The 72,089-nt window shown below is 44.5% G+C and overlaps 2 protein-coding genes and 1 pseudogene across 2 annotated transcripts; 2 read left to right on the top strand and 1 right to left on the bottom strand.

The window, feature by feature from the left end:
• The first annotated feature begins 35,802 nt into the window (after positions 1–35,802).
• On the top strand, positions 35,803–46,796 carry LOC120049070 (annotated as a pseudogene).
• A 1,948-nt stretch (positions 46,797–48,744) lies between these two features.
• LOC120049866 (KICSTOR complex protein C12orf66 homolog) lies at positions 48,745–55,551 on the bottom strand. The gene is made up of 3 exons (XM_038996335.1): positions 55,022–55,551; positions 50,961–51,249; positions 48,745–50,227 (listed from the first exon to the last, which is right to left on the bottom strand). Exons 1-3 carry the CDS (start codon positions 55,260–55,262, stop codon positions 49,408–49,410), a joined length of 1,350 nt encoding a protein of 449 aa, XP_038852263.1. The 5' UTR covers positions 55,263–55,551; the 3' UTR covers positions 48,745–49,407.
• Positions 55,552–56,217: 666 nt separating this feature from the next.
• Positions 56,218–63,351, top strand: LOC120049865 (protein mono-ADP-ribosyltransferase PARP12-like). The gene is made up of 8 exons (XM_038996334.1): positions 56,218–56,719; positions 57,082–57,217; positions 58,359–58,623; positions 58,750–58,845; positions 60,500–60,626; positions 61,826–61,994; positions 62,365–62,485; positions 62,709–63,351. The coding sequence occupies exons 1-8, from the start codon at positions 56,391–56,393 to the stop codon at positions 62,807–62,809; spliced, it is 1,344 nt and encodes a 447-aa protein (XP_038852262.1). The 5' UTR covers positions 56,218–56,390; the 3' UTR covers positions 62,810–63,351.
• The last annotated feature ends 8,738 nt before the right edge of the window (positions 63,352–72,089 follow it).

Genomic DNA, 72,089 nt, shown 5'->3' with positions numbered 1-72,089 from the left:
TAGGCTAACGTTGTGCAATAATTTGGGATATGTAGCCTATTTGATTCATACTCGGACCATATGTAGCCGTTTAAACCTGGAGCACGGCTCACGATGACTGACCTTTGTCATTACAGTTCCATGATTAGTGAGGATTAGGATAGATTTATAGGACTAGCCTATTGTTCAACCCCTATTGTACACTTTTTTTTCACCTTCCAATATTTATTTCGATGTATTCTAGTGAGTCTGTCGACAAAATTAGAAAGGTACACCGTATTTAAAGGGATGGCTTAAGATAAATCTACTGAAAACTCTATTAAATGAAAACTCCACAAGAAAATATGTTGGAAAATCTGTTGGCCAGAGGGTTTTCAGTGGTTGAATAAAATGTATTCAGACTGTGGAAGGGAACCTTGCCTGCAAAGCCAGTTACGAGCCTGCGTAAGGTAAATCTGAATACCAACTACTGAGAAGTGCATAGTAATGGCATGCGTTGGAAAAGCATACATTTCCTAAGTCTAAATCGACTCCATTATGCATAAAACGGACAACTTACCCCATGGACATTGGCTCAAGGTTACCCCAAGGCAAACATTTTGACTATATTAGCCCACACAGCTACAAGGATGCACTTTCATGCTAGGTTTAGGACCTCATATTGTAGCTTATAGATAAGAAATTATGACCTCTTCCTAAATATTTGGTCACATGATTCATTTTGTGTATGGTTTCCTCGAAACAAGTGGTGGTTCAACGAACCCTTTGGCTCAACTTAACCCACTCTCCCCTACAGCTTAGCTAGCATAAAGCCTGGGCACCAATTTTTCAACTAACCTTTACCTGGCGATAACATTACTTCCTCTCAACCTGTAAGTTACCGGTGTCTTCATCTCCCATCGATAGTTACAGGTGGAAAGTTAAGAATTTTCGAAATGATCTTAATAAATTAAATACATTTTTGCTCCATGAGGTAATCCAATTCATGTAAATAAATGATAGTGAGTGAGAAGCGGAAACTCTCTGATTGGATGAGATGTCTGCCGATGTCATCAGTGCGGGTTTGTTTGCATGAAAACCATGGTAAGAGCATACAGTAACATTATTCGTAGCCTATATGACTGACTATGCACTGATTTCTGCAGATGAGCATATGCTCTTAACCTCTCAACCAGGCCCAACATGATTGATTGTTCTCTATCCGTAAAGGGCCTGTGTGGTTGCAAGCTTTTATTCAACCCCAGTAGCATGACGAGTCTGAAGGACTTTGAACCTGATCATGTAGACCCCTCCCACAGTATCATATCCTACATCCTCTCTATCCCTAATTTATCAAGCTAGATATGGGAGACCACTAGGGCCAACACAACAGCATGCCTGCCAGTGGTGTTCTGACATATTATTTAAAGGGTAATTCTACCACTTTTCAACCTCATATTCATTATCTCCACCAAGAAACCATGTATTATTGTCTATATATAAGAAATAAAATAATATTCCATAAAGAGCTAGGCACAGAGGATGTATGAGTGGAGTGACTAGCAGGACTCTACAGCCATCTGGTGGCAGCATGTTGCAGGGCCATAGAACCCTCTTCAGGATGCAGTCTTGTCTGTAGACATGCATAGTGTCACTAGATGGCAGACCAGTCTGCATCAACACACAGCGGAATGAGCAGGTCCTGGGGGCAGTGGCGATGTAAATCTTGGTGGGGCAAACTCCCCCCAAAAATGTTGATGCATGCCAGCAAAGCCACTACACAACACTAAACAATACATTAATTGCACTATAATGGTGACAAACAGTGCCCACAAACTTATAGGGTCTACATAAAGCTGTCCCAACAGCAGAGCTTTCTTTTCAGAACCATGGAGTGAATCCTTACCACCGCTACACCTGGCTATCAGCAGAGCCTTGTCTGGTAGCGAAACAGTTCATTCAGCCTAATTTCCTGCCTTAAAAAAAAACATAGCTGATATGGCTGACTTGCTTAAACAATTGTGGTTTCTACTGACAATTGAGATGTACAAACTATGGCATAAGGGAACGATGAGTGGATCAGATGCAATCCGTAATTTCAATGAAGACATTAATGAGCGAGCTAAGACGGATGTAGGCAATATCACTATTTGTTCAGCACTTTTGAAATGAGCAGCGACATAATTCAGAACATGGGCCGTTCTTACACTATTCTCCCTGTACACCAAGTCAGAATCATAGGAATAATAAAGCGGGCATATACGCAGACAATGAAAGCTCTTACAATATTCGATAATTACATTTCTCTAAAACAGGCTACATGTGCACCACCTAGTCAGAACAGTAGGCTAAGTAATGAGGGGGAAAGGGACCAAATTATTAGGGTGAGGCACATACACTTAGTATTGCTTTCTTACCTACAGCATAAAATACATTTTTGGACTCACCTTGATGTGCTGTGCTCACTTGAACAGGAAGGTGGAGCGGCAGTCCTTGTGGGCAAACTTTGTGATCAAAGTCTGGCATTCTCTGGATTTATGGTGCTTTCAAGACAACTGGGAACTCGGAAAAACTTGTTTACGTGCTGCTGTGTGGTTTGTTGCTAACCTTACTTTGCTACCTGCCAACTTCACGGTTTTTACTTTTTAATTACCGTTTATATTTATCCCTCGCTCAACTTTTTTCATTCAACTTTTTCACCCCGGACGCTTCATCTGGACGTGGTTCGTCAGGACCTCCACCAGCCGAAGCTAGGTAGTAACATTAACATGATGCCTTCTAATTGCAGTCGCTGTACTCATAATATACAGGAGAACGATCGCCTGTATATAGGATATAGGATAGCTGTGCTGCAAGCCCAGCTTCAGACGCAATCGTTAGGCAAGGGTAATTTAAGTGTAGGAAAGGATGAAACAGCGTCTGTGCCACCAGTAAGTACAGATAGTAGTATAAATCCCCTCGCAGAGTCCCTGCAGCTGGACAATTTTCTAATGGCTTCTGGAAGGAAGTGCTGTAGGAATGCTCAACCGGTGTCGCTCATTCAGCCAACAGAATCTTTCAACCGGTTCTCTCCATTAAGCAACGGGTCAGAGTCAGAGGCAGAGCCTTCTCTGGTCTCTACTCCTCCCGTTACGGGGTCTGAAATGCCGAAGCCTCCCACCATTAGCTCTGACAGATTGAAAATCCTAGTCATTGGTGACTCCATTACCCGCAGTATTAGACTTAAAACGAATCACCCAGCTATCATACACTGTTTACCAGTGGGCAGGGCTACCGACGTTAAGGCTAATCTGAAGATGGTGCTGGCTAAAGCTAAAACTGGTGAGTGTAGAGAGTATAGGGATATTGTTATCCACGTCGGCACCAACGATGTTAGGATGAAACAGTCAGAGGTCACCAACCACAACATAGCTTCAGCGTGTAAATCAGCTAGGAAGATGTGTCGGCATCGAGTAATTGTCTCTGGCCCCATCCCAGTTAGGGGGAGTGATGAGCTCTACAGCAGTCTCACAACTCAATCGTTGGTTGAAAACTGTTCTGTCCCTCCCAAAAGATAGAAATTGTAGATATTTGGCCCTCTTTCTGGGACTCACCCACAAGCAGGACCAAGCCTGGCCTGTTGAGGAGTGACAGACTCCATCCTAGCTGGAGGGGTGCTCTCATCTTGTCTACGAACATAGAAAGGGCTCTAAACTCCTCTAGCTCCCCAATGAGATAGCCAGCCTGCCAGCTTAGTGAAGCCTGCCACTAGCACAGTCAGTGTAGTTAGCTCAGCTATCCCCATTGAGACCGTGTCTGTGCCTCGATTGGGCAAAACTAAGGTTGGGCAAAACTAAACATGGCGGTGTTCGCCTTAACAATCTCACTGGAATAAAGACCTCCATTCCTGCCATTATTGAAAGAGATTGTGATATCTCACATCTCAAAATAGGGCTACTTAATGTTCGATCCCTCACTTCCAAAACAGTTATAGTCAATGAACTAATCACTGATCATAATCTTGATGTGATTGGCCTGACTGAAGCATGGCTTAAGCCTGACGAATTTACTGTGTTAAATGAGGCCTCACCTCCTGGTTACACTAGTGACCATATCACCCGCGCATCCCGCAAAGGCTCCGTGTTGCTAACAGTTACAATAGCAAATTTCAATTTACAAAAATTATAACGTTTTCGTCTTTTGAGCGTCTAGTCATGAAATCTATTCAGCCTACTCAATTTTTATAGCTACTGTTTACAGGCCTCCTGGGCAATATATAGTGTTCCTTACCGAGTTCCCTGAATTCCTATCAGACCTTGTAGTCATGGCAGATAATATTCACATTTTTGGTGACTTTAATATTCACATGGAAAAGTCCACAGACCCACTCCAAAAGGCTTTCGGAGCCATCATCGACTCAGTGGGTTTTGTCCAACATGTCTCTGGACCTACTCACTGCCACAGTCATACTCTGGACCTAGTTTTGTCCCATGGAATAAATGTTGCAGATCTTAATTTTTTTCCTCATAATTCTGGACTATCGGACCACCATTTTATTACGTTTGCAATCGCAACAAAGAAACTGCTCAGACCCCAACCAAGGATCATCAAAAGCCGTGCTATAAATTCTCGGGCAACCCAAAGATTCCTAGATGCCCTTCCAGACACCCTCCACCTACCCACGTCAGAGTACACAAATCAGTTAACCACCTAACTGAGGAACTCAATTTAACCTTGCGCAGTACACTAGATGCAGTCAAATCAAATCACATTTTATTTGTCACATACACATGGTTAGCAGATGTTAATGCGAGTGTAGCGAAATGCTTGTGCTTCTAGTTCCGACAATGCAGTAATAACCAACGAGTAATCTAACCTAACAATTCCACAACTACTACCTTATACACACAAGTGTAAAGGGATAAAGAATATGTACATAAAGATATATGAATGAGTGATGGTACAGAACGGCATAGGCAAGATGCAGTAGATGGTATAGAGTACAGTATATACATATGAGATGAGTAATGTAGGGTATATAAACATAGTGGCATAGTTTAAAGTGGCTAGTGATACATGTATTACATAAAGATGGCAAGATGCAGTAGATGATATAGAGTACAGTATATACATATACATATGAGATGAGTAATGTAGGGTATGTAAACATTATATTAAGTGGCATTGTTTAAAGTGGCTAGTGATACATTTTTACATACATTTCCATCAATTCCCATTATTAAAGTGGCTGGAGTTGAGTCAGTATGTTGGCAGCGGCCACTAAATGTTAGTGGTGGCTGTTTACCAGTCTGATGGCCTTGAGATAGAAGCTGTTTTTCAGTCTCTCGGTCCCTGCTTTGATGCACCTACCTTGTCACAACACAACTGTTCTTCTCAAATGCATTAAGAAGGAAAGAAATTCCACAAATTAACTTTTAACAAGGCACACCTGTTAATTGAAATGCATTCCAGTTGACTACCTCATGAAGCTGATTGAGAGAATGCCAAGAGTGTGCAAAGCTGTCATCGAGGCAAAGGGTGGCTACTTTGAAGAATCTCAAATATAAATATATTTTTGATTTGTTTAACACTTTTTTTGGTTACTACATGATTCCATATGTTTTATTTCACAATTTTGGTTTCTTCACTATTATTCTACAATGTAGAAAATTGTAAAAATAATGAAAAACCCATGAATGAGTAGGTGTGTCCAAACTTTTGATTGTGGTACTGTGTGTATATATATTTAGCTAAAACAGGAGGGGCTCAAAACAGGCAGTCTGCCCCACCTGCCCTGAACAAATAACTCCCATTTCAAAACTAACCCTGCGTTCATAACCAAGTGAGAAGATGGTTTTTACCACATACGACTGGGAAAAATCCACATGCTAACCTCTGACTTCAGCAATTACCTCGATAACAGCATTTTTGGTAGCTGAATGCAACAACAATTTATTTATAATTTATTTATAAAAAGCAATCTATTAATATGGTTTTTTAACACTATAATTTGTTTACAAGCATGATAGCTGTACTTTTAGTTTATGGTTGGCATAGCTTGTTGCCATTAGCCAATCAAATCAAATACAATTTTATTTGTAACATGCCGTGAATGCAACAGGTGTAGACTTCACCGTGAAATGCTTACATATGAGCTCTTTCCCAACGATGCCGAGATCAAATTAAGAAAATAAAAACACGAGGAATAAAATACACAAGAATGAATCTACAGTATATACTGGGAGTACCTGTGTCATATCAATGTGCAGGGATATGACAGTTGTATGTACATTGTACAGTTGTATGTACATATGTACAGTGCCTTCAAAGTATTCATACCCCTTCACTTATTCCACATGTTATGTTACAGCCTGAATTCAAAATATATATGTACACATTTTGAAAAATGTGAAAACATGTTTTTAGTCATGTTTGCACATTTATTGAAAATGAAATACAGAAATATCTAATTTACATAAGTATTCAAACCCCTGAGTCAATACATGTTAGAATCACCTTTGGCAGTGATTACAGCCGTGAGTCTTTCTGGGTAAGTCTTTAATTTGCCCCAAACTTAACGCTTTGTATTCAGGACATGAAGTTAATTTCTTTGCTACATTTTTTGCAGTTTTACTTTAGGGCAAACAGGATGCATGTTTTGGAATATTTTTAATCTGTACAGGCTTCCTTCTTTTCACTCTGTTGTTTAGGTTGCTATTGTGGATGAAATACAATGTTGTTGATCCATCCTCAGTTCTCGTATCGCAGCCATTAAACTCTAACTGTTTTAAAGTCACCATTAGTCTCATGGTGAAATTCCTAAGTGGTTTCCTTCCTCTCTGGGTTAGGGAGGACACCTGTATCTTTGTAGTGACTGGTTGTATTGACATACCATCGAAAGTGTAAATAATAACTTCACCATGCTCAAAAACCTTAGCGTGCCCTTCTTTGCGAGACATTGGGAAACCTCGTTGGTCTTTGTGGTTTAATCTGTGTTTGAAATTCACTGTTCACCTGAGGTACCTTTCAGATAATTGTATGCGTTAGATACAGAGATAAGGTAGTCATAAAAAATTAAAAAAAACACTATTACACACAGAGTGAGTCCATACAACTTATGTGACCTGTTAAGCACGTTTACTCATTTACTTATTTAGGCTTGCCATAGCAAAGGGGTTTAATTTTTGACTAAAGACATTTCAGCTTTTCATTTTTTATTAATTTGTAAACATTTCTAAAAACAGAATTCCACTTTGACATTATGGGGTATTGTGTGTAGGCCAGTGACACAAAATCTCAATTTAATCAATTTGAAATTCGGGCTGTAACACGACAACGTGGAAAAAGTCAAGGACTAGAAAAATACAGAGATGTAGTCTATGTTCCTAGGTCAAGGGGCGTGAATACTTTCTGAAGGCTCTGTGCATGTAGGCAGGGGTATATTGAAACAATCTGCGTTTCCCAACGAGTTCAAAGCACGTGAATGCATCCGACTGGTAAATACCACCTTCCCACTTGGTTATGAAGGTAGGGTAAGTTAAATGGCCAACTAGGCCTATTTGAGGTACTCCAGATATAACTAGCTATATTTATGACAATATTCCATAGAATAATTATTGGTAGATTTCAGTTAATTGGTTGCCTTTCTAATTAATGCTTGGCTAGAGTGAAATCCAGTACTGTCTCCTCAGAATAAGAATTCAATAAGCAACATTGGCTGCATTTACACGCAGCCCAATTGTGTTCTTTTGCCACAAATTGGTCTTTAGTCCAATCAGATCTTTTGCCAATAAAAGAGCAGAATTGGGCTGCCTGTGTAAACGCAGCTATTATGGCTTGTAATTTTCTCTATTTCATGCAAGCCTCTAGAGCCCCTTTCAACTATATCCAGTCTTTCTCTGTTAGCACTTACCTCAAAGAGTTGAAATGTGTCTCCTCTATACTGTAGAAAACAAGTTATTTTAGGCTACTTGCAGGCACGCCCCTGTGTTGCACTGCTGACCCAAACCCCCTCTAAATGAATCTCACAAATGACCTAATTAGGATTTTAATAAATTACCTATTACCGGTAGTCAGTGGCAACCCGTCATTCAGGGCCTTTTGAGCCCCACCTGTTTTGAGCCCCACATTTCTAGCAAAAAAATGTTGGACTTGCCTGTTTTGCATGTTATTTTGGCATTAATACCTGTCACATATCAGTTTGCAAACACTGTAAAAAATATAATTGAAATTAACAAAGCCACATACTCAAAAAAACAAAAAAGAGACCATGTTTGTAAGGCAGCTCCAAAATGCAGGTGTTTCAGCCTAGCTCAGTACTGTTTGTGGTGGTGGGGCAAGCCAACAGAAAATACAGAGCGTTGTGCAGTGATTGGCTCAGTGTTGTCACTCATGGGGACTCTACAGTATGTCACCGCCAAGTCTAAGGGTAGAGCTCTAAAATTCTAGCCCCTTGGGTGCTGCCATTGACTTACATTAATGTGCCCATCCAAGAAGGCTCAAGGTGATTGGCCACAGATAAAATGACATCAAGTCACGTTATGTCTACAGTAGCTTTGATTGGCCTCCCCGAGTTCCCAGTTGTCTTGAAAGCACCATAAATCCAGAGAATGCCAGATTTTGATGACAAAATTTGGCCACTGTGATGCAGAGTCGAGAAGTAGGTGTGGTAAATGTAATAAAAGGAGGAACATGGAACGATACAACATGTTTCTTGACATGAAACACAGAAACAATACTGCCTGGGCAATGAACCTAAGGGAGTGCCAGATAAAGGGGAGGTAATGGAGTCCAGGTGTGCCTCATGATGATGCCAGGTGTGTGTAATGATGGTTGCCAGGACCGGTGATTAGTAAACCAGCGACGTCGAACGCCGGAGGGGAGTAGTCACAGGACGATGCCGGCCAGAGTAACAGCCCGGTCTGCGAAGATGGAAATCACGGATGGAAATCACGGATGATGTTGGGATCCAGAATGTCATCCACAGGAACCCAACACTGTTCCTCTGGGCCGTACCCCTCCCAGTCCACAAGGTATTGGAGCCGACACCCACGACGTCGGGAGTCCAGTAGGCATCTCGTTCCAGCTAGCGACTGGAACGAGCTGCAACAAACACTCAAAGTGGACAGTTTTATCTCAATCTCTTCATTCAAAGACTCAATCATGGACACACGTAGTGACAGTTGTGGCTGCGTTGCGTGATGTATTGTTGTCTCTACCTTCTTGCTGTTGTCTGTGATCAATAATATTTGTACTATGTTTTGTGCTGCTACCATGTTGTATTGCTACCGTTGTCATGTGTTGCTGCCATGCTATGTTGTACAAGGTCTCTTTATGTCGTGTTGTCTCTCTTGTCATGTGTTTTTGTCCTATATTTATTTAAATGTATTTTTAATCCCAGCCCCCTTCCCCTCAGGAGGCCTTTTGGTAGGCTGTCATTGTAAATAAGAATTTGTTCTAAATAACTGACTTGCCTGGTTAAATAAAACATCTGATTCCATGTGCTTTTTGCCTGTTCAGACTGCAGGAAAAAGAACAGACTCGAATCGAAAAAGATTTGAGTCACTTCAAACTGCCAATGTGAACAGGGCTTAAGTGGTCACCGTAGGCTTAACTGTCAATCATCTCTGGGTACACGCCCCCGAGTCCCACCCTTTCCCATGGCATTGAGCAGCATGCAGTGTAGCGTAGCTCATAGTTTGTGTGAAAGGTTACTACAGGGTTAGGTCACAGATACATATTGTACATAGTACGCAAACACCCCGGGAGAAACTCCGGCGAACGAGACAGACCAGTGTTCCGCTGGATTACCTAGTGGGCGTGCACCCCTCTCTTACCGCAGCCCAGTGTGTGTAGGCTTCTGCCGCGCTCATTGAGCTCGCTAATGGGAAATTGTTACTACCTGCTTCCCAGTTGACAGAGAACCCGTAGCATGGCTCAGGCGGTCACGGGCGGCTCTATGGAAAGGGTGATTCTGGATGATTGAGCGTTGTATCCGCCATCCCTTGAGGAGGAATAATACATTCGGTTGTTGCGGCAGTGAGTGGATCTATTCCCTAGTATGTAACCGGTGGTTTGCGATAGTGCCTCGGGCATCGTGGACGCGCGGTGGAACGGAATAATCAATATTTGGACCGTTATCTGATTGACCATCGTTAGTGCGCCGACATGTCGAACCTGGTCAGGAGCAAGAAGGACAAGGAGATAATTGCAGAGTATGAGAGCCAGGTGAAAGGTATGTTTTTCTAAAAAGCAATTATCACTAACGCGTCACACATCCACACCCACGCGAACCCGCGCACATGCACACACCGATATGTACTACGCACACAGATACACCCCTCATACACACCCTCATGTGTATACACCCCCCTCTCTCATAGGCACATTCATATACACACACACCTGTCCATATACACTACACCTGCCTATTATGTCTGATCAACTGCCTCTCACACATGGATTGTTTGGAAAATGTGTAGTGGGGATGACACCTCAGTATGAGAAGTCAGTATTTCTGGGTTCATCCTGAGTGCTGTAAGGTGCCTGAGGGGGAGAGGATGAGGGGGGGATTCTGCAGCGCCCTTGAGCATTCTCAGCCATGTGGAAGTGAGGGTGTTTGCCAGTAGTAGGCTGCACTACAGTCAGTGGGTATAGAGTGGAGTAGTAGTGGGTATTTGTCATAGCTGGGAGCTCTGTCTGTCTTTCTCTGTCTGTGTTGGTTCTGTTCCACTGTTGGTTTGCATGTATTGGTTCACTTCAGAGGCCGTGACTGCAGCGGGCTCCCCCCGGTGTGTCTGACAAACTGTATATAATGAGCACTCTGCGTATGGTGGGAGTGGGACATGGCGTACGTTTCATCGTCTTGTCAACCCCACTGATGTCCCCAAGGAGAGAGGCGTGTTATGGTTACTGTGACAGTCGGACCTCTGCACAGTGCTATAGCTATGGAACTGCCCCCCTCCCCACCATGATGTCCTGTGGTACGGTATGAGATGAGGGAAACATCTGGGGAGAGCACTGACTGGCTGTACAGGTGTTCCACGTGAGACCGATTCTGTTAAATGTCACATCTTACAATAGCACTGAACTAAACACATCCTCAGTCATGGATGGATGTTGAATTCAGACTTGTATCACGGGTGACCTGGCTGACTACTTTGTGTGGTGAGCGTTCTGGCGCCCAGAGCTGCTGAGGCATCAGCATCCTACACTGTGTTACACAGAGTGGAAGAGGAGAAGTGCAGTGGCTATAATCCAATCAAATGTTGTCACATACGCTGAGTACAACAGGTGTAGACCTTACAGTGAAATGCTTACTTACAAGCCCTTACCAACAATGCAGTTTTAAGAAAATAAGTGTTAAGTAAAAATAACAGTTAAAGAGCAGCAGTAAAATAACCGCAGCGAGGCTTTATACAGGAGGTACCGGTACAGAGTCAATGTGTGGGGGCACAGGTTAGTCGAGGTAATATGTACATGTAAGTGGAGTTGCAGTCCACATCACCATCAAACTATCATGGTCCAAACACACCAAGACAAGCTTCCTGCCATCCAGGACCTCTATACCAGGCAGTGTCAGTCTCCTGAGGGGGAATAGGCTTTGTCGTGACCTCTTCACGACTGTCTTGGTGTGTTTGGACCATGATAGTTTGATGGTGATGTGGACACCAAGGAACTTGAAGCTCTTAACCTGCACCACTACAGTCCCGTAGATGAGAATGGGGGTGTGCTCGGTCCTCCTTTTCCTGTCGTCCGCAATCATCTCCTTTGTCTTGATCACATTAAGGGAGAGGTTGTTATCCTGGCACCACACAGCCAGATCTCTGACCTCTCTATAGGCTGTTTCATCGTTGTCAGTGATCAGGCCTACCACTGTTGTGTCGTCGGGAAAAACTTAATGATGGTGTTGGAGTCGTGCCTGGCAATGCAGTCATGGGTGAACAGGGAGTAAATCAAATCAAATGTTATTGGTCACATACACATGTTTAGCAGATGTTAATGCGAGTGTAGCAAAATGCTTGTGCTTCTAGTTCTGACAGTGCAGTAATAACTAACAAGTAACCTAACAATTCCCCAACAACTACCTAATACACACAAATCGAAATAAGAACATGTACATATAAATATATGGATTAGCGATGGCCGAGCGGCATAGGCAAGGTGCAATAGATGGTATAAAATACAGTATATAAACTCAGCAAAAAAAGAAACGTCCCTTTTTCAGGACCCTGTCTTTCAAAGATAATTCTTAAAAATCCAAATAACTTCACAGATCTTCATTGTAAAGGGTTTAAACACAGTTTCCCATGCTTGTTCAATGAACCATAAACAATTGATGAACATGCACCTGTGGAACGGTCATTAAGACACTAACAGCTTACAGACGGTAGGCAATTAAGGTCACAGTTATGAAAACTTAGGACACTAAAGAGGCCTTTCTACTGACTCTGAAAAACACCAAAAGAAATATGCCCAGGGTCCCTGCTCATCTGCGCGAACGTGCCTTAGGCATGCTGCAAGGAGGCATGAGGACTGCAGATGTGGCCAGGGCATTAAATTGCAATGTCCATACTGTGAGACGCCTAAGACAGCGCTACAGGGAGACAGGACGGACAGTTGATCGTCCTCGCAGTGGCAGACCACAGACCTACAGCTGCAACATCGAGAGCATCCTGACTGGTTGCATCACTGCCTGGTACGGCAATTGCTCGGCCTCCGACCACAAGGCACTACAGAGGATAGTGTGTACGGCCCAGTACATCACTAAGCTGCCTGCCATCCAGGACCTCTACACCAGGCGGTATCAGAGGAAGGCCCTAAAAATTGTCAAAGACCCCAGCCACCCCAATCATAGACTGTTATCTCTACTACCACATGGCAAGCGGTACCGGAGTGCCAAGTCTAGGACAAAAAGGCTTCTCAACAGTTTTTATCCCCAAGCCATAAGACTCCTGAACAGGTAATCAAATGACTACCTGGACTATTTGCATTGTGTGCCTCCCCCAACCCCTCTTTTACATTGCTGCTACTCTCTGTTTATCATATATGCACAGTCACTTTAACTATACATTCATGTACATATGTACATACTACCTCAATTGGCCCAACCAACCAGCGCTCCCGCACATTGGCTAACCGGGCTATCTGCTTTGTGTCCGGTTTACGCTACCGGTTTACGCCAACCCCTCTTTATGCTACTGCTACTCTCTGTTCATCATATATGCATAGTCACTTTAACCATATCTACATGTACATACTACCTCAATCAGCCTGACTAACCGGTGTCTGTATGTAGCCTCACCACTTTTATAGCCTCGCTATTGTTTATAGCCTCGCTACTGTATTTTTACTGTTTTTATTTCTTAACTTACCTATTGTTCACCTAATACCTTTTTTGCACTATTGGTTAGAGCTTGTAAGTAAGCATTTCACTGTAAGGTCTACTACACCTGTTGTATTCGGTGCACGTGACAAATAAACTTTGATTTGATTTGAGACCACGTGTAAAAACACCTGCACAGGATCGGTACATCCGAACATCACACCTGCGGGACAGGTACAGGATGGCAACAACAACTGCCCGAGTTACACCAGGAACGCACAATCCCTCCATCAGTACACAGACTGTCCCCAATAGGCTGAGAAAGGCTGGACTGAGGGCTTGTAGGCCTGTTGTAAGGCACCAGACATCACCGGCAACAACGTCGCCTATGGGCACAAGCTCACCGTCGCTGGGCCAGACAGGACTGGCAAAAAGTGCTCTTCACTGACGAGTCGCGGTTTTGTCTCACCAGGGGTGATGGTTGGATTTGCGTTAATCGTCGAAGGAATGAGCATTACACCGAGGCCTGTACTCTGGAGTGGGATCGATTTGGAGGTGGAGGGTCCGTCATGGTCTGGGGCAGTGTGTCACAGCATCATTGAACTGAGCTTGATGTCATTGCAGGCAACCTCAACGCTGTGCGTTACAGGGAAGACATCCTCCTCCCTCATGTGGTACCCTTCCTGCAGGCTGATCCTGACATGACCCTCCAGCATGACAATGCCACCAGCCATACTGCTCGTTCTGTGTATGATTTCCTGCAAGACAGGAATGTCAGTTTCTGCCATGTCCAGCGAAGAGGCCGGATCTCAATCCCATTGAGCACGTCTGGGACCTGTTGGATTGGACAGTGAGGGCTAAGGCCATTCCCCCCAGAAATGTCCAGGAACTTGCAGGTGCCTTGGTGGAAGAGTGGGGTAACATCTCAGGAGGAGATGCACTGCAGTACTTAATGCAGCTGTTGGCCACACCAGATACTGACTGTTACTTTTGATTTTGACCCACATGTCTGTGGAACTTGTTCAGTTTGTGTCTTTGTTCAGTTTATCTCTCAGTTGTTGAGTCTTGTTATGTTTATACAAATATTTACACATGTTAAGTTTGCTGAAAATAAACGCAGTTGACAGTGAGAGGATGTTTCTTTTTTTGCTGAGTTTACATATAATATGAGTAATGTTAGATATGAAAACATTATTAAAGTGGCATTATTTAAAGTGACTAGTGATCCATTTATTAAAGTGGCCAGTGATTTGGGTCACAATGTAGGCAGCAGCCTCTCTGAGTTAGTGATTGCTGTTTAGCAGTCTGATGGCCTTGAGATAGAAGCTGTTTTTCAGTCTCTCGGTCCCAACTTTGATGCACCTGTACTAGAGGTCGACCGATTAATTGGAATGGCCGATTAATCGGGGTGATTTCAAGTTTTCATAACAATCGGAAATCGGTATTTTTCGGCGCCGATTTGCCGAATATTATTATTATTATTTTTAATATATATATATATATTTTTTTTTACACCTTTATTTAATCTTTATTTAACTAGGCAAGTCAGTTAAGAACACATTCTTATTTTCAATGACGGCCTAGGAACGAGGCAGAACGACAGATTTTTAACCTTGTCAGCTCGGGGGATTCAATCTTGCAACCGTACAGTTAACTAGTCCAATGCTCTAACACCTGATTACATTGCACTCCACGAGGAGCCTGCCTGTTGGCGAATGCAGTAAGCTAAGGTAAGTTGCTAGCTAGCATTAAACTTATCTTATAAAAAACAATCAATCAATGACTGTCATTGCTCCAATGTGTACTTAACCATAAACATCAATGCCTTTCTTAAAATCAATACACAAGTATATATTTTTAAACCTGCATAATTAGCTAATAGAAATATAGGTTAGCAGGCAATATTAACCAGGTGAAATTGTGTCATTTCTCTTGCGTTCATTGCATGCAGAGTCAGGGTATATGCAACAGTTTGGGCCACCTGGCTCTTTGCGAACTAATTTGCCAGAATTTTACGTAATTATGACAACATTGAAGGTTGTGCAATGTAACAGGAATATTTAGACTCATGGATGCCACCCGTTAGATAAAATACGGAACGGAATAAACGTTTTGTTTTCGAGGTGATAGTTTCCGGATTAGTCAAAGGTATATGGTTTAGAGAGAAATAGTCGACGCGTTATAATTCCTGTAATAACTCGCGGCTGAATTTGAAAGGGGTTCCTTCGTTATTTTACCGTTCATGTCTTCCATAGAGAATGTCTTGATCTACTTCAAATAAGGTCTGTGTTTCGTGCAGGCTTAAACCGCCTCGACGTTTTGATACCCGTGTAAATCTCACTAGGATAAGGTAACGTTTGTCAACATATTTTCATAAATCCACTCTACAATTTTTTTTAATCTTCGCTTATATTTAGCCAATATTGATCAGAGTTACCTTGTCCTATGGATATCTACACAGTTATAAAATTGGCACGGTGATGTAAGCCTACACGAAACACAGACCTTATTTGAAGTGAATCTAAAAATATCCTATGCAATAAATGAAGGAACCGCTTTTCAGATTTTGCTAGGTGTCATGGGAATTATGACTCGCACTTTGGTTGTCAATTCTTACCATGCCCATTATTAAAATAGGATTTCCTGCATATAGAAATTAAGGTTTTTGTTTTCAACATTCATCACAGGTAACTTAAACTCTATTTTTATTCAAACAGTTGAGAGTATTTGTCTCCTAAGCAGACTCTTCAGTATCATTGTCACTTCAGAGCTGTGTGCGTGTGTGTGTATTTATGTATTATATTAAGTTAAAATAAAAGTGTTCATTGTTCATTCAGTATTGTTGCAATTGTCATTATTACAAAAATGTGTGTGTGTGTGTGTATGATATATATATATATATTAAAACATTTTTTTATTTTTTATAAATCGGCCGATTAATCAGTATCGGCTTTTGTTGTCCTCCAATAATCGGTATCAGCATTCAAAAATCATAATCGGTCGACCTCTAACCTGTACTGACCTCTCCTTCTGGATGGTAGAGGGGTGAACAGGCAGTGGCTCGGGTGGTGGTTGTCCTTGATGATCTTTTTGGCCAGCCTGTGACATCGGGTGCTGTAGGTGTCATGGAGGGCAGGTTGTTTGCCCCCAGTGATGCGTTGTGCAGACCGCACCACCCTCTGGAGAGCCTTGCAGTTGAGGGCAGTGCAGTTCCCGTACCAGGCTGTGATACAGCTCGACAGGATGCTCTCGATTGTGCATCTGTAAATGTTTGTCAGGGTTTTGGGTGACAAGCTGTTGCGCCTTCTTCACCACACTGTCTGTGTGGGTGGACCATTTCAGTTTGTCTGTGATGTGTATGCCGTGGAACTTAAAGCTTTCCACCTTCTCCACTGCTGTCCCTTCGATGTGGATAGGGGGTGCTCCCTCTGCTGTTTCCTGAAGTCCACGATCATCTCCTTTGTTTTGTTGACGTTGAGTGAGAGGTTGTTTTCCTGACACCACACTCCGAGTGCCATCACCTCTTTCCTGTAGGCTGTCTCATCGTTGTTGGTAATCAAGCCCACTACTGTTGTGTCATCTGCAAACTTGATGATTGAGTTGGAGGCGTGCATGGCCATGCTGTCGTGGGTGTACAGGGAGTACAGGAGGGGGCTGAGCACGCACCCTTGTGGGGCCCCAGTGTTGAGGGTCAGCGAAGTAGATGTTGTTTCCTACCTTCACCACCGGGGGCGGCCCGTCAAAGTCCAGGACCCAAATGCACAGGGCGGGGTTGAGACCCAGGGCCTCCAGCTTGGAGGCTACTATGGTGTTGAATGCTGAGCTCTAGTCAATGAACAGCATTCTTAGAAAAGTATTCCTCTTGTCCAGATGGGATAGGGCAGTGAGATGGCGAATGCATCGTCTGTGGACCTGTTGGGGCGGTATGCAAACTGAAGTGGGTCTAGGGTGGCCGGTAAGGTGGTGATATGATCCTTGCCCAGTCTCTCAAAGCACTTCATGATGACAGAAGTGAGTGCTACAGGGCGGTAGACATTTAGTTCAGTTATCTTTGCCTTCTTGGGTACAAGAAAAATGGTGGCCATCTTGAAGCATGTGGAGACAGCAGACTAGGATAGGGAGCGATTGAATATGTCCATAAACACACCAGGATGCCATCTTGGCTAGCAGCCTTGCAAGGATTAACACGTTTTAAGTGTCTTACTCACGTCGGCCATGGAGAAGGAGAGGGGGGATGGCACAGTCCTTGTAAGCTGGCCGCGATGGTGACACTGTATTATCCTTTTTGAGGATCTGAGGACCCATGTAGGTGTTCCTTTTGTCCAGGTGGGAAAGGGCAGTGTGGAGTGCAGTAGAGATTGCATCATCTGTGGATCTGTTGGGCCGGTATTCAAATTGGAGTGGGTCTAGGGTTTCTGGGATAATGGTGTTGATGTGAGCCATGACCAGCCTTTCAAAGCACTTCATGGCTACAGATGTGAATGCTACGGGTCGGTCGTCATTTAGGCAGGTTACCTTAGTGTTCTTGAGCACAGGGACTATGGTGGTCTGCTTGAAATGTTGGTATTACAGACTCAGTCAGGGACAGGTTGAAAATGGCAGTGAAGACACTTGCCAGTTGGTCAGCGCATGCTCGGAGTACACATCCCGGTAATCCGTCTAGCCCTGCGGCCTTGTGAATGTTGACCTGTTTTTAAAGGTCTTATTCACATCGGCTATGGAGAGCGTGATCACACAGTCCTCCGGAACAGCTGATGCTCTCATGCATACTTCAGTGTTGCTTGCCTCGAAGCGAGCATAGAAGTAATTTAGCTTGTCTGGTAGGCATGTGTCACTGGGCAGCTTGCGACTGTGCTTCCCTTTGTAGTCTGTAATACAGTTGTTTGCCAGCCCTGCCACATCCGACGAGCGTTGGAGCCGATGTAGTATGATTCAATCTTAGTACTGTATTGACGCTTTGCCTGTTTGATGGTTTGTCTCATGGCATAGCGGGATTTCTTATAAGCGGTCAGGTAAGAGTCCTGCTCCTTGAAAGTGGCAGCTCTACCCTTAAACTGTTGCCTGTAATCCATGGCTTCTGGTTGGGGTATGTACGTACGGTCACTGTGGGGACAACGTGATCGATACACTTATTGATGAAGCCAGTGACTGATGTGCTCACTGCCATCGGAAGAATCCCGGAACATATTCCAGTCTGTGCTAGCAAAACAGTCCTGTAGCTTAGCATCTGCATCATCTGACCACTTCTTTATTGACCGAGTCACTGGTGCTTCCTGCTTTAGTTTTTGCTTGTAAGCAGGAATCAGGAGGACAGAATTATGTTCAGATTTGCTAAATGGAGGGTGAGGGAGAGCTTTGTGCGTGTCTCTGTGTGTGGAGTAAAGGTGGCCTAGAGTTTTTTTCCCCTCTGGTTGCACATTTAACATGCTGGTAGAAATTAGGTAAAACTAATTTAATTTTCCCTGCATTAAAGTCCCCGGCTACTAGGAGCACTGCCTCTGGATGAGCGTTTTCCTGTTTGCTTATGGCCTTATACAACTCATTGAGTGCGGACTTTGTGCCAGTATCGGTTTGTGGTGGTAAATGGACAGCTATGAAAAATATACCAACTCTCTTGGTAAATAGTGTGGTCTACAGCTTATCATGAGATATTCTACCTCAGGCGAGAAAAACCTTGAGACTTCCTTAATATTAGATTTCGTGCACCAGCTGTTGTTTACAAATATACACAGACCCCCACCCCTTGTCTTACCGGAGGCAATAGTTCTATCTTGCCGATGCAGCGAAACCCCGCCAGCTGTATTTTATCAATGTCGTTGTTCAGCCATGACTCGGTAAAAGATATAAGATATTACAGTTTTTAATGTCCCGTTGGTAGGATATTTGTGATCGTAGCTTGTCTATTTTGTTATCCAATGATTGTACGTTAGCTAATAGGACTGATGGTAGAGGCAGATCACCCACTTGCCGTCGGATCCTTACAAGGTACCCCGACCTACGTCCCCGATGTCTCTTTCTCCTGCGAATGACGGGGATGTGGGCCTTGTCGGGTGTCTGAAGTAAATCCTTCGCGTCCGAATCGTTAAAGAAAAAAAGCCGTCGCAGACCCCGATTAAATTATATGAAAAACTCTATACAAATGTAATTTATTATTATTATATTTATACTGAGGACTGCACACAGAACAGTAGGATATTCCAACCAAGATGGTTGCCAGGCCACATACACTGAACATGGCTCTACACCCATCATAATTACATGGGCATGTTGTAGGGGTGTGTGGGATGAAGTCTCTTACTCGCTCGCCCTCACATGCTCTCTCACAGCACCACAGAGCACATAAAACATATTCTGACTTTATCACCTGCAGTGCCTTCATGCCCATATGATCACTTATCTCAGAAAAGGAAATGGCTTTCACTTTTCACAGGAAAGAACTCCACATTGTTGTGAAAAGGCCTGATGTCCCTGCAGGTTGATATCAAAGAGAAAGGAGGAAATGGAGATGACTGTTAGAGAGTTTGGACTGAAATGGCATGATGTGTGTGTGTGTGTGTGTGTGTGTGTGTGTGTGTGTGTGTGTGTGTGTGGGTGTGTGTGTGTGTGTGTGTGTGGGTGTATTCTGATCAGGAAAGGTCACGAATACATCCTCAGCTCAGCCACGCACACACAGACACACATTGCTGAGTGGAACTCAAGAATTCATAGAAGATAATTTCCTCCTTGCTTCTTTACTCATCTCTTTCTCTCCATCCTGCTGTCCTCTTTCTGTCACTGATGAACTCTGAATGCACAGGCTCTTCCCTGGGCACACAAATCAAATTAAATCAAAGTTTATTTGTCACGTGCGCCAAATACAACAGGTGTTACAGTGAAATGCTTACTTACAGGCTCTAACCAACAGTGCAAAAAAGGTATTAGGTGAACAATAGGTAAGTAAAGAAATATAAACAACAGTAAAAAGACAGTGAAAAATAACAGTAGCGAGGCTATATACAGTAGCGAGGCTACATACAGGCACCGATTAGTCGGGCTGATTTGAGGTAGTATGTACATGTAGATATGGTTAAAGTGACTATGCATATATGATAAACAGAGAGTAGTGTAAAAGAGGCGTTGGCGGGACACAATGCAGATAGCCCGGTTAGCCAATGTGCGGTGGCACTGGTTGGTCGGGCCAATTGTGGTAGTATGTACATGAATATATAATTAAAGTGACTATGCATATATGAGTGTATCCGGCGCCAAAAGAAATGGCCGCTTCGCGTTCTTAGGAAACTATGCAGTATTTTGTTTTTTTTGTTTATTATTTCTTACACTGTTACCCCAGGAAATATTAAGTCTTATTACATACAGGCGGGAGGAACTATTTGATATAAGAGCAACGTCAACCAACATTATGACCAGGAATACGACTTTCCCGAAGCGGATCCTCTGTTTGGTCCACCACCCAGGACAATGGATTGGATCCCAGCAGGCGACCCAAAACAACGCCGCCGCAGACGGAGCGGTCTTCTGGTCAGGCTCCGTTGACGGGCACATCGCCCACTGCTCCCGAGTATACTACTCGCCAATGTCCAGTCTCTTGAGAACAAGGTAGACAAAATCCAAGCAAGGGTTGCCTTCCAGAGAGTCATCCGAGATTGTAACATTCTGTTTCACGGAAACATCCCAGCTTATTTCGGATACGTTATCAGAATCGGTACAGCCACCTGGTTTCTTCACGCATCGCGCCGACAGAAACAAACATCTCTCTGGTAAGAAGAAGGGCGGGGGTGTATGCCTTATGATTAACGAGTCGTGGTGTGATCATAACAACATACAGGAACAAAAGTCCTTTTGTTCACCTGACCTAGAATTCCTTACAATCAAATGCCGACCGCATTATCTACCAGGAGAATTCTCTTCGATTAAAATCACAGTCGTGTATATGACGGGACGCCCCCAGGTGGTGAGGGTAGGAAACATCTCCACCCCGCTGATCCTCAACACTGAGGTGTGTTCTTAGCCAACTCCTGTGCTTCCTGTTCACCCATGACTGCGTGGCCACACACACCTCCAACTCAATCATCAAGTTTGCAGACGACACTACAGTGGTAGGCTTGATTACCAACAACGACGAGACGGCCTACAGGGAGGAGGTGAGGGCCCTCTGAGTGTGGTGTCAGGAAAATAACCTCACACTCAACGTCAACAAAACAAAGGAGATGATCGTGGACTTCAGGAAACAGCAGAGGGAGCACCCCCCCTATCCACATCGACGGGACAGTAGTGGAGAAGGTGGGAAGTTTTAAGTTCCTGGGCGTACACATCACAGACAAACTGAAATGGTCCACCCACACAGACAGCGTGGTGAAGAAGGCGCAACAGCGCCTCTTCAACCTCAGGAGGCTGAAGAAATTTGGCTTGTCACCAAAAACACTCACAAACTTTTACAGATGCACAATCGAGAGCATCCTGTCGGGCTGTATCACCGCCTGGTACGGCAACTGCTCCGCCCACAACCATAAGGCTCTCCAGAGGGTAGTGAGGTCTGCACAACGCATCACCGGGGGCAAACTACCTTCCCTCCATGACACCTACACCACCTGATGTCACAGGAAGGCCAAAAAGATCATCAAGGACAACAACCACCCGAGCCACTGCCTGTTCACCCCACTATCATCCAGAAGGCGAGGTCAGTACAGGTGCATCAAAGCTGGGACCGAGAGACTGAAAAACAGCTTCTATCTCAAGGCCATCAGACTGCTAGCCACTTTAAAAATTAAAAATGTGATGTAGGGCCTCCCGGGTGGCGCAGTGGTCTAGGGCACTGCATCGCAGTGCTAGCTGTGCCACCAGAGACTCTGGGTTCGCGGCCAGGCTCTGTCGCAGCCATCCATATATTTATATGTACATATTCTTATTCATTCCTTTACACTTCTGTGTAAAAGGTAGTTGTTGTGAAATTGTTAGATTATGTGTTAGATATTACTGCATGGCCGGAACTAGAAGCACAAGCATTTCGCTACACTCACACTCACACTAACATCTTCTAACCATGTGTATGTGACCAATACAATTTGATGTGATGATAAACAGAGAGTAGCAGCAGCGTAAAAAAGGGGTTGGGGGAACACAATGCAAATTGTCCAGGTAGCCATTTGATTACCTGTTCAGGAGTCTTATGGCTTCGGGGCAAAGCTGTTGAGAAGCCTTTTTGTCCTAGACTTGGCACTCCGGTACCGCTTGCAGTCTATGACTAGGGTGGCTGGGGTCTTTGACAATTTTTAGGGCCTTCCTCTGACACCGCCTGGTTCAGAGGCACACACACACACACACACACACACACACTGAATCGACATCGACACAGTGAATTTGAGTGATTCAATTTAATTAGAGCACCAGAGAGAGAGTGTGCGCGTGTGTGTGCGCCCATCCCAGTCTGGCAGCTGGCCAAAACACACTTGGGGATGCCCTGCATTACAATGACCACTTAAAGATACAGCACTGCTTTGCTGCTGCTCTCTCCCGTCTTAGCGGAGGTACATGTATGTATCTGAATTGTCGCTATGTGGATTTGCAGTCTGCCTTCCCTCCCCATCCTGTGATTGGTCAGGAGCAACTGTGTTTATGAAGGGGGCTGTTCTACTCACGCGATGATGTCACAGTGAGTGTCGAGTGTTGATCTGAAGCCCAGGTATACCCAGGTATTCTGACCTCTATGTATTTCACAGTGCTAATGTCTGGCTGGCGGTCTCTGTGTGCAAAGATATTAGGCAATTTTTTTATGTTTGGTAACATCAAGTGATGGCTTGGATCATATAAGCCTGAATGATAAGTGCAAAAGAGGGAAGGGGAGAGAGGAATGGAAGGGGAGAGAGGAATGGAAGGGGAGAGAGGAATGGAAGGGGAGAGAGGAATGGAAGGGGAGTGGAAGAGAGAGAGGGAAAGAGGGGGGCCCTGTGAAAGTGAGCTCTTCTGCAAGCAGCTCTGCTTTTGCCTGCGTCTGCATGTGTGTGATTACTGACCCCACATCTGCATGCCTGGGAGGGAAGGAGGGAGAGAACGAAGGGAATGGAACGAGAGAGGGAGGAGGGAAGAGATGGAGGAAGCAAAGAAGGAGAGATGGAGAGAGAGCACTCACAGCAGTGTGTGGTTGTGAGACTGAAGGAAGAAGAAATTGGTGGCCAATGCCAACACTTACGTGTGTGTTCTGCCCTCGTGTCCTTGGACCTGTTTGTCATGGAAATGAGCCAGGATGAGCTTCCTCTTCCTGTTCAGCTGTGACATCACACACACACACACTCCAGGTGTCTAAGCCATTAAAGGTAATGTAGTGTCAGATTGGTGAAATTAATTGTTCTTGGTTTGTGCGGAGTTGTATTATTCACAATCATACATTCATATCAAAGACACCCCCCACTCCTCTTAGACAACAAACAAGAGCAACAACATGGATGGAGGAACAAGAGAAGGGAAACATTTCTACAGCATCCAACAGAAGTCATGTATCTCACTCACTCCTCAGGCCCGCTGTCTCTCTCTCCCTCCCCTGTATCTACCCCTCCATTTCTCCCTTCCTTTCTTAATCCAGGCTGTATCACAACCAGCCGTGATTGGGTGGCGCACAATTGGTCCAGCGTCGTCCAGGTTTGGCCGGGGTAGGTCGTCATTGTAAATAAGAATTTGTTCTTAACTGACTTTCCTAGTTAAATAAAGGTTCAATAAAAATAAATACAAATCCCTCTCTCCCTCCCTCCATCTCTCTCATAGCGCGGCTGTCTCTAAGGAGTCATCTTGGACCGCATCCTTTGCCCACAATAACATTAAAGAACACACACACATTATACAAACACGCACACAAACAGAAAGGTAGTATTTTCAACAGGTTCTATTACCGAAATATGGTTCCTTTCCCTCCACTTGTTTGATGTTCCCAGACTCTCTATGTTTAACAAAGGCTATTAAAGAGTCCCTCAGTAGAGTCAAGAAAGAGGGAAGGGAGAAAGGTATTTATGGGGGGGTCATAAACCTTACCCACAGGCCAACGTCATGACAAGGGGTAAATTGGTCATCAAAAAGAAAGGAGGACCAAGGCACTATTCATATAATTAATTAAAATGCCTTTATTAGTATGGCATGTTCAACAGAAACAATGTTTAAAAGAAAGTAGACAAGGTCTTTGCCTGGAGAAAACCAACACGCAAGAATTCAGAATCACATCCGCAGAGAAGGAAGCCGAGATCTGTTTCTTTCAACTTTACAAGCAGTGACGATGAGGATCACCCCAGACACCAGCTCCTCCCAAGATTTTTTAGATCAGGAAGAGGAGTCACGCAGGTTCCTCAACAAGAGAGGGAGAGGACGCGGAAGAGGCCAACACGGAGGGGAAGGAAGAAATCAAGACTATCCAACCACACGGAGCAGGACCAGAACAAGGCTTTGATCAACATTTCTGGAGAACCCCTTTCTGATGATTGCATAAGGGTATTGTCTAAAGGACTGTCCTTTGCCCCCACATATTCAACTAATGCATTTAATACAAGGATTGACCTATTTAGTTTCTACTGGAATCTACATCTGAAGGCATGGTACAAGCAAAACATCTCTCCAACTACAGACGCCAGTGTCTCCGGTCAGGCAGTTTCTGTTCCCTCAAACACCTTTTAAGCCCAAGTCCACTTTTTGTCCCATTGTCCAGAATGCCACACTAAATACATTTGCCAAGAAAGTGAATTTTGATGTGGAGAATCTGTTTAAGGGTAAAATTGACTCCAACCAAACACGACGTAATCTTTCTAAGACAGAGAGGGATGCAGTTGAATCATTGTCCAAAAATGAACGGATTGTGGTTAAAACAGCAGACAAAGGTGGCGTTACAGTAGTGTGGAGTAAAGACAAATATGTGACAGAAGCCTACCGTCAATTAGACAATGATGAATTCTACCAATCTCTTACCTTCAACCCTACAGAGGACCTAGAAACTGAATTGAAAGGGATCCTCACATACCTTAAGGGAACTCTGAGACGGGAGCCGTATGGTTAGTGAAGAAAGTCCCATTGCAAATGTACGGTCCCTTACCTGACGTCTTGCGACGTCGCAGAAAATCGCGGACGGCGTCGGGCCGTGGGCGGCGGAGAGCTCTTTCAGGAAGTCACTCAAAAAAACGTCTCGGACTTTCGGTTTCCGTTTTATAAAAATGACAAATTTTTGACTTTTTTCCGCATTCTCGAAAATTCCCACGAGGGAAAATAAATCATATTGCAGGCGCACGAGCACGTGGCAAACGAGCGCGGCCTTTTCTCCTAAACTGAAAATATTTCGAAGACGAAACTCGGCGAGCGTAGGTTTGGAGTAATGGGCAGTTGGCCCCGAACAAGATGGCGTCGAGACCTCGGCGCTTTTTGAGTTATGGCCATTTTTCTGGGATTAAAGGGTTAAAACGCAAGTAGGGTGCTAATTTGACCGCTTCATGTCAAAGTACATAAGCATACGGTGTCAGGAAAAAAAGAACCAGCCATTTATCTATCGTAATTTAAGAGAAATCGTACATTGACCGTTTGGTGATGTTCACAAAGAGGATTTTTTTTTTCAAAAAAATCACAGATCCAGTTGCAGTGTGTTCAGACGTACATTTTTAAAGTGGGTCTCGAAGCTCTGCGAGAATCCTGTGATTTTATATGATTTTATGAAATAACACACACTCATTTAAGCCTCTTTAAATAAGTCAGTTCTTAACATAAAGACTTAAAACTCAATATTATATAAGAGCCTACGCCAAGGAGGGTATGTGTTCAATTTCAGCTTCCTATGTCAACTGGAAGTACCTTAAAATGGTGCCACAGGGTCAGGTTTGAAGGGTAATAAAGGTCAGATCTTTTCAAAACTTCACTTGTGTGATTAGACAACCCTCATGAACTGTAATCAGTCATTTATCCCAACAGATGTCAAAGAAAAGCTCTCTCACACAAACACACACACACAAAGCAATGATGGAGTGAAAAAGTACGGTGCTTAACGACACACAAAGCCTGCAATGGTATTACTATTATCTCCAGGCCGTGCCGAGTTCAACGAGACGTCCCGCTTGACCGTAGCTCGCTCGGTCTGAGCGCAGCGACCGTTATAAGAGAACGGACCCAAATGACCTTTTGACCTCAATGTCAATTTTATTTGCTTTTGGGACACAGAGAGAGAACCGTTAAGGTTAGAAACACAATTTGACCTCAGGAATGTTCTTAAGGTCCCCCCGATCTGTGCAAGCCTAACCTTGACCTTGTGGCATTAACCCTTCACAGTTAAAAGTAGGCATTTACATCAAACAGTTTACAATGACATGTCTCCCCATTGGAATGCGTTGAGTGCACCTCTAAATTTAACCTGAAGCCTATGTGGGTTATGAATGTCTTATGAACCTGTCTTTGATGACAGTCCATCAGGCCACCATGAGGTCTACCTGTGTCGATTCTAAGCTTCCTGGAGCAACCGGAAGTGGTTAAAATCACCCTAAAAGTGTTTGCAATACCCAACCTGCAGTTTGAGAGAAATAGTGCATTCAGCCCTATGTAAATCAGTCAAATTTTAACATATAGACTTAAAACTCAGGATTCTCTAACAGCATACTCCAGTGAGTATATGTGTTTATTTTCAGCTTCCTGTGCCAACCGGAAGTGCCATAATTGGTGTCAAATGGGCTGTTTTGAAGGGTTAAAAATGTCAAATCTTTCCAAAACTTCATATATGTGAATAGACAACCCTCCTGAACTGTAAATCAGTCATTCATCCCATCAGATTTAAAAAAAATAAATTAAAAAAATACACACCCACACAGAAATGATGGAGGGACACACTGAGGGGCTAAGAGGCAGACAGTGCCTGTGGTAGTTACTTTTGTTCCCACTTTTAAAGAACCGTCAGACCTAGAGTTCTGAAACTTTGGAAACCTGTTCTAGACCTCAGGTTGATTGTGCACGGTGAGTTATGTGGCTCTAGAAGGTTCTCAGACCGATAAACAGCCTCGTGTATTTGCTATGTTTTCAATTCATTTTCAGCTCAACGAAACTGACGACATTTAGAAAAGTCCCAGAGTCTCAAGACTAGGTGCATTGAAACCGGCTCGGCCCATAGAGACAGACCCCAACGGGCCTGTTTGATTGCTCATTCAAGGACCCCGTAGCAAGGCAATGAAAAAAGTGGAATTTCAGCACCAATTAGGGTTTTGCTCGGGCACCGAATGACCTATCGAGCCGAAACTTGGGATTCGAGGTCGCCTCACATAGGGCTAAACATAATGTGAAAATTGGACCCGCAGCTAAAACATAACTACGTATTATTTGTTTTATTATGGTTTAAAGAGAAAGCGCTGTGAATTTTGGGCCTGCTCTGAAATATGTTATAGTTGGCTTCTAAAGGAGTTGGAAAAAGTGAGTTTGGTGTCAGATGGTATCAGTTTGGTGTCTGACAATATCCAATTGACTGATGGACACCGACTTGCTAGTTGACTTTTGTACAATTTCAATATGTTTCAACGCGGGGGTACCATCACCAAAATCGACATGATGAAATTTCCACGCAACGAGCGATGGAGAGGAACCACTAACACTGCCCGGCCATCCTGAGGTCATCAGGACGTTCAATTTTGTATTTCTAAAGTATTTAAAGAATGCACGTTACATTTGCAATATGATTCAACACATCATATTGCAAATGTAACAGTGTGTGTTATGTTTGCAATATGATTCAACACATCATATTACAAATGTAACACTGTGTGTTATGTTTGCAATATGATTCAACACATCATATTGCAAATGTAACACTGTGTGTTATGTTTGCAATATGATTCACCACATCATATTGCAAATGTAACACTGTGTGTTATGTTTGCAATATGATTCAACACATCATATTGCAAATGTAACACTGTGTTATGTTTGCAATATGATTCAACACATCATATTGCAAATGTAACACTGTGTGTTATGTTTGCAATATGATTCAACACATCATATTGCAAATGTAACACTGTGTTATGTTTGCAATATGATGTGATGTTTTTCACTGTTGAATCATATGCAAATGTAACGTGCATTCTTTAAATAAACCCTATGTGGGTTATGAATGTCTTATGAACCTGTCTTCAATGACAATCCATCAAGCCACTATGAGGTCTACCTGTGTTGATTCTAAGCTTTCTGGAGCAACCGGAAGTGATAAAATCACCCTAAAAGTGTTTTACCCAACCAGCAGTTTGTGATATATAGTGCATTCAACCCTGTGTAAATCAGTCAGTTCTTAACGTATAGACTTAAAACTCAGGATTCTGTAAAAGCATACCCCGATCAGGATAAGTCTTTACTTATAGCTTCCTGTGCCAACCGGAAGTGCCTTAAAATGGGGACATAGGTGCTGTTTCAAAGGCTTAAAAAAGTCAGATCTTTCCAAAACTTTAAGTGTGTGATTAGGCAACCTTCATGAACTGTAAATCAGTCATTTCTCTAAACAGATGTCAAAGAAAAGCTCACATACACACACACAGACACACACAGCAAGGATGGAATGAAAAAGTATGGTGCTTAAAGACACACAGAGCCTTAAATGCTTTTAGGGGGGATCCAGACTTCCATACCCGCTCTGGGAGCACTATACTACGGGCAAAAATCAATGGGTGCTGGCCTGAGTGATTTATGGAGGTTTTCAAAAAAAGTCAGAAAATATTCTATGTTTTTTCTTGAAAATATTTTATGTTTTTTCTTCTCGAGTCAATGGCCTGAGTGATTTATGGAGTTTTTCCAAAAAACTCAAAAAATATTCTAAGTCCAAACTTTTCGTGCACCTGGTATTTTTTTTGGGTTACCAGGTGCCATGGTTGAAATTGCTTTTAGGGGGCATCCAGAATTCCATACCCGCTCTGGGAGCACTATTCTACGGGCAAAAATCAATGGGTGCTGGCCTGAGTGATTTATGGAGGTTTTCAAAAAAAGTCAGAAAATATTCTATGTTTTTTCTTGAAAATATGTTTTTTCTTCTCGAGTCAATGGCCTGGGTGATTTAAGGAGGTTTCCAAAAAAAGTCAAAAAATATTCTATGTTTCATGTTTTGGGTTACCAGGCGTCATTTTTCAAAACGGTTTTAAATGCTTCATTTTGGCCTTTTAAAAACAAAATGTTATTTTCGACTATGAAATCCAAAAAGCACTTTTTTTAAAGGGGTTGATAAGTTTTTTCTAATTTATTCACATTTTTGACTTCATATTAAATCAGATTGCAAATGCACAAAACATATTCCTTAAGTACAAGTAAACATTTAAAAAAAAAATATGATAATAAAATGTGACTAAAGTATCTTCATACAGTTCTTATACATGTGTAATTGACCTAAAAATCGAAAGAATTTCAAAAAACGGTCCAGAAAGCACTTTTTTAAAGGAGGTTATACGTTTTTCCAAATTTTTGACATTTTTGACTTTTGACTTTTGACTTCCTATGAAATCACATTCCAAATGCACAAAACATATTCCTTAAGTTCAAATAAACATTTACAAAAAATTATGATAATAAAATGTGACTAATGTATTTTCATACAGTTCTTATACATGTGTAATTGACCTAAAAATCGAAAGAATTTCGAAAAACGGTCCAGAAAGCACTTTTTTAAAGGGGGTGATACATTTTTTCCAAATTTTTGACATTTTTGACTTTTGACTTTTGACTTCCTATGAAATCACATTCCAAATGCACAAAACATATACCTTAAGTTCAAAAAAAAAAAAAAAAAAAATTATGTTAATAAAATTTGAAAAAAGTATTTTCATATAGTTCTTACACATGTGTAATTGACATAAAACTCGAAAGAATTTCGAAAAACGGTCCAGAAAGCACTTTTTTAAGGGGGTAATAAGTTTTTGCCAAAACTTTCAAAATCTCAAAATTTTACTCTTGGGTCTTGACTTGCGTTACATAAAGCCTATGAAAAATTTAGATAGAACACACTCGCCCACTATAGGAATTTTGGAGTGTTACACAGCTCATTTGCAGCATGGCATTTGCCATCAACTTTGGATGAAACACCGCCAGAAGTAGTGTACTTGTCCATCGTGTATATGCTGCGCTCGGTGCCAATAACTTGCCATGTTATTTTGTACAATTGGGGGGGGACTTCCCTTACAGAAGCTAAGGAGAATGGCTACATTTCAGACAATGGGTTCAAATTTATTTTCAATGGCTTCTTTTTACCTTCTTCCAAAAGTCCACAAAAATCTTGAAAATCCCCCAGGCAGACCAGTCATTAGTGGTAATGAAAGTCTGACAGAACCCATCTCTAAGTACATTGATTACTTTATTAAGCCTTTTCTGACGTCACTCCCAGCCTATCTTCAAGATACCACAGATATGTTGAACAAAATTAAGGAATTGAACAATATAGGTACAGCTTCCTTTTTAGTCACCATGAATGTGGAGTCTCTATACACCACCATTGAGAGCATGAACAAGGTTTGGCAGCGATGCACCATTTCTTGAGTAACCGGCCTGAGACTTAGATGCCTCCTACAGAATTCACTGTCTCACTGACTGAATGGACTCTTAATCATAACATCTTTATCTTTCAGGACCGTATTTTTAAACGGGTCAAAGGATGTGCCATGGGAGCTTCCTACAGCCCTTCCTACGCTGGTTTGTACTTGGGTAAATGGGAAAATGACTTCATTTTGGATCCTTCTAATAACCATTTATTATATATTGATGATGTTTGCCTGTTTTGGTCCGGCTCAGAAGATGAACTTATTTCCTTCCACCAATACCTTAACAGTATTAACCCTAACATCGAACTAACTATGGAGTACAGCAAGGATAACATTAATTTTTTGGACCTCGGCATTAGTAAAAATGACAAAGGTTGTTTGCACACATCAATCTTTAGGAAGCCTACAGATGGGAATACCATTCTGAGGGCAGACAGCTTTCACCTCAAAAGGCTAAAAGAGAATATTCCATATGGCCAATTCCAAAGAGTCCGCAGAATTTGCGATCAGGAAACAGACTACGGTGTCAAATCTGCTGAATTGGAGAATCGCTTCTTGAATCGGGGCTACAGCGTTCAGGTCCTGAAAGATGCAGGTATAAGGGCTGGATTACTTGACAGAGAGAACTTGTTGCAAAGGGGAGTGCCTCGTGATACATCAGAGAGAGTGTATTTTGTTACAAAATTCAGCACTGAAGCAGAGAACATTAAAAGAATTATTAAAAATAATTGGGGAATCATCCAAAGTGATACACTACTACGCTACTACGTCTTTCCTGAGCCACCAGTTGTAAGCTTTAAGAGATGTTCTACCCTAAATGACAAATTAGTCCACAGTTATCTTCCGGGTGACTCTCAAAAAACTTGGCTTGACCACAAACCCAAGGGCTCTTTTAAATGTAACCAGTGCAACCATTGCAGAAATATTGCACAGAAAAAGTATTTTGTTGACACTGCTTCCAAAATGGAGTATTACGTCAAGCATTTCATTAACTGCAAAACCACTCATGTCATCTATAGATTGGAATGTCCACAGTGCAAGGTGTTCTACATTGGACGGACAAAGAGACGCCTTCAAGACCGTTTAGCGGAACACAATGACGCCATACGGGGAGGCAATGAAGACTACCCCATGGCAAGGCACTACAAGTCCCTACACCATGGCAACCCTGCCTCCCTACAAGCTATGGGTATTGATCATATTCCGGCCTCTATTAGAAAAGGGGACCGTCTTAAACAGTTAAACCAAAGGGAAAGTTTTTGGATTTACAAACTACAGGCCACTAAATACCCTGGTTTAAATGAAGATATGGATTTCTCACCCTTCCTGTAGTGGACATTTTGCTCAATTGCCCTCAGCTATGTTTAGACTGTTGTTGTTCATGTTTTGCTGTGTACTATGGAATATATTGCTTTCTTATTCTTGACACTTCTCCCAGTCATATTTAAGGTTAGAACTACCTTTCTAAGTGTCCTGATACTTCTAGCTTGGAGTTGTATTTTTATGATAACATAGCTTCAGTATTTCACTTTTTAATGTGTATAGTATTGCTTACTAGGTGTGTCCAATCAATTTTGTAACCACTCCCTCTTCTAATTAGGGCTAAATGGAAAAGCTGTTCAAAAGAGGACATTGTATTATTTTTTTGTACTCCCTGACAAAGGCCATGCAGCCGAAACGCGTCGGATTAAAAAAAAAAAAACGTTGTTTCTATTGAACATGCCATACTAATAAAGGCATTTTAATGAATTATATGAAGAGTGCCTTGGTCCTCCTTTCTTTTTGATGACCAATTTACCCCTTTTACCAAAGAGCACCTTCTGTCTACCAAAATGTACTATTGTGTACCTTAGTAGTAAATTCAGTGCTTCCCTTCCTCCTCCTTCTGATAGGCCAATTGACATCATTTGAGTCAATTGGAGGTATACCTGTGGATGTAATTCAAGGCCTACCTTCAAATTCAGTGCCTCTTTGCTTGACATCATGGGAAAATCAAAAGAAATCAGCCAAGACCTCAGGAAAAAAAATTGTAGACCTCCACAAGTCCAAACCCCTGAAGGTACCACGTTCATCTGTACAAACAATAGTATGCAAGTATAAACACCATGGGACCACGCAGCCGCCATACCGCTCAGGAAAGAGACGCGCTCTGTCTCCTAGAGATGAACGAACTTTGGTGCAAAAAGTGCAAATCAATCCCAGAACAACAGCAAAGGACCTTGTGAAGATGCTGGAGGAAACAGGTACAAAAGTATCTATATCCACAGTAAAACGAGTCCTATATCGACATAACCTGAAAGGCCGCTCAGCAAGGAAGAAGCCACTGCTCCAAAACCGCCATAAAAAAGCCAGTCTACGGGTTTGCAACTGCACATGGGGACAAATATTGTACTTTTTGTAGAAATGTCCTTTGGTCTGATGAAACATAAATAGAACTGTTTGGCCATAATGACCATCTTTATGTTTGGAGGAAAAAGGGGGAGGCTTGCAAGCCGAAGAACACCATCCCAACCGTGAAGCACGGGGGTGGCAGCATCATGTTGTGGGGGTGCTTTGCTGCAGGAGGGACTGGTGCACTTCACAAAACAGATCGCTTCATGAGGAAGGAAAATGATGTGGATATATTGAAGCAACGTCTCAAGACCTCAGTCAGGAAGTTAAAGCTTGGTTGCAAATGGGTCTTCCAAATGGACAATGACCCCAAGCATACTTCCAAAGTTGTGGCAAAATGGCTTAAGGACAACAAAGTCAAGGTATTGGAGTGGCCATCAAAGCCCTGACCTCAATCCTATAGAATTCTTTTGGGCAGAACTGATAAAGCGTGTGCGAGCAAGGAGGCCTACAAACCTGATTCAGTTACACCAGCTCTGTCAGGAGGAATGGGCCAAAATTCACCCAACTTATTGTGGGAAGCTTGTGGAAGGCTACCCGAAACGTTTGACCCAAGTTAAACAATTTAAAGGCAATGCTACCAAATACTAACTGAGTGTATGTAAACTTCTGACTCACTGGGAATGTGATGAAAGAAATAAAAACTGAAATAAATCATTCTCTCTACTATTATTCTGACATTTCACATTCTTAAAATAAAGTGGTGATCCTAGCTGACCTAAGACAGGGAATTTTTACTCGGATTACCGTAATTTCCGGACTATAAGCCGGTACTTTTTTCCCACGCTATGAACCTCGCGGTTTATACAATGACGCGGCTAATTTATGAAAAAAAAAATTTTCACAGGATTCACGCCGCCAAAAAACTGAGCACCGTCACATAATGTGACGTAAATCGAGCGCGCTCAAACTTCCCATCATTCTGATTACGGTAGTCATTTTGTCACCCTCATCATGGCAAAGACACGGAGAAATGCATATGATGCAGCTTTCAAGTTGAAGGCGATCGATCTGGCTGTTGGAAAAGGAAATAGAGCTGCTGCACGGGAGCTTGGCCTTAATGAGTCGATGATAAGACGTTGGAAACAGCAGCGTGAGGAACTGACTCAGTGCAAAAAGACAACAAAAGCTTTCAGAGAAGAAAAGCAGATGGCCCGAACTAGAAAATGAGCTTGAATACTGGGTCAACACACAGAGAGCAGACGGCCGAGGTGTTTCAACTGTGCAGATCCGGATGAAAGCCAAAACAATCGCCACCGCAATGAAGTTTGACTTTCTTGGTAGGCTACTGTTTACTGCTATTTATTTTTTATTTTTGTTACAAGCCGTGTTTCGTTAAAGCCTATTTATTTTTGTTACAAGCCGTGTTTCGTTTAAAAGCCTATTTATTTTTGTTACAAGCCGTGTTTCGTTTAAAGGCTGTGTAAAGTTCATTTGTTTCAATGTACCGGTAGGCACTTGCGGTTTATTTATGTACAAAATACATATTTGTAAAAAATTCAGTGGGTACGGCTTATATTCAGGTGCGCTTAATAGTCCAGCAATTACGGTAAATGTCAGGAATTGTGAAAAACTGAGTTTAAATGTATTTGGCTAAGGTGTATGTATGTAAACTTCCGACTTCAACTGTATCTGACACAGGAAAGAGAGGACTGGCAGAGAATACACAATGATAACCCCCCCCCCACCTCTCCCACTCCCCCTCTCTCTCACACATACACACATTCTATATTTCTCCCTCCCTCATTTTCTTTCTCTCTCCTTATCTTGGTCTCTCCCTTCCACACGGTCTCTCTCACACACACATGGACACGCAGACACACCAATCTCCAGGGGACCCTCTCCACTCCACTACCTGTTGTCTTGGCAACCACACACTGTGTGTGAACCATGTGACGAAGAAGGTGAAGACAGAGCTCATATCTGCCGCATCGACATTGACACACACACACACACACACACACTGGTGTGCATGCACAGATATGCTTCATAAAGATCTCAATAGAATAATGTCATGGCCTTTAGCCTGAAGAATCTGATTTCCAGTCACGCATGCTCTCGTGTGTGTGTGTGTGTGTTTGTGTGTGTGTGTGTGTGTGTGTGTTTGCACACGCATGCACGTAAGTGTGCAGAGACATGCACGTTCCCCACTGTGATAGTGGATTATCTAGTGAGCATGTGTTCTAACGCAAAATGGCTGCCATGTGCATCACCCAGGTGGGTGCCTAGCTACACATTAGTGGGTGATGAAGAGCGGTGTCATCATCTGTAAAGGGCTTTGAGACCTGGTGAAAAACACAATATGAATACAATTCATTAGAATATGGGCCAGTACTCTGCAAAGGTGTTATGTCTGCATCTGTTAGTGTGTATTACTAGAGGTGTCTGTGTAACTGAATGATTGTGATTGTCTGTGGAGGTCTAGTTTTGGGTGTGTGCATGTATTTCTGTGTCCATGTCAGTGCAGGGAAGTGTGTAAACATGTCTGATTGTGTTTACAGTATGTCTCTGAGTGCGTGTGTGGTGTGTATTTCTATAATCGTATGTGTATATGTCGCTGATTGTGTGTATGCCGTATATATCTGATTATAAGTGTATCTGTGTGTAGATGTGCGTGCCCAGCTGGTGGAGCAGCAGCGGTGTTTGGAACAGCAGACAGAGATGAGGGTGCAGCTGCTGCAGGACCTGCAGGACTTCTTCAGGAAGAAGGCTGAGATCGAGACGGAGTACTCCAGGAACCTGGAGAAACTAGCCGAGAGGTTCATGGCCAAGACACGCAGCACCAAGGACCACCAGCAGTACAAGTAAGAGGACGTGTGTGTGTGTGTGTGTGTGTGTGTGTGTGTGTGTGTGTGTGTGTGTGTGTGTGTGTGTGTGTGTGTGTGTGTGTGTGTGTGTGTGTGTGTGTAAAACTGCTTATTTGTGTGTGTGTATGCATAGCTCATATGTGTTTAAGTGTAAACAGGGGCTTTATGTTTGTGTTGATTTGAGTACAACCTCCCTGATCTTTCTCTCTCCTACAGAAAGGACCAGAACTTGCTGTCTCCAGTTAACTGCTGGTACCTGCTGCTGAACCAGGTAATGAATCTGTTTGTTTGCATGTGTGCTCAATCCTGAAGGCACAAATTCATTAAAAAGTTGCCTGTGTTCAGGCAATGTAAGCACATGATCCATCTCGCTCTTCAGGTGAGAAGGGAGAGTAAGGACCACGCCACACTCAGTGACCTCTACCTGAACAACGTCATCACCCGCCTCACGCACATCAGCGACGACTCCACCCGCCTGCTCAAAAGAGTGAGCCAATCACAGCCTCTTCTCATGCACGTGTCACAGATCATCAGGGGTCAGCGGTCAAAGATGACTTTCCCAAGGGAATAGAGGGTTTAATAGCTTTGACGACAAGTCTGTTAGTATGAGAGGGAGCAAGAAGAGGACTAGAAGAGTTAATGTTTTCTAAGGAAAAGTAAAGGCTCATATTTCCCCCTGTGTATTTTCCCAGAAGCCTCTTGGTTTGAGAGGGAGCTATAAAAGGAGCCACAAAGAATTAACCTGATGGGTTTTAATCAAAAGTACAGAAGCGGTCCACATTTCACCCCGTGTATTTTCAGAGAAGCCTGCCTCCGAGTACTGTAGAACAAGTTAAACACACACACACCCTTTCCGAGTTCAGCTCATTGTGTTCATTATTCATCTCTCTGTGGCTCCTGTTTTATTCATGAGAGCTAAAGTGCTGAGAGACCTGCTAGCTTGTAGCTACATATAGTACGCCTAGACATAGAGGCTTCGTAACTGTGTTATAACTGCTTATGAAGCCAGGGGCGCAACTTTGGTTTTAAAAGTGGGGGGACATAAAGTTATAAACTTTTTATATATATTTATTTTTTACAGTCGGATAAAGACTCAACTGCCTACCCAACCGCTCGGAGGCGTCCGCATGGTCCTAAAGCACATCATTATCTCGTTTTGTATATCATTCCAATGATAAAACTGGCTGCTGCCCCCCCCCCCTCCCGTCCATTGTGAAAGTTGCGCCCCTGTATGAAGCTCTAGCACACAGATGACACTTGTCAGTCACTGTGAGTGAGCCGAGGATGACACCGGCTGGTGACCATGACAACGCTGAGTTTCTGACAGCCTGGTGTCCATGGTGACCGGCTCAGCTGGTCCGCCTCACAGTGAGAAGGCTAGTGGAATGGGATTCATCCATTCTGGGATTTTAGAGTCATTTGGCTTAATGCAATATTAATGCTGTACAGAATGCTATAACTCAAACTCCCAAACTAGAAGGAGCTGTTTAATACATGAGGACTCAGACACACACACAGGAGCTAGGAGCTACAGCCCGGCTCCTGCCACTATATGTTTTATTTATGGATTCATCTGTTTATGGATGGATTTATTTATTCATATGCCCTCTTTATCGGATTATGAAACGTTTCTCATTTGCAGTGATGACCTCCCTTCTCCACTGTGTTGATGAAATATCTCTCTCCTTCTCTATCTCTTCCGCCATACCTCCTCTCTCGTCTACCCACTCTGCTCCCCTCCTCCCCCCTCCCTCCTCTCCCAGAGTAAAGAGATCACCTTTCAGCTGCAGGAGGACTTGATGAAGCTCCTTAATGAACTCTACACCGTAAGTGACATCTATAACTGCCACACACACAGTCTCCATTAAACATGTCACTTTAGGGAGTTGAAGGCTTTTTTTTTTACTGTCACTTTTCCTGTTCTTAAACAATACATCATCAAAAACTGCCACACTTTCATTTTAAACATTGCAACATGAACTTTGAGGAATGAGTCACTTTTTCGGTGCTCTACCAATACTTGTAATTTCAGCCATATGCTGCAAAGGAAAGTTGCTGAGCGTTAAGTTTAGTTAAGTGAAGGCTTGGCAGCCTAAAGAGCTTCTGGTGTAAATAAATAAACACAAGAGCTAGCAAGAACTTAGAGGGGACAGGTCTGTTCCTACCCTCACAGGGTGAAGGGAGGTTTAGGTTGGGTGCAACTCTGCCAATGGTGGGCAACATTTGTCAGGTGCATTTCTATAGGTGACTGTGGTATGAGCAGTAAGGTCATGTTCAGTAGGCACGAAACAGGAGAAAACACTTTCAAACGGAGGAGGTACTACCTGAACTCGTTCAATGAGGAGCATTCTTTCTGCTTTCCATGTCAAAACCTTTCCGTCCACTAGTGCCTTCTGAACACGACCCAAACTATTTGCCCTGGGCAGTGTTGTTGACAGATGGATGCATTGTGGGCTGTGGTTGCTAGGTGATGAAGACATACCACATGTACCATGGGGAGACGCTGAACGCGGAGACCAAGCTGAGGGATGCCGAACGTCAGGTGGGGGTTGGCAAAGTGGGGCCTGGCGGGGGGGTGGAGCCGCTATTCGGCATGCGTATAGAGGAACGCCACCAGAGACGCAACGCCGCCCGCAAGATGGAGAAGATGAGGGAGAAGGTACAGATACACATGAGGGACAACCTCTCCTTTCCTGCATTCATTTAGATATATATATTTTTTAAAGTCTCTAACTTTTATTTTCTCCTCACCCTTCTCTCTCGCTCTCTCCTCCCTCTCTCTGCTCTCTCTCTGTCGCTCTCTCTCCAGAGGAAGGCTAAGTACTCTGAGAACAAGCTGAAGTCTCTGAAGGCCAGGAACGAGTACCTTCTGACGATGGAGGCCACCAACTCCTCCGTGTTCAAATACTACATCCACGACCTGCCCGATATCATAGACGTGAGTACACACACACACACACACACACACACACACACACACACACACACACACACACACACACACAAACAAGCCGATTTCAGTAGATTTCACTATTACCTAAGCAGTGTTGACAAAAAGTGTTAGGTGTGTCTTTCTTTCTCTAACACATTACTATCTCCTCCCTCCCTCAGTGTTGTGACCTGGGGTACCATTCCAATCTGAGTCGTGCATTGAAGACCTACCTGTCTGCAGAGCTGAGTCTGGAGGCCTCCAGGCGGACAGGGTTGGAGGTACTGGAGGGGGCTGTAGAGGGCCTGGATCCTGCCCGAGACAGACAGCGCCTGCTGGGCCTCTACCCCACCGCCTTCTGCCCCCCGCCACGCTTCAGCTTCCAGCCCCACATGGGGGACCCCGTGAGTGCGGAAAGGACAAAAACACACAAGCACGGATTCACACACAGATGTACGCACACAGTGACCCCCCCCCCCCCCCCCCCACCAGGTAGGCGCCCGGTCATGCTGTGGGTTGTTCCTGTTTCCTGTCAGGTGACCCAGATAGCCGCCCAGCCACAGGTGCAGGCAGAGCTCACATCTAGGCTGCAGCAGCTCCAGTCACGCCTCTCCACCCTGAAGATAGAGAACGAGGAGGTGAGAGACACACATTTATCACACAGTCAAATGTACTTCAGTTTCCCAGTGTGCTTTGCTGGAGAGGTGAGACCAGACATATACAGTTTCCTAGTGTGCTGTGTTGTAGTTTGGTTGACTCTCTGACCACATGCTGTGGGACGAAGGAGAGGGAGGTTGGGTTGGAGTGATTTTGTGACAGATGCAGACTTACAAATAAACCATTTTCGTGCCCTGAAGCTAGAGCTTTTTTTGGTTATTTATAGTGTGTTTTTGGAGTGTGTATTACGGTTGAGAAGATTATATATGGATTGCTGTGGAATGGGAGGGCAGCTGTTATCTAACCCTGAAGGGCACAGAAATGCTGATGAAGACTGGAGTAATGAGCTGCATCTGCATGTCTCAGCACACACACACACACCGTAATTACCATACACAAATAAACACTCTCACACACCACCTGCATCATACAGATTTAAGATGTGCACACACACTCGCTCAAACCTCATATCCACAAGTACATGAACACACACATACACCACACATAATCTGTGAGCGACTACTTTGGTCTAACTCTATTTCCCCTACCCGCAGGTGAAGAAGACATCGGGGGCCACTCTCACCACCCTTCAGGACATGACAGTGCTGGATGACTATGACGTTTCCCAGAGTTTCACCCACAGCCCCTCTTCAGAGTCGGTCAAGTCCAGCGTGTCGGACGGCTACCTAAACAAACCCAGCCTCGCCAAGCGCCGTGCCAACCAACAGGAGACTGAGCTCTTCTACTTCACGGTGAGACACGCACTCAGAGACAGACACACACACACACACACAGGCTAGCTGATGTAGACAGTTAGGTAGATGTACAGTTAATAAACGCCGCATGTTCTTCTGTCTGTGGTCCACAGAAGTTCCGTGAGTATCTGGAGGGCAGTAATCTGATCTCCAAACTACAGGCCAAGCACGACCTGCTGAAGAAAGCCATGGCCGATGGTAAGAGACCTCACGCTCTATCTTTCTTTCTCTGTCTCTCTCTTTCTCTTTGTTAGCCTGATCCACGCTGGGCTCTCGTTTTGTTTCACTTGAATCCGTGTAGTGAAACAGAATGTGAGCTTGCGATATCAGGATGGTCAAACAAGGCTATCTTTTTGTAACTGCCATCTCTCTCACTGCCTCTTTTATGGCTGAGAAATATACCTTATGTGCTAATGCCCTCCCTGTCTGACAATAAAAAAAACCCTGCCCTCTCTCTGTCTGCCTGTGTCTTTCATGTCTCTCCAGGGTATATAGCAGACACGCTGACCACCAGGTATAGCTCTTAAACATGTTATTGACTGAAGCACTGTTTTATCCGTTTCTACATTTTCAATTGTCTCACCTCTCGTCTTTGAGCTCTGCAAATTAAAACTGAGTCACTGTTGTCTCTGTTTCTCCCCTAGCCGTGGACGAAAGAACTCCCATAGCAATCACCAGGTAATGTTTCCACTGTTCCTCCCGCTGCTTGTGTGTGTGTGTGTGTGTGTGTGTGTGTGTCTGTGTCTGTGTGTGGTTGGCCTCTGGTGGCTGCTTAATTGCCTGGATGTGTTTTTTAGGACTCGACTAAAGCCATTCCTCTGCTGGTGGAGAGCTCCATCCGTTACATCAACCTCCATGGTGAGTCCTTCTGTTGAAAACAACATGGTGGATCCTCCCCTTAGCCTATTTGGGGGCTAGGGGTTAGGAGCCAAGTCCTTTTCAAGTTCCTCTGATGTGTACTGACACATGATTAGACTCTCATAACCGCCTCCCGTCTCCTTTAGGTCTTCAGCACCAGGGCATATTCCGTGTGTCGGGGTCGCAGGTGGAGGTCAACGACATCAAGAACTCATTTGAGAGAGGTGAGAGGTCACCGTGAGGTCATCATACTTGTGCTTCCAGGTCAGGGGAAAGGAAACTAACCACATCCGTCTCTCTGTTGCCAAGGTAACGACCCCCTGATTGACGAGGAGAATAACCATGACATCAACTCGGTGGCCGGTGTGCTGAAGCTCTACTTCCGGGGGCTGGAGAACCCCCTCTTTCCCAAGGAAAGGTTCAACGACCTAATTTCCTGTGTCCGTGAGTAGCAATTCCTTCCTCTATGGTGTGGCTGGACAGGAGGACAGGGGTCACTGTTTTAAAGGGGGGGAGCGGTGTTTTTTTGTGTGTATGCAATTAGTGTGTGTTTGTAAAAAGTATCAGCTGTGAAGGTTTTGTGATTTACCATGAATGCAGGTGACATTTGGACAGCTCTAACACTCAATGTGTTGTAAAAATGACCTTTTCACCAGTCGATACGGCCCTTAATTCAAAACGTATTTAAAATGCAACAGATTCCAATTGCTTTGCATGCTTCACATAAATGCACTGTTAGTTTTAGGTCTCCATAAATGATCAGCGCCTGTTCATTGACAAAAAGAGCAGTTTTGAAATGCAGTAATAAAATGTCTTATGAGTAATACATTCAATTTTGGCACTGTCAAAATGGGTCCCGCTATACATCTCTCTCTCTCTGCATCTCTCTCTCTCTATCTCCCTCCCACACACGTCTCCAATGCCATGTCTCTTTCTGTCTTTCTGAAACACACACACACAGAGAGCTAACTGCCTCTCTCTCTGGGCTGCTTATATTTCAGGATGTTTCAGGATTACACCTCATGAGTTCCTGGGAATATTACTGACTGTGTGTGTGTGTGTGTGTGTGTGTGTGTGTGTGTGTGTGTGTGTGTGTGTGTGTGTGTGTGTGTGTGTGTGTGTGTGTGTGTGTGTGTGTGTGTGTGTGTGTGTGTGTGTGTGTGTGTGTGTGTGTGTGTGTGTGTGTCCCCCCACAGGTATAGAGAGCTTGTATGACAGAGCTCAGTGTATTCGTAAGATTCTACTGGGTGTTCCACGGGCGACTCTGGTCGTGATGAGATACCTGTTCGCCTTCCTCAACCAGTGAGTGTCTGTACGCGAACACTGAACCACGTCTGGGCTAGTCTAGAACCCACAGATCCACACAGAAGCAGTACAGGGTTCGACTAGAACACATATAACCACACAGAACCAGGTCTGGGTTAGTCTAGAACATATAGAAACACACAGAACCAGGTCTGGGCTAGTATAGAACCCAGAGAACCACACAGAACCAGGTCTGGACTAGTCTATAACATATAGAAACACACAGAACTAGGTCTGGGCTAGTCTATAACATATAGAAACACACAGAACCAGGTCTGGGCTAGTCTATAACATATAGAAACACACAGAACCAGTACTGGGTTAGTCTAGAGCACACTGAACCACACAGAACCAGTACTGGGTTAGTCTAGAGCACACTGAACCACACAGAACCAGTACTGGGTTAGTCTATAACATATAGAAACACACATAACCAGGTCTGGGCTAGTCTACAACATATAGAAACACACAGAACCAGGTCTGGACTAGTCTATAACATATAGAAACACACAGAACCAGGTCTGGACTAGTATAGAACCCAGAGAACAACACAGAACCAGTACTGGGTTAGTCTAGAGCACACTGAACCACACTGAACCAGTACTAGGTTAGTCTAGAGCACACTGAACCACACAGAACCAGTACTGGGTTAGTCGAGAACACACAGAACCAGGTCTGGACTAGTGTTGAACTGGGTTAGTCGAGAACATGTAGGTCTGCGGTAGTCTAGATCACACAGAACCACATACAACACGGTCTGTCTGTCTGTATTTGGCTGAACACGATGTCTCATCTCTGCAGCTCCAAATAGAGATGGAGGAGGAAGTGTGAACGGGAGGAGAGAGGGAGAAGTGTGAGGTGCAGGTGTGATCTACCACAGCAGAGTCTGAATGTTAGATTGCAGAGTGTTAGATTTGCAGTATTCGGTATGAGTATGATGAACATTCCGTTTTACTTCCTGCCTGGTCATGTGATGTGGTGTTTATGTAGTAACATTTTGCCCTGTGCCCCCTGCCCAGCTTATCCCAGTACAGCGACGAGAACATGATGGATGCTGGGAACCTGGCCATCGTCTTCGGCCCCACCCTGCTGCCCACGCCCGACGCCCTGGACCAGGTGGCCTGCCAGGCGCATGTTAATGAGGTCATCAAGACGGTCATCCTGCACCACGACAACATCTTCCCCAACCCCCCGGAGCTGCCTGGGCCTGTCTACGAGAAGTGCATGACTGGAGACCAGTACTGGTGAGACAGATTGACTATACTGTATACTCCAGCCTTGCAACCAACCATCTGTGCTTTTATCCTTCTGTTCATCCATTTTGTGAAGTATCAAGAGGGCCCGGTTCTAGCAAGTCTGTCTAATATTGCTGACTGCTGCAGTTATGGTGCTTACACTCCCTTTTTCATCCTTTCCCTCCCTTCACACCCAAACTCTCTTTCTCTCCCTCTCTCCCTTTATCCTCTCCAGCGAGAGTCCGTTCAGCGAGCCGGGTGGGGAGGCGGAGCCTGACGGCGGCACAGAGACTCAGACCAGTGAGGAGGGTACGCTCTGACCTCTGACCTCTGCACAATCACCCAGTGGGCTTCTCTCTCTTATCCACCAATGGATAGAGAGCTGTCTCCATGGCAACAGCTAGCATAGAGACTCCCCTCTCTCCCTCTGTCGTCTCTCGCTGTGTGCAGTGTGTGATTCCCATTGTAAGGGGGAGGCGGTGCGATGGCTAGCTAAGACTCTTATGCTCTGATTTCACTTTCCCCTCGTTCCTCATTGGCTGAGCTCGGAAGGTCAAGCCAGGGACATTAGTGATTGACAGGTCCCCCTCGATCATACGATTTGGCTCTTATCTCTCTGTCCTTCTGCCTCCCGCTTCCCGCTCCCTCTCTCTCTATTTCTCTCTTTCTCTCTTCCTCTCTCTCTCTGTCTCTCAGAGGGGGAAGCAGTAGAGGCAGTGGCCAGGTTTGACTATACGGGCCGGTCGGGGCGGGAGCTCTCCTTTAAGAAGGGAGTGACCCTGCAGCTGTTCCAGCGTGCATCACATGACTGGTGGGAGGGGCGAATCAACGGCACCCATGGCCTGGTGCCTCACCAGTACATAACACTGAAGGACAGGCAAGTACACGGCTACAGCATAGCTAGCACATAGCATACACGCTAAGTGACACAACCATGCCAAGAGAACATGTCTGTAAAATATGCCTACAGCGGCATCCCATTGTGGATTGTTATCAAATTAACTGTTGAATGAAAATTTACGTGCTCAACTCATTTTTATCAAAGAAACTGCCCCTTTTTGATTCTTTAAATGTGTTTTTTGGGATTGATTGATTGACTGACTGATTAAATTGATTGATGACCTAAGTTATTAATTAAATTGATTGGAGTGAACAATTACTGGCCACTGGTATTGATTGACTAACTGATCATTTGTCTGATTAGTTAGAGTGCCCTGATTGGTTGGGTAACAGGTTCTGTTTAACACTGATTGGTTGGTAAGAGGTGCTGTGTGGTGTTTCAGGCCTGACTCTGCATCGACAGTGGACAGCGACAGTGGGAGCACTAGCAATGATGACAAGAGAGCCAGAAGTGAGCTGAGCTCTCCTACTGACAGACAGCCTGAGACCTACAACAGGTCAGTAGTTAGATCGCCTGAGACCTACAACTGGTCAGTAGTTAGATCGCCTGAGACCTACAACAGGTCAGTAGTTAGATCGCCTGAGACCTACAACAGGTCAGTAGTTAGATTGCCAGAGACCTACAACAGGTCAGTAGTTAGATTGCCAGAGACCTACAACAGGTCAGTAGTTAGATTGCCAGAGACCTACAACAGGTCAGTAGTTAGATTGCCAGAGACCTACAACAGGTCAGTAGTTAGATTGCCAGAGACCTACAACAGGTCAGTAGTTAGATTGCCAGAGACCTACAACAGGTCAGTAGTTAGATTGCCAGAGACCTACAACAGGTCAGTAGTTAGATTGCCAGAGACCTACAACAGGTCAGTAGTTAGATTGCCAGAGACCTACAACAGGTTAGTAGTTAGATTGCCAGAGACCTACAACAGGTCAGTAGTTAGATCGCCAGAGACCTACAACAGGTCAGTAGTTAGATTGCCAGAGACCTACAACAGGTCAGTAGTTAGATTGCCAGAGACCTACAACAGGTCAGTAGTTAGATTGCCAGAGACCTACAACAGGTCAGTAGTTAGATTGCCAGAGACCTACAACAGGTCAGTAGTTAGATTGCCAGAGACCTACAACAGGTCAGTAGTTAGATCGCCAGAGACCTACAACAGGTCAGTAGTTAACACACAACAGACCACCACAGACCTATAAATTGCACAAAGCTAACAAACTATGCTAGCGGTTTGTGGAGTGTATTGATTTAGTCAAGCTCTAATCTTAGCTAACGGTCTATATTGTACGTCTCTCCACAGCAGCCACCGCAGGAAGCGGACTGACATTTTCCGTCGCCCCCTCGGTCGCTCTAAAGACCATGGTAACGGGAGTGTGTTGGAGAGGAACTCGCCGCCCGTCACTGGTCACTTCAGCCCACGGGAGCTCCTTCTGGGGCGGGGCACTGGCTTAACCCCGCCTCTCGACAGCCCTGAGCGTCGTCGCCGTTCCACTGCCGCGGTAACGGTTACCAAGAGCCGCCGCGATTCACTGCGTCGGCCTGAAGACACGCCCATCCGGCGCTCCAGCAGCGGACAGCACGGCTTCAGCTCCAGAACCCTGGACCCAGACACACTGGCACAGGTACACTCTCTCACACGCACATACTTTCACACACACAAGTACATACAGTAATTATACAAAAAACAAACAGCTGCTGCACACATCAAACTATACTTCATCTTATATTTTCTCTCTTCCACTCCCTCTTTCCTCATTCCCCTTTCTCTTTAGGACATAGAGGAGAGTGTGAGTGTGGCTCTGGGGCAGCTGAGGCAGTTGGAGCGTGGGGGCTGCAGACCGGCTCCTGACGTGGTCCTGGACACTCTGGAGCAGGTTAAGAACAGCCCAATCACAGCCTGCTCCTCCGAGTCGCCCAGCCCCCACAGCACCCCCTCCACCCCAGGGACTCCTGGTACCCCTAGTCCCCTCAGCCCTCTGAGCCCCCTCATTCCCCTCCCCGGCCCCCCCTCCCGCACCCATCCGATCCACCAACCCCTCCCCCGACACCCTGGGCTCCTTCAAGCCCGTAGTGGGGGCTCCACTCCGTATGGGAGTTCCGCTTCGCCCCCCAGCCTTGAGGCCCAAACCCTTGGTGCCGCCCAAGAGCAACACCCCCCCTCTGCCCCCGCTCCTGGACAAGTCCTGCACCATGTGATGAGCCAAACCAGGCCAACCCGGGCCAAAATAGAGTGGGAGTGGGAGAACAGTGTACCTGCTTACTGTTTAGAAACCTGAACAAGGGTAGAAAGCGGTAGGACAGATCTGAAACTAAAAGGGTTTTATGTAGTAATACAAAATAATATATGATCTATGATATGCCATGATATTTATGTGTGTCGTCAGGTTGGTGTGTACTCTCTTCTTGGTGTGTAGGATACACGTTCTCCATGTATCAAAGCATTTATCAAAGGGTAGCTATGTAAAATGGGACTGCTGAATGGGAGAAGTACAAGAAAAAAAAGTATAAGCTGAAGAAAGCAGAAGCCCTATCCTGTAAAAGAGATGTAGTCACACATGTGTGGGAAGTGTAGTTCTCCTCCAGTGAAATGTAGTTTCAGTTATGTGAACGTTGACTATGTAATGACAAAAGGCTCCTCAGCTAATGAAGGTCTATCACCAAAAGGCTGCTGTGTTCTTAGTGTATTTCGATTGGCTGCTGCATCTACGAGCGATTTTTCATTGGCGATGCGAAAGAAAGGGACAATGCGGAGTGAAGATGTGCCTGATGGGTAAAGGGAGGCTCACACAGAGAGGAAACATAAGGGCGGATGTCTGTGTGATCTTATTTTAAATTATTTTCTATTTCACTTGGTACCGCAGCTAAGCTCACTAATGCCTCAACCGAAGCCTCTCGAGGCACTGGTGACAAAACTCACATTCTATTTAACCAATGTTCAGCTATTTAATGAATGTTCCAGTATTTAACGACTGTTCGGCTCTCTATTTGAATGTTCAGTGGGCAATAATGTCACAGAGGCCGGCAGCGGCGTTAACGCTCACTACTAGAAAACAGCCTTCTCGTGTTCAACCGATACACACAGGCCAGGGGAAATAGTTTGGAGGTACAGTAGTGGAGTGGGTTAGGAGTTTGTAGAGTACGTTTCCCTCGGCCTGGGTGATTTCTTTCCCATTACCCTGTTTGTCTGTGTGTGTTTCCTCTGCCTGCCCTCATTCTGTTCCTTTGTAAATGCGATGGTGGATAAAATGATGGATTATTCATGTCTGCCTTTAGTAACAGAACATGTGCAGGACAGGGGCGCATGTGTGTTTCCGTGTGCTGGCAGTTGGTGTGTGTGGGAATATGGTGTATCTGGTTGTGTTACTCTGAAGTCACGAAATAACCTTAAGTTCACAGTAAACAAACAGGCTGGGGCTTTTGAGTGTAAATGCCCAAAATACACTTGAACAGCAGCACACTGAATGTGTCCTCTTTACTGGGTTGGGAACTGTTGTGTGTGTGTGTGTGTTTGAGCAGTACTGGGGATGTGTGTCTTTAAGAATGGGCTATGGGTGTGCATCGGTTTGTGTGTGTCAATGTGAAAGTGCCTTTTTTTTTTTTACCCTAGTCTTTGTGGGGAGTTTAATCCACTCACGCATGTTCTGAACGGAGAGCAGCAGCACTTAGAAGGAAATAATCAGTGTTTAGTAGAAGACTGAATTATGAATCCTAGAGTTAATCTATTGTGACGTTGCACTTTAATGTATAGGAAAAATGGTGTACTTGGCATGTAGCATTATAACATGTGAACAGGTGCATTTTAAGGGACGTTGGTTTCTCTGAATGTGTCTGACAATTAAAGGAAATGGTTTAGTCTGTTGCTGTATCTGAAACTCCTGAGCTTCCTAAAGATGAGCTCTTATACCCAAGTGGATAGTATTGATGTTGTATTTATATTATAAATAAAAAGGGAAGAAATGAACAAGTGTGTTTTGGTTAGTCGAGCGTTCATTACTGCCTTGTTTATCACCTGCGGAGTGTGAGTGGGGTCGGGAAAAGGGGATGGGACGTGCTACAGTTGGCTGTCTGAACACTCACTAATGTCCGTCTTAAGTAGCTTCCGAAACATGTGAAAGCACCTCTTACACACACACAGCAATGGTGCTTTTTTTCCTACAGTCGTCTCAAAACTTTATTTCGGGAATTAAACAGCTAAATAAGATGACATACAGTGAAACCAAATTAAGCACTTCTGTTAAAACAGTAAACAAACAAATGTTAAAAGTATACATAAATTAAGCAAAAGATTTTTCAGTACATCGCATCATTACATCCCTGACGGGGATAGGAAGTTGGCTATCCTGTGTTGGAATAGAAACAGGTCAAAAGTCTCGATAGAGCAGTTCACTGTGAGAAGGCCACGCTGCGTCTAATAGTCAGTGACGCACATCTTTGGTCTGGAACTGATTTGGCAAAACAAACTAAAGGATTCAAAGCACGATGCTCAACAGAACCAACAGTTGGACCACGGGTTCAAGCCATTCTCTGATTTAAAAACAAGCTAATGCCGAGGTTCTAATTATATTTTAAATATCAAGTAGTAAAGCAAAAGGTCCTGGCCACTCATTTTTAAGAAGCTAAAACCAAATCAGAATATTGCAACAATGTTACTCAAGAAGCTTTCCTAATGATTAGACAACTTTGTCCATCCTGTCTGTCTACGGAACTGGAACAATCCCTCGTCTCTGTTATAACGATACACACACACGCTTCCCCTTTATGGGGACAGTCAGTTTACGATGTATATGAAGTAGGGCATTTCTCTCTCTCAGCCTTTGGAGCCAGGTTTGAGGGTGCTGAATGGTTTGGAGTTCCTTAGCGAGCCAGAGATCTCCTGCAGGAAGGCGGTGATGTGCGAGTCCTTCTCGGACTTCCTGCCATCGAAGATGACCACCAGGGTGAAGTGCGATTCTGGTCGGGTCAGGTAGTAAGTGCTCTGGACTTTGTCGTCGTAGAAGTGTACCACCTTCTCCAGCGTGTTGAGCTCCGCCTCGCGGTCGCCCATCATCATGATGACGTTGGGCCAGTGCGTGAGTGGCCGCTCGCCCCCGGGAAGGGACACCACGGCGGGGAACTGCTCCACACCCTTGGGCGCCTCGCGGTACGAATGCGGGTGGTGGTAGCCGTGGCCCTGGAAGCTGTCCAAGCCGCGGTTGTCGAACACCAGCGACACGTTGTTGGCATCGTGTTTGCGGATAAACGAACAGATCTTGCCGTAGTAATCGGGCGCCGTGCGTGCTGTCAGGGCCTTCATGTCTGCGGACACCGTCTGCCTGCTCAGCGCCTCATGAAAGTAGAAGCTGAATTTAGCCAGGAGCGCCCCCTGGAGGCGCTGCAGCCACACGTACAGGTGGGGTGGCTGCACTGCCTTCTGGGACTGGCCTCCGAACAGGTGTTTGCGGGTCTCCCTCTGGCGCTGGAAGAGCTGTCCCCAGGCAGTGAGCTTAGAGCTAGCCCCGTGCAGGCTGAGCAGGGCGGGCAGGAAGTGCCACTCTGACACCTGTGCCTGGCAGCGCAGGAGCTGTGTCACCACATCCACCTCTGTCTGGAAGCCCCCCTCCAAGCGGCCCAGGATGGGGTGGTGGAACCTGGGAGGAGGGAGGAGATGGAGGGGTCATTGGAGAGAAAGCCATATCTAATGTAAGGGAGAAATGCTGGTGGTGTCAGATGGTAGCCTTAACTGATCACACTCCACTACGAATCAATCGTGTTCACCATTCTGTAAGACCAATTATCCTAATGATAAATAGCCCCATTAGCACTAATGCTGATTAATATACTGTAAGAGATGGACTGTGGCCGTAGAACAGCATTGGATGTGTCTGATGTTCTGTGCTGCTAAGGGTGTGTGCACTATGCACATTTGTGTGTGCGACTGGGTGTGGAGGTTCTGGCCCTGATTAGCAGTTAATAACCTGTGTATTCTCAGTGCTGATTACGTTTCCTGGCAGTGTCGACTGCTGTGCGAGAAAGTCACCTTCAACCCTGACTGCACAACCACCCATGTGTGCCAGATTGTGACTCGCTGCAGTGTGAACTGCGACTCCGCCGCACAGTGGGCTTTTCTGTGTTGGGCTTGCTTTGGTTCCGGCTGAGCTAAATTTTACATCTGCTGATTTCAGCAGAAATCTCCCCACCCCTCCCTCCCCTGTCATGCTTGCCCACCACCCGCCCCTCCCTCCCTCCCTCCCTCCCTCCCCTCCCCTCCCTCCCCTCCCTCCCTCCCCTCCCTATACTCTCGTTTCTGCAATTTCTCAGCCACTCACACACTATTACAGCCTGCACACACAGCTGATCTTACACACATGACGTCCCACCCACCTGGAGCTGTATTTCTGCAGCACTGCCTCGAGGGTGGCGACCAGCTCCTCTGAGTTGATGTTCTTCTGGCTGCCCAGCGCGTGCATCTTCTCGTACAGGTCAGCCATCTCCATGCGGGCCTGGGTGAAGTGGCACAGCTGCTCCGATAGGTGAGACAGCAGGTCCTCCAGGTAGGGTGCGGAGCCTGGCTGGGCGTGGCGCCCCATGGTCACCACCTTCCTCAGCGCGTTGAACAGGGAGGTGTAGATGGTGCGGATGGAGTCCTTGCGGCTGAAGAACGACTGGCCGCCTGCAAGAGTGGGTTATGATCCTGATTTAACATATTGGAGCAACGTAGAGAAAACAGTCCATGTTGGAAATTGTTGTTTGGGGAGCTATAACCTAACGTAGCTGATGTTTTAAAGTCCCAACAACCGTATTTTCAGGGGAAATGGAAATTGGGTTAAATACTGTAAACATCCACTTCCAGCCAACCCCTCAGTGTGGGGTAGATGTGATGTGCTGTCTTTCTTCAGTGGGGTTTATCGCGGTTGGCATCTAACGTTATGGTGCATTACCGCCACCCTCATACTAGATCTCATCCTCTCTCTTTCCTTCTGATTCTGCCCACACTGTAACAATACATGCTCAACTGTCTCTGTTTCCTGGCAATAATCACACTTTCCTATCACATTTAAATAATTTTCCAACCGGCTGTGTCCCACCCTTAATCTTGTAAAAATAGTACCCTCTCTTCTGTTCCTTCTTGCCATCCTCCCCTCCCAGACTTTCATCTGTACTTCAAATAAATGCCTGCCCTCAGTATCTCTATTCCACTGTTCCTGCCATCTCTGCACCATCACTGTCCATATCAGGCTTTTTGCCTCTGCTGTGCTCATTGAATCTACAACATCCCCACTACTAAGTGCTCGTTCCCCTCCACCCGCACATGGGCTGGGACCCAAGTAAATCTTATCTGTATAACCATCTGTCTAATCCTGCCATGGGTTTCTAGTACCTCAAAGCAGGTATTGCCTGCTACGTGAGCTAACAGACTGAAAACTCATCAACACGGAATGAATCAAAGCAAATAACTATTCTGGCTGGCTTGACTTCCTCCACCCAATTCAAGGCCAACAGTATGCCCATCAGCTCCGCCGTATATACAGCCAGTTGATCTGTAATACGTTTCCTGACTGCCACCCCACATTCCTGCAATACAAATGCTGACCCAGTGCATCCTGTCCTTGAATCTTTTGAACCATCTGTGTAAATGGCAACAAAATCCTGATACACAGTATCCAGATGTCTATTAAACAAATCCGATGAATCAACACCCCATCTCTGTCATCTCTCCAACACTTCTAGATCAACTAGGCAGGAGTAGCCATGGTGGACTTACAGGAATAGCTACCATTGGACTACAGTCCCATCTCCTTTGCCTGGGTATTACCCACCCACCCAAAGCTCATGTTCTGTCCTCACTCATGTTTCTAGCATGCATGTGGAATCCGTTTCGCAGGATGAGACACCCCGTGTCCCTGTAGATTGACCCGATAATTCCTTGCCAGCTGCTGTCTCCTAATCTGCAATGGCATATCCCCCCATCTCCAGCTGTAGTGCAGCCACTGGGGAGGTCTGAAACGCCCCATTACATATTCAGAGTCTTTGCCCCCTGTATGACATCTAGCCTTTCCAATGAGGTCCTGGCTTCCGAACCATACGCTATACTGCCACAGTCTACTACAGATCGTATCAAAGCAACAAAGTACCATTCAAAAGTTTGGATACACCTACTCATTCAAGGGTTTTCCTTCATTTTGACTATTTTCTACATTATAGAATAGTGAAGAGATCAAAACTATGAAATAACACATATGGAATCATGTAGTAACCAAAAACGTGTGGGGAAAAAATCTAAATATTTTATATTTGAGATACTTCAAAGTAGCCACCGTTTGCCTTGATGACAGCTTTGCACACTCTTGGCATTCTCTCAACCAGCTTCATGAGGTAGTCACCTGGAATGCATTTCAATTAACAGGTGTGCCTTGATAATTTGTGGAATTTCTTTCCTTAATACTTTTGAGACAATCAGTTGTGTTGTGACAAGGTAGTGTTGGTATACATAACATAGCCCTATTTGGTAAAAGACCAAGTCCATATTAGGGCAAGAACAGCTCAAATAAGCAAAGAGAAACGACAGTCCATCATTACTTTAAGACATGAAGGTCAGTCAATTCGGAAAATTTCAAGAACTTTGAAAGTTTATTCAAGTGCAGTTGCAAAAACCATCAAGCACTATAATGAAACTGGCTCTCATGAGGACCGTCACAGGAAAGGAACCCCAGAGTTACCTCTGCTGCAGAGGATAAGTTCATTAGAGTTCCTCAGAAATTGCAGCCCAAATAAATGCTTCACAGAGTTCAAGTAACAGACACAACATCAACTGTTCAGAGGACACTACGTGTATTAGGCCTTCATGGTCAAATTGCTGCAAAGAAACCACTACTAAAGAACACCAATGAGAAGAGACTTGCTTGGGCCAAGAAATACTAGCAATGGACATTAGACTGGTGGAAATCTGTTCTTTGGTCTGATGAGTCCAAATTCATGATTTATGGTTCTACTCGCCGTGTCTTTGTTAGATGTAGACTAGTTCAACGGATGATCTCCCCATGTGTGGTTCCCACCGTGAAGCATGGAGGAGGTGTGGTGGTGCTTTGCTGGTGACAATGTCAGTGATTTATTTAGAATTCAAGGCACACTTAACCAGCATGGCTACCACAGCATTCTGCAGCGATACGCCATCCCATCTGGTTTGGGCTTAGTGGGACCATCATTTGTTTTTCAACAGGACAATCACCCAACCCACCTCCAGGCTGTGTAAGGCCTATTTGACCAAGAAGGGGAGTGATGGAGTGCTGCATCAGATGACCTGGCCTCCACAATCACCCAACCTCAACCCAATTAAGATGGTTTGGGATAAGTTGGACCTCAGTGCTCAGCATATGTGGGAACTCCTTCAAGACTGTCGGAAAAATATTTCCAGGTGAAGCTAGTTGAGAGAATGCCAAGAGTGTGCAAAGCTGTCATTAAGGCAAAGGATAGCTTCTTTGAAGAATAAAATATATTTTTATTTGTTTAACTTTGTTACATGATTCCATGTGTTGTGTTTAATAGTTGTGATGTCTTCACTATTATTCTACAATGTAGAAAATAGTAAAAATAAAGAAAAACCCTTGAATGAGTTTGTCTGGTACTGTACATGGTCCTCAATGAGGAACGCCCAGCCCCCCACTCCTTCCCCATCAGACAGTGCATCACATTTAGCACCTTCTTACACCCTCCCATCACTCTATCAATGGCTTCTGCCCAGGTCAATCTAGTGTCAAAGTACACCCCAAGGAACTGGAAGGACCCCACCCTCTCCAGGTTTCTTCCATATAACCTCAAGCATATATCATCTCCCACCTGGTAAAGAACACAGAGTTCTCTACAGAAAACCTGAATCCCCACATGAATGCCCACCGCTCTACCTCATCAATTGCTTCCTGTACCTTCCTGACTATGTATGTCACATTTCTTCCCCTCTTCCATAAGGCCCCATAATCTGCAAATAATGACCTCCCCATATCCGGCCATAACTGCAAGTAAACATCATTGATTATGATTGAGAACAACAGAGGTCTAATCACGCTCCCCTGTGGTGTACCGTTATCCACCATTTAGCTGCCTGATAGACTTCCTTACCCGGATAGACCTTCCAAAAAGGAAATCCTTTATCCAGTTGTACGTTCTTCCTCCTACCCCCATAATATCAACGTGATGTGCTGCTGAATACATAAGTCATAAAAATGTGGGCTTGTATCGCCACCTGCTGTTTGAAACCTACACTTCAACTTTCTATTATGGAACGTGACTTTCTCGTCTGGATAATAACATCATGGTGATACTAGTCCCACTTGTGATAGGTTACATTAATTGCACTGAGGGGTGTCATTTTGCCACACCAATGAGTTTTGTAGTGCAACAAAAATGACATTTTCTGTCAGTGCGTGTTTACATGGGGTGCTTCTTACCCAGTTTTTGTCCCAGGAACGTCATGTTGTGATAGGCCTTCTCCGCTGCGGCAAGGTGTGCGAAGGCGGCAAGGAGAGCGGCCCAGATGGCCCCTGCGCTCTTGCTACTGTCCTTCTCTTTCTCCACATAATCTTTCGCCCGGTCGAACGAGAACATTCCGAGCTGCGTGAAGAAACTCTCCAGAATCGCCCGCTCACGAGGCACCGGCCGCAGTTCCTCCTCACGCGGAGCCTCCATCATGCTTTAGGATAGCTAATACAGCAAGTTAACTTGTGAATAGAACATTTATTGCCGTTCTAAACTGGTCGCATACTTGCTCGATACTACTGCTATCATGCTAGCTAGAGATCTAGGTAAAACAATTTAGCAACACCTCTCTCGGCCCAAACTGAATTTGTCAGAATGTATTGTTAATCTAGCACTGACATAGAACAAACGAAATGTATAAAACATTATGCGGTAAATGAAATATTGTATACCAATTTAACTAGCTATTCCGTAGACGCCATCTTGGTTTCAATTCACATCACAACACTACGGCAAAGCAGAAGTGTCTGGCGGAAGCGTTGCAATCTGAACGTCTAGCGCCCTCTTCTGACTTGGAGTGGTAAAAAAAAACACAGATACAGAAATACACTTGAATGGAAATATGAAAATAAATTGTTTAATTCCATCATTTTCGTTGGATATAGCTGTGTTATTATTTAAGTACTTACCAAGTTGTAGGGAGTGCCATGCCATCCCTATGCCATGGGAACGAAAAACCATCTTGATTTACCGTACAAGACCTGCAAACGTTAAAGTATCCTTGAACACCCTTCAGATTTTCTGGGGTGAGTGTTAGCAGCATTTGACGTCAAACATAAACGACTGTTTTCAATACTCTAGAAAAAAATGTCCTCTGCTAAAACCTGACACCGCATATTTTTGCCACACAGCAAGAAGAAGAAGGTTGGAGTTAGGTAAGGGTTATTGTTAAGGTTAACAAGGGTACTGGATAGCACTAAGCACTTTTTCATCTCTCACACTGTTAATCATTCACAGATGGGTGAAATAATCAGTGACCACAGACCCGAGAGAGGGGAAAATTACACCACAACGACCAATATTTTTTATCAATAGTATAATATAGGGGGCAAATCTAATTCATGTGTGGCTTATTAGTAACAGATCATTGAAAATAGAATGCTTGATATTTAGAACTTTCCACTTTTATCCACAACGGGGCGACAATCGCCATTGCATTTCTGTGATGCTCTGAATTGAACGCGATCGCCCCTGCGTTGAGAAAGTAGAACTACTAGCACTGCCAATCTGTTGCTGGTTTTCTGCTTCCGCCTTCTCATCCGACAGTGAGAGGCACCAAAAATGTCCAGTTACTCCAGAGTAATTAATCATGCCACCAGTATATTATGCAGCAACAAAGGTTCCTTAGCCTTCCAGCAATTGCACAGGAAAGTATTCCAGCGTGTTGAAATAACTGAGGACGACTTTTGGTACATTGTAAAGAAGTGTTCTCGGTTTGTTATGGTGCGGAACCAAGAGAGAACGGACGAATGGGGAACTGACTGTGTGATTGTCGCCAAAACGTCGCTGCGACTATGCAAAAATTACACAAAACAAGATTGCAGAGATTGCCAGGAGCTTCACCTTTGCAAATATTTTGTTTATGGAAACTGTAGATTTGGGAAAGGCAGGTAAGAGAAACCTCGACCGTGGTGAGTAATTTTTACAGGGTTGGGGAGTGGCTAGCTAGCAGCAGCATAGATGAGATAGCTATCACGCCCCTTTTATTCTGTATTGATCAATTTGGACAAATAACACCTGCATCATCTAGTCTAGTACACTAATGTGTGTAAGCTAGTGGTAGCACATTTATTATTATCATCAGAATTGCCTATGTTTCCTTAAATTCCTTGATTTGGAACAAGGCATATCATGATAATGAATTTTCAGTAGCCTAAACAAAAGCAAAATTATGCTTGATGTCTTTATGGTACATTCCTGTCTGTTTACATACTCTACTCCGGTCTGTCTGTGTGTGCTGTTCTCTCTGTAGGAAGCAGTGCAAGTTCTCACATGACGTGCGTTCGGAGCATAACTACACACTCCTGAGGGAGTGCACTCTGCATGAGCTGCACGAGGATGACTTGTTCCTGTTACTGCTGCAGAATGATCCCACCCTGCTGCCGGAGGTAACACACATACACACACAAACACAGAAACAAACACACACAGAGAATATACAGCACAGGCCGCTCCACTACTGACTAGAGCCCCACTACACACCTGGATGGAGCCTTACCAAGGCCTGGCGGTCTCCATTAAGAAATGAGCCCTGTTCCAATCCCTAGCATCTCTCCCTAAGCCCCTGTAGACTTTCTCCATTAGACGAATACAGTAGAAATGCAATGCTGTGTCTCATGCTCTCTTTGTATGTGAATTTGTCTCTCTTGATCCATGAAGTCTTGCTCCCTTAAGTAAAATGTGGGACGTTTCTGCATTACAGGTTTCTGCCCTCAGGGAGTATAGCAGTGTTCTGAGTGCTCTGTGTACGAGCTCATGGGTAGAAGGCGTAGAACTCCTCCATCTTTCTATCTTTTTCTCTCTTTCTTTTTATCTCTTACTCATTCTATCTCCCCAAAAAGGGAAGGACAGGAGTAGCTTACATCCTGGCATTCCAGGGAAGGGAATTCTGGATGAGTTTATAGGCAGGTTCAGTGAGAAGTGAATCCTGCACACTGATTGGACGATACCTTTCCGAACCAGATGCACCTGTAATCTGATTGGACAACTATATGGAGGCCTCGGAGCCACAAACAAGTTTCTCAACAAAAAAAAGGAAAAAACGTGTTCAGTTTTCCGAGAGTAATGTCTAAACAAGTATCACAGTAAATTGATGAAATTGTTTAAAGACGAAACAAAAAAACAAAAAACACTACAAATACCACCATGTCCAGCCTAAAGCCGAATGTCGGAGAAGAGTGATCTGAGATGAAGACACCTTGGACCTGTGGGACTTCCTGTGTGCAAAAAAAAAAAAAAAAAAAAAAAAAAAAAAAGCTAATAAAGATTTTTTATATTTTTTTAAAGAATACAAAAAAAAAAAAGGAAATATAAAAACTTACGTTGTTGATGTGGGTTTGTCCCCGGGAAGTATTCGTTACCCAAAGAGGTAAAGTAGAACTTCTTGGTGTGCGAGGTTAGATCATTTTGACGATGACCATGTATTCTAAAGGCAACTGCTTGGCTCAGCCCCTCTCTGGTTGGCTATGTGTGACTGCATTGCCACAATGATTGTCTCTGACAATTTTTGCTGTGTGTTCCTGACATCAGGTGTGCTCTCACTACAACAAGGGCTCTGGGCCCCACGGCGCATGCACCTTCAGGGATGGCTGCACCAAAGTGCACATGTGCATGCACTTTGTGCAGGATGACTGCATGTTCGGGCCTAAGTGCAAGAGGCAGCACGTCATCGACCAGCATGGCCGTCGCATGCTGGAGGAGAGGGGCCTCAGCGGTGACATCATCAACGACCTGCCTTTTGTTTACCAGAACCTCCACCGCCTCAACACACCCACTACACCCTACAATGCTAAAGGTACTGAATCCCTCACCTGGAGTGTGTGTGTTCTTTTGGCTTGATCTGCAGTATTTTTGCAACTGAGCTGTTCTCTTGGCCTGATCTGCAGTATGTGTATAATCGCTCTGTATATGTGTGTATCAGAGCGTGTAGGTGAGCTGGTCTCCAGGCCTGTGATCAAGAAAGAGGACAGGAAGGAGATTTGTCTGCATTTCATACGCAGGAACTGTAGATTCCAGGGTGAGCTCTCTTCTACTTGATGTTATGTTTTTATGTATTTTTGCCTGTTCACCTGTGCAGAATACAACAGGTGTAGGTAGACCTTACCCTGAAATGCTTACTTACAACCCGTTAACCAACAATGTAGTTCATGAAATGCAGTTAAGAAAACATGTACTAAATATACTAAAGTAAAAAATAAAATAAAAAGGAACACAAAATTACATAATAATAAGGAGGCTATATACAGAGCGTACCGGTACCAAGTCAATGTGCATGGGTACAGGTTAGTCGAGGTAAGTTGTACATGTACAATACCAGTCAAAAGTTTGGACACCTACTCATTCCAGGGCTTTTCTTTTTACTATTTTCTACATAGTAGAATAATAGTGAAGAGATCAAAACTATGAAATAACACATATGGAATCATGTAGTAACCAAAAAAGTGTTAAACAAATCAAAATATATTTTATTTTTGAGATTGTTCAAAGTAGCCACCGTTTGCCTTGATGACAACTTTGCACACTCTTGGCATTCTCTCAACCAGCTTCATGAGGTAGTCACCTGGAATGTAATTCAATTAACAGGTGTGCCTTGTTAATTTGGATATTCTTTCTTTCTTAATGCGTTTGAGCCAATCAGATGTGTTGTGACAAGGTAGGGGTGGTATACAGAAGATAGCCCTATTTGGTAAAACACCAAGTCCATATTATGGCAAGCACAGCTCAAATAATCAAAGAGAAACGACAGTCCATCATTACTTTGACATAAAGGTCAGTTAATCTGGAAAATGTCAAGAACTTTGAAAGTTTCTTCAAGGCAGTCGCAAAAACCCACAGAGTGGCTCTCATGAGGACCGCCACAGGAAAGGAACACCCAGAGTTACTTCTGCTGCAGAGGATAAGTTCATTAGAGTTAACTACACCTCAAATGCTTCAGAGTTCAAGTAACAGACACATCTCAACATCAACTGTTCAGAGGAGACTGCATGAATCAGTCCTTCATGGTTGAATTGCTGCAAAGAAACCACTACTAAAGGACACCAATGAGAAGAAGAGACTTGCTTGGGACAATAAACACGAGCAATGGACATTAGACCGGTGGAAATCTGTCCTTTGGTCTGATGAGTCCAAATTTGCGTTTTTTTTGTTTGTTCCAACCGCAATGTCTTAGTGAGACGTAGAGTAGGTGAACGGATGATCTCTGCATGTGTGGTTCCCACCGTGAAGTATGGAGTAGGAGGTGTGATGGTGTAGGGGTGCTTTACTGGTGACACTTCAAAACTGTTGGAAAAGCATTCCTTGTGAAGCTGGTTGAGAGAATGCAAAGTGTGCAAAGCTGTCAAGGCAAAGGGTGGCTACTTTGAAGATTCTAAAATATATTTTGATTTGTTTAACACTTTTTTGGTTACTACATGATTCCATATGTGTTATTTCATAGTTTTGATGTCTTCACTATTATTTTAATAAACACCTAGTAGCAGCAGTGTAAAATGTAAATAGTCCGGGTGGCCATTTGATTAATTGTTCAGCAGTCTTATAGCGTGTGTGTTGAAGCTGTTAAGGAGCCTTTTGGACCTAGACTTGATGCTCCGCTGTTGGTATATTTCTATGTTTTTGGTATGTTTGGTTGTGGTTCTCGCATGCTTGTTTGTGTAATGCGTTTGTGTGCCCAGACCAGTGTATCTGTGTGCATTTTAACCTGCCCTATAAGTGGGAGGTGTTTGATGGGAACGACTGGATACACCTGCATCACACTGAGGACATCGAGAGAGCCTTCTGTGATCCCCGGAACACACACAGGTCAGGGTTCACCGCTGCCCACTAAAGTTGAAAGTGGACTCTTATCCACCTTTTCAAACCAATATGTTTTCCCGCCAACTTTAGCATCCCGCTAACCTTTATTTCCGTGAACCGACCTAGTCATGATTGAGGTAAAGTTCTGCCTATGGCTTAGTATGAAATGTAACCGTAATGCTGAGGCTGCATTGGCACGCACTATGCTCTTAAAGGAAAATTCCACTCAAAATACTGTCTGTATTTTTGTATTTTGAAAGTTATTGAAAACTTGATTTCTGACATGCAAAACATTTTGGGACTATATCAACAATGGACCAATGATGGTTGCTAGGCAGCGCCCTTACTACTTTCTTCCTGGCAGTTCTAAACTTTGCGAGGCATGTCACTTCACCCATCTCTTAGCATAACCCACTACATTAACTGTTTTCTTAACCACAACTGGATGGATCTATAAAAAGTTGCTTTGGGAATAAATATCACTGAATGATGAACATATTGGAATAAAGTAGGCTAATGCAATTGAAGGCATTAAATTGTTGCTTACCGAAACTCCGACAGTCATCAAATTGTTATACTACATTTGAAGCATAGCCTACCCGTGTGTAGTCAACTATTTCAGCACGGCTTTGAGACAAGCGTGGGGACTCTTGATAAATCAATTGTCAGATTTTTATTTTCACTGAATCTCCATTTGGATATTGGTTAGGCTACAATTAGGCTGTGGAAATGTTAGCTAAGTTGAGGTGAGTGCTGCTCGTGATCATCTTGTTTAGTTGACTCATTCATTAGCACTGATCAGAACATTTTGCCAGTATGTGAAGTAGCTTAACAAGTGGATTATTTTGCTCTTGCAGTCATTTAGTAGCCTTGTCCTACCTGACCAAAATATTGTGACTTGTCTTAATCAGTGTGAGTTTCTGTAGGCTATATTTGGTTAATGCTCATAAAATAAAAAATCGTCCTCCCTAAACGGCATCGACCACCACTGACGACCACCCACATCGGCCCATATGTACTCTCTCTTAAACTTGCTGGCATGTGCACAGGATATATAAAAGGCTTATCCAAGCAAGAATGTGTGGTAAAAATTGGACTGTATGAATTGGGTTCTAAAAAACATTTGCAGATTTTTTTTTACAGGCAACATAACGTAAAGTCTGACTGTAAAATGAAAATAATCCATGAACATCTCTCTCTCTCAGTCCAGGATCTCGGCCAGTAGACTTCCTAACGATGACACAGGAGTCGGACCCCGTGCGGCGCCTCTCCACGGTTTCCTCTGTAACAAAGCCAGCTCACTACATCCTGACCACTGAGTGGCTGTGGTACTACAAGGGCGACCACGAGAACTGGATTGAGTTTGGAAGACCTGTGAGTCTGGAGGGAAAATGGAAGGCATTGAGTTTTGCGGTTGTTGTTTTGTGGTTGAGATATGGTTGTGAGGATTCTGTGATGTTAAGTAGTGGTGCTGTTATGGTTGAGTTACGGTTTAAGAGCATTCGGTATTGATAAGAGCTTGGATTCAATGCCAGGCGCTCTATAGAGCAGCGCATTACTCTTGAGTTTTAATTTAGCATGAGCCGACATGCACAGCGTTTACCGTTAATTCTATCTCCTGTGAACGTCGGGAAATTACCATTAAAAGTTGCATTGTCGGCTGTCCAGTGTGCTACTCTATAAAATGCCTTGGATTGAATCCCGGCCTAAGTATGTGGTGGTGTTGCGGTTGTCTTGCGGTCAGGACGATAAACAGCGTAGAACGTCCCTCTCGTCCCGGGAGCTGGAGGAAGCGTACCTGGCAGACGGATCTGCTGAGGTCACCATTATGAAAGCTCACCGCAACTACTACCTCAGTTTTCAAGGTAAAGCCCTTAGTACATCCCCAACATACACCTGCACTGAAATAGCTGAAATAAACCCGATCAATATGTTTATATCAAGACATACAGTGACCAGGACGAGGTGTCATTCATCTTTGAACTCTCCTCCTTCTCTTTTTTTGTACCCTTCCTTTCTCTTCCCTACCCTCATCGCCTCTGCCCCTCTCCTCATCAACTTGTCCTCCACTTTCAAACCTTCCTGCAGACATGTACCAGCGGAACCCCAAACACAACACCAAGAGGAGGGTGCGTCGCCGACCACGCTTCATCTCCATCATGGAAGTGGAGAACAAGACTGCACTGTAGAGATAGAGAAAATAAAGAGGAGGAATAAATGGGCAGATCTGTTCCCCTCTGAATGAATGGAGTACGTTTACTCTGGATCTGGTGAGTGGGGAAAAATTGGACTGGCTGACAGTCACCCTAATACAATACGGTATGTAAGTCACTCAATACCACAGGGATGACTACCTGGTACAGCCATGAAGAGCCAGCAACAGGAAATCACAGTCTGTTGCTCATTTGAAATAATGTTACTGATATAATATGCATTTTGTTTGCAATTACTTTTTTTCTGCTCATTGGAAAACCCGGTGCCCTCAGATGGTGTCTGTTTTTACGTTTCCTGTAATCAAGTATCAATACCTAAATACAACTCGTCTTTTATGTACAAACTTTCTGACTGTAGACAAATGAGGAAGTATTTGAATTTCTCTGTATATTTTAACATTTTGAATATCACGTTTTGAGTTCATCGCAGTCTAGTATATAACTCTATTTCCTAGCATGCATCTCTATATTTATGTAAAGATGAAGATGTGATAATAAAACTATAGACTGGTCTGGCATGTTTATTTGTGGAATAGTTTTTCTACATGTCTATTTTCTGTTATTCAAGACCATACTCATTTTCATGTCTCCCCATATTTAACATAATTATTTACACAGAAGCCTTATTATGAACATAATTTGGCCCTAATATTCTAAAGGAAAACCATATAGATCAGCGTTTCTTAAAGTATGGGTCGCGACGTAAATGTATCATTATTTCATTAATTTGGCCAAGTGCAACTGTGCTCTCTGCTTATCAGCAGTCTGCTCAGTTTGGGGAGAGGTTGTAGGGAGATGCCCATGTGCTTCGCTGTTTTCCGGATCTTTTTTCTTTGGTTTTCTTGAAGATCACTCCGCGACCCACACCCTGCAGCGCTGTAGTTCAAGCCACTGACTTGTTATTCCGACTCACCATCACTCACGCTGTCATGAAATAGACTCATGCTAGCCACCAGTTCTGACTGAGCTCAATTGGCATGAAACGCAAATACAGTGCTGACTTTTTGTCTCTTTCATACAAACTTTGAGAAATAACGAGGAGCACCCACAATCTGTTTTGTGTGGGGAAGTGCTTAGTAATGAGTCTCGAAACGAACAAATTATTAAAACGACACGTCCTGACCAAACATCCAGGCACAACATGACAGTAAACTCAAGGAGTTCTTTCAGAACAGGGCAGAATGCTTCAGGAAACCGTGCTTCGAAAGTGGAAAAGTCAGCTAGCAAGGCATTGTCATTTTATAACAGGCGATGAAAAGCAGAAATAAGGGAGTACTATCTCTCATAGCAGTAGATGTGAGTTTCTCTTTCAAAAAATCCCGTCCCTTGTAATGTTACAATGCTAATAGCTAACGTTAGCCAAAGCAAACTAACTAGCTACTGAAAGTGCAACCCTAAGAAACAGTACAGATGAAGATGAAAAATGATCAGGCCTACTGTACATTTTACTGTAGAAATTATTGTTGAAAACAAGTCTAGGTTGTAAGTGTTGCTGTTACAATAAATAATTTTTTATTTTGAACTGGAATACACTGATTGAGGCAAGATACTTTTTGAGACAAACACTCAGGGTTGCTCATCTGCAGCAGGAAGCCTGCCTGACTGAGTAAGCAGTATATGTTCTGATCCAGTTTGGCACCACATACCTATGCAAGTCAGGGTTCTCAAGTACAGAAACAGTGTCAAAAACTGAGCCCAGAATAGACATGCTTGTTGAAAACCAGCCAGCCACACACCTCTCATTACGATTGTGTGTGTGTTTTCTGGTCTACATCTGTGTTAGGTGATACATCAGTTTATTCCAGTTCAGAATAAAAAAAAAACAAGTATTTTAAGAGCTACAGTTCCAATCTAGACCTTCTATCAACAATAATCTATACAGTAAGATGTACAGCAGGACATCATTTTTTTGTATATGTACTGTTACTTAGGGTTGCACGATCAAAAAGCCTGTGTGTGCGTGTGTGTTCTGTTATACATCTGTGTGATGTGATCAATCCGTTTATTCCAGTTCAGAATAAAATCATTTCTTGTATTTTAACAGCAACAGTTCCAACCTAGACAGGTATGTAAGAGTGTTTTTAATGGGGGAAAAGAAACATAAAAATATATTTATGGGTATTTCATTGTTATTTGTTTTTGTCTATATTGCATTTTTTTTTAGGCATAAGGGCAATTAAATGTTCCGATATTTACGTATAGTTGCATATTTTCCTAAGCTTGGGTCCCAGGAAAACACAGAATTTCTCATTTGGGTCCCAGGCTGAAAAAGTTTAAGAACCCCTGATATAAATCCATGATTCACAAGGGCCTATGCATTGCATCAATAAGGACAAGTTAACCGGTATTTTGAGTGGCATTCTCCCAGCCAATGACCAGGTATGTTGGCACACGCATTTGAGGAACGCCAGGGGTGTTGCAGCGAACGCTCTGCTGCAAAATCATCCAAGCGATGCGCGCCTCCCAAGAATAAACCCAGTTATGGCGTGCTCATGATTTGTGTGTAGAATCGAATGTCATGTTTGGGTATTATGGACTGTGAATTACAGGCGCAATGACAAATTCCTATTTGATGCGGACAGTATGATACTCAGACGTGTCTAGAATCTCAGGTTCTCCAGTGATGGGCGCTCGAGTGTGTGACGTTTCACCGCGAGATGATCACAATGTATGAATACGGCGCAGCTTACGTTCAAGCGGTCGGCCGCGAACAGATTCAATAATTACTGGCGACATTGGGAGTTATTTTTCTAACGGAAAAAAATGTTTTTTAGGTTCTGCATTTTGCAACATAGTAAATTTGTTCGTTCTCTCTCCTTGCCGGTGAGCGCGCGGCCGCATGGACCTGGGAGATGCGTGACGCGCCTGTACCGCATCTCCTGGATGGCAGGTAGGCTCCATCACATCTCTGTGAAAAAATAGGCTATGGAAAGAAAGAAATGCGGCGACTGCTATAGGCTAACTGTTTGTGTGTTCGAGAGATTTTGATGAGGCTTTTTCCTTTTCTTTCAGTTACAAGTAGGTTAGTTTAACACTGTCGGCCGATTGTCAGCATTCAGTCTTAAAAAGGCTTCAACATTTGAGCTATTAACAGCTCGCGCTTGCCGCCCTTTTTATCACTAAAATGTATAAATTTGTCTATTTCTGCGAAAGTGTAGGCATACTGTGGGAAAATGTAAAAATGTCCACTAGACGATGTGTCCTAATGATAAAGATGGGATAATAAGCTGGGAATTGTGTCATGACCGACAGTATTATAGGTTAATTAGGATACAACAACTAAATCCGTTGTAGGCTATCGTTTCATGGACTATTTTAAATTGGCTTAATAATTTTTTTTTAAACGAATTAACCCGCACCATGGCTGTCAGATTTGTGAGATGCATGATGTTTGTTGGCAGACGTGGCCTAGTATAAGCTCCCCAATAATGGGGTCAGCCAGCCAGCTATCAAATGTGACAGGACACTGGTAAGGCAGCCTGTCTACTGCTTTAATAGCCTAGTTAAAAATAGGCATTAAACCATTAAATGTTTCTATACGATGAATATATTTTTATTACAAGGCCTTATCTAAATAGATTTGTATTATTAGATATTTTCATATAGGGCCTCCTGGTCGCCAGAAAGCATGCAGTGATGATGCTATAGAGAAAAGATGGCATCGCACGTGTGTGATGTGACTACTCGCAGGCAAAGGAAAGTATGATCCTGATGAGCACGGGTTCGAGGATGTGCCCCAGAGCCTCTCAGGGCCTCCGCACTTATTGCGCGCATCTGCTGGTAGCTTCCTTGCTGGTGTCCATGACGATGTCAAGCTCACCTGTTGCAGGTAACTGCCATTTCATTTTCTTACTCTCATAGGCATGGATGGCTGGTGGCTTTGACTCTGAATGATAAGAATTACTGTTCACACCTGGTTTCATCAAGGTACACTGAGAGATGTGGCCAGTATTTGACTTGTCCTTGACTTTTGGAGCTGTCCTTGGTGCTGAATGCACCAACTTCCATATTCACCCCCATCTCCTCGCCTCGTGTCTTTCCATCCTTTTACCTCTGTCTGTCCATTCATCCTCCTCCATCTCTCAGTGACTCGGTTATGTCGTCAGGGACAGCTGGACAGTGGATGCCTACACACACAGTCACCCCTCAGTCAGTCCCACTCATTGGCCTTGAGGCATCACACACACTGATACAATCACACACACATACGGCGCATACAAGCACCCACTCAAAGTCAAATATATCCTGACTTAAAATACAGAAATCTGTGGGCGGCTGTGTGACAGGGGCAGACGGACTACTTCCTGGTGATGAAGGATGTTTAGCACTGCTGATTGGATCATTGTCATCAAAGCCATGTGGATCGACCGAAGGGTGCTTCATGCTATTCTTAGAATCACAAGTCTTTACTCTCATCTATCTTCATTCCTGCATTCTCGCTCTTTCTTTCTCTTCTCTCTCAATTACTCTTCCCCTCTCTAATTCTATTTCTTTGTATTTTTTCTGCTCCCTTGCTCTCTCCATCACTATCTCCCTCTCTGAATCAATGTAATGTGTGTGTGCACGCGTGCGCGTGCGTGTGATTTGATCCTGCTGTTGGCTGGGATGCCTCTGAGCTGTGTGCTGTGTCTGCAGCATACCAATGAGCTTGCCACCACACAGCACGTGACTAGGCGCTGCCGTGCTTTGCGGCAGCACCTAGTCAAGGCTAGGAGGAGGAGGCAGGGTGCTCGCTGTAATGTAACTTACTGTACTGCCGTGTGTGTGTGTGTGTGTGTGTGTGTGTGTGTGTGTGTGTGTGTGTGTGTGTGTGTGTGTGTGTGTGTGTGTGTGTGTGTGTGTGTGTGTGAGAGGGGATGGATGAGGAGCAGGGAGAGCAAGGAGATTGTTAATTTATTCTGTTTTAGTTAAGTTAACAACCCTAGAGTGACCTGGTTATGGTTATCATACATCTGTACAATAGCGCTTTGTGATACAGTATATTGTGCTTAAAATTATGATAAATGAACTGGGTGTTTCTCTATGCCTTTGTGTCCGTGTACGACTCTTCATTGTCATGTTGAGTGAGGATTGTGTGTGCAGGGCCGACCCTACAAATAAGCAACAGTCTGGGTCTCAATTTACTGTTGAGAGTTAGAATAATAATACACAAGGTGCTATTTTGAAATTTGGTAGTGCATCAGCAGTTTTCCTCTTATGTCAGTCACTCAGTTAGCCCATGTCAGCTAACATTTTATAAATTGCTAGGTAAGTTAGTTAGCCAGCTGTCTAAACATTGTAGTAATCATGCCCTGCATTTCGGTCGGTAATTCGGCCATCTGCCCAGGGGCCCTGACCTCCAGGGGGCCCCCATTGATTTTGTTAGTCACTCACCCAGAAATTTTATTAATATGTCATAAGTGATGGCAAAATATGTAGAATTGCTGGAAACTGGCTTTAAAACAGAATAAAAATTAATTAATTTTTTGAAAAATGTGTATAAATTGAAGGAAATTTGGTTTAAAACTGTACAATTTCTCTCTACCCCATGACAAAATGTGTAAAATTGCAGAAAGATGTATTTAAAACTGAAGAACTCTCTACTCATGTCAAAATGTTTAAAATTACATAACATTTTTTATTTGTTTTGCCGCCAAGAGGGGCAGATGCATGTTTTGCCCATGAGATGGTCACACAACCAAATCTCGCTTAGGGCCCCTAAAAGTCTAGGGTCGGCTCTCTCTGTGTGTGTGTGTGAGTGTGAGTGTGAGATCAGTGCCGGGCTCTATCCTCTGCTCTTTGTATTCTCTAGATGGAGCTCAGCTTTAACTAGGTCTCTCAGCCACCAGCAAGGATTCTGCTCAGCCTGCTGTGTTCATACATTAATTTTAACCACGCACACATGTACACGGCCCTGCGAAAGACTAGTGTCCTTTCCAGGGGGCGTACTTGTACATCAAGCTGCCTCACGCTGCAGAAACAGGAGAGGCTCCTGCACTATGGGCCTTTATGGACATGTGTTGTGACTGTAGTTTGTCTCTCCACAGGCGGTGTAGACTCCAACGGAACGACAGCAGCACGGTCCTCATCACGGTCGTCATCACGGTCGTCATCGTCACCCTCTTCCAGATGGCCAGGTGCCAGCCCACCCAAAGACACTGGTCACCCTGGTAACACTGACGCTGCCTCAGTGGATGATGAAGCTCAGGGCATACACCTCCTGCTGAGACCCCCGGACCTGCTGTCCCCCAGTCACCCCCCTCCTCTGCCCCCCCACAGCCAGCCCACCCTCACCCCTCCTCCGCCCTGGGAGCACGCCCCCTCCCTAGAGGAGGCCTGGGGCTCTGGAGACTACCTGGAGACACTCTCCTTCATGGACCCAGAGGGGGAGGAACTGGCCCTGGCCACAACATTACCCAGCCACACCTACGACCCTGGCGACGGGGCCTCCTACGACACCTCCTTCCCCTCCCGCCCAACACTCCCCCTGTCCTCCAGGCTCCTCCGACCCTCTACGTCCCCCACCTCCCCCCTCCGGGAGGGCCTCCCCTTCACCCACCCTGCTGAACCTGAGGGATACCCTCCCTGGTATGAAGAAGACTATGACCTGGGGGACATGTTTCCTCTAGAGCCCACGGAGCTGCTGCTGCCGGATATGAACAGTCTGGAGTATTACACCAATCTGCTGGCCAGAGAGAGAGATGAGGAGAAGAACAGGGAGAGGGAACAGGAGAGAGAGAGGGAAAGGGATCGAGAACGGGAGAGAGAGAGAGAAAGGGAGCGAGAACGGGAGAGAGAGAGAGAAAGGGAGCAAGAGCGAGAGAGAGAGAGGGAAAGGGAGCAAGAACAGGAGAGAGAGAGGGAAAGGGAGAGAGAACGGGAGAGAGAGAGGGAAAGGGAGAGGGATAAAGATGGGGAAAGAGACAGAGATGGAGAAATTGTCATCCCACCCCCAAAGACCACCCCTAAACTCGGCATCACACCCACCGCTACCACAAAAACACACACCCACACACACACTCAGTCCCCGTCCCCCTCCCCTAGCACAGGGCCCCCTCCAGCCCAGGATCACAAGCACCCCCTTGTCCCCTCAGCGGGTCCCACCCCGCCCCTGACCCTCTCACCCACTCCCTGGGATGGTCAAGGTACCCTCACCCCTGGAGTTAGACCCACCTCCAGAGTACCCCCTCAGCCTCCTGTTCTGCGGCCCAGAGTCCCCCCAGCTACCCCTGGCAGACACCCTCCACTGCCCCCCTCGAACACCACCAGCCTGGCTCGCCCCCCCATGCTGCGACCTCCAGGGAGGGACCCCATAAAACCACCACCACCCGTGACCGAGGTCCCCGGCAACCGACCGACGACCACTACCAAAGCAACCACTGTTACCACGACAACCACTGGCACCTTGGCGAGCATCACCTGGACTCCCCCAGTTCAGGCCCCTCCAGGACGCCAGTACCTGTGTAACGTCACCAAGCCTGACATGTACCTGGTCAGAGTGGGTAAGACAACACCAGTAGAACTCATAGTAGACTAGAGATAGAGTCACATATGAGAGGCAATTGTATGCCAATATTGTAGATGGGGATGCATTGCACTGAGCTCTGCTGTTCTGGCCTGTCAATGTGTTGTGCTGGGATCTCATGGTCACCTGTTTAAAGGAAGCACATCCCTTGGTTAGCCTATAGCTTAGGAGTGTGTTTTCAGGGAATGCGTTGGCAATGGTTGAATGCAGGTTGTTTGAGGTTAACCCTGTCTCTTCCTAGTCCTGCCTAAGTCTGCCTCCACTGTGGGCTTTGGCCAGGTCAGGGACATCTTGAAGAGGGAGTTCAACTGCTCAGTGGAGCTGCAGGTAGGTCTACTATCAATACTCACTGGGGAAGCTTTGGGGAAAGAGCATGTTTGTAGCCATGAGATGCATTGCAGGAATGTGCAAATTTGCCCTTCACAAATGTCTTGAAAGCCAATCATGCCTGCCTTCCCTATCCCCCGCTCCTCCTCTCTCTCCCTCTGCTCTCTTCTCCCTCCCAATCCTCTCTCTCTCCCTCTGCTCTCTTTTCCCTCCCAACCCCCCCTCTCTCTCTCCCTCCGCCAGGTCCTGAGAACTCCGTCTAGCTTTGCGTTCCGTGCTGTGGCGGGACCTCTGATCTTCACCGCCATGTCTGTCATCAACGCTCTGCGCCAGTCAACACCAGGCTCCTCCTCGTTCCCCACTGTCTCACCCCTCTACAGCATACCTGATCACAAGTACCAGATACACTCTGGTAGGAACCTCTCTCTCTCTCTCTCTCTCTCTCTCTCTCTCTCTCTGTCTCTCTGTCTCTCTCTGTCTGTCTGTCTGTCTGTCTGTCTGTCTGTCTGTCTGTCTGTCTGTCTGTCTGTCTGTCTGTCTGTCTGAGTTCGTTTGACTTGCTGGTCGCAATGAGTCCTATAGCAGGATTAATACACGCTCCTCCTGCTCAGAGGTTCCAGAGATGTGGTAAGACCAATAACTGTCATTTATGCGCACATGGAAATAGATCATATGTTGCAGGCAGCATAGAGAAGAAAAATACACGTTTGGAACTGATAATTGATCTCATGAATTAATTGATTATTGAATGTTGCGATGACACAGCTTTGTTGAACCTAAACATACACAGCCTCTGCTCAACACATTTTAATCGTTTGGGAAGCTGCAGTTCGAACGATATTGTGCTTATCGCCCTCATGACAGTCAACCAATGCATTCCGCCAAGAGTCGTTCACAATCTAGTCCGGTTGCGGCCACAGCTAGAGTTTCAATATATCAAGAAATAATCGTATTTGTATGCCTAGCAATCTACAAATGTACATTGTTTAAATCAAACTTTTACAAGTCTGTCACAAATGGAAGCTCCAATAAGCCCCCTATGGTGAACTGTGAAATAGAGACTTGTAGAATCATGACTTGAGTTTTCAGTTCATCGTTGGCAGGTAGGGGGTCCTGCTTTCGACTAAATTAGTCGAAAGATTTGTTCTTTTGACTGAACAAGTCGAAAAGTTCTGAGCTGAACTTCCCATCACTAGTGTGTGTGTGTGTGTGTGCGCGCGCGCGCGCATTTTAGTGCCGCATTAGACAATGTGTGTGTACTGTCAGTGTGATAATCTATAATGTGTGTGTTTTTCAGTGCTGCAGTTCGTGCCCAGTCACGTGGATGTGCGTGTGTGTAACTTCAGTGAGCGAGTGGAGAGAGGATTGCTGATGGCCTACACAGAGACACGCAGACGCGCACACGAATTTGGCAACGTTACTGTA

This window comes from Salvelinus namaycush, chromosome 6 (assembly GCF_016432855.1).
Source record: "Salvelinus namaycush isolate Seneca chromosome 6, SaNama_1.0, whole genome shotgun sequence".
Taxonomy (NCBI): Eukaryota; Metazoa; Chordata; class Actinopteri; order Salmoniformes; family Salmonidae; genus Salvelinus; species Salvelinus namaycush.
Note: the sequence above shows the minus strand (reverse complement) of the source record. Positions and strands in the feature narration are given on the sequence as shown.

Excerpts from the sequence above, each read along its gene's own strand:
- LOC120049865 (XM_038996334.1), top strand. The coding sequence starts at position 56,391 with ATGTCCAGTTACTCCAGAGTAATTAATCATGCCACCAGTATATTATGC. Across the intron at positions 56,720-57,081 it reads TGTAGATTTGGGAAAGGCAG|GAAGCAGTGCAAGTTCTCAC; the intron begins GTAAGAGAAACC and ends TTCTCTCTGTAG. Across the intron at positions 61,995-62,364 it reads GGATTGAGTTTGGAAGACCT|GACGATAAACAGCGTAGAAC; the intron begins GTGAGTCTGGAG and ends TCTTGCGGTCAG.
- LOC120049866 (XM_038996335.1), bottom strand. The coding sequence starts at position 55,262 with ATGATGGAGGCTCCGCGTGAGGAGGAACTGCGGCCGGTGCCTCGTGAG. Across the intron at positions 51,250-55,021 it reads GTTCCTGGGACAAAAACTGG|GCGGCCAGTCGTTCTTCAGC; the intron begins GTAAGAAGCACC and ends CCACTCTTGCAG. Across the intron at positions 50,228-50,960 it reads CTGCAGAAATACAGCTCCAG|GTTCCACCACCCCATCCTGG; the intron begins GTGGGTGGGACG and ends CCCTCCTCCCAG.